Source organism: Aquarana catesbeiana, linkage group LG03 (assembly GCF_042186555.1).
Source record: "Aquarana catesbeiana isolate 2022-GZ linkage group LG03, ASM4218655v1, whole genome shotgun sequence".
Taxonomy (NCBI): Eukaryota; Metazoa; Chordata; class Amphibia; order Anura; family Ranidae; genus Aquarana; species Aquarana catesbeiana.
The window spans coordinates 486967615-487039703 of NC_133326.1; positions in this window are offsets into that span (position 1 = coordinate 486967615).

Here is a 72089-nt window from a genome sequence, read left to right on the forward strand (position 1 = left end):
GGAATGAGGGACAGAGGGACTTTGGTCCAAATCAGGGAAAGTCCCTCAAAATCAGGGAGATTTGGGAGCTATGCATTTAACATAGTTTCCTATGGATGTAGTTCACATCTGTGCATTTTATGCAAAGGGCCAGGGACTTTTTTCTGTTTTTTGGTTCCATAGATTTCAATGGATGAAAAACATGTATTGAAAAATGCAAAAAGCACCTGCAATATTCAAACTTCAACCTGCAACCTGCAGGTGTGAATCAGGCCTTGATAAGTTTTACTTCCTCTTTTGCCCCTGCAATGTAAAAGCATAACGGGCTAGTGTGCATCGCATACTAGCGCATTATGTGGCACTTACCTGCAAAACGAAGCCCGCATTGTCCCCACTGTTGGCTGCATCCATCTTCGCCCCTCTTCCTTTCAGGGCCGCGGACTCTGGCTCTGTGACTGGCCGGAGTCGCATGACGTCACTCCCGCGCATGCATGCGGGAGCCGTCAGTCAAGACACTTGCTAGTGAAGAAACAGCACAGAGGGACGTTTCTTAACAGTGCATGCGCCGATGACGTCAGCGCAAGCTTATATGGTAAATATCTCCTGAACCATGCAGGTTTAGGAGATATTTACAGTACCTACAGTAAGCCTAGATTTACAACCACTTTAATTAAAAGCAACTGATCAGAAATGAGTTTAGATCAGAACAATACTGAAAATTAATATCTGTTTGGAGCCCCTGATTTTTAAACAGTAACCTAGACCAGGGCTAAGCCCTGGTTCACACTGGAGTGTTTTGACATGCGATCAGCGGTAATTGCCATCAATTGCACCGTCCTAATCGGTGCAACGCTGCATTTGTGGCGCTGCACCGATTTCAAAAAGTAGTTTCTGTACTAAGGTTTATGATTTCGGGCTGTGATTTACATTGACATCTGTGCAGAAACCTGTACAGATATCTCTGAAATTGCAGCCAAAATCGGGACTGACATGTGGGAGTGAAATCGTGCGAGTTCAGCTGAACTTGCACAGCTTCATTCCCACAGCTCAGTGAGAACCTGGGCTAAATCAAATTTAAGGGCACAGCCAAAACATATTTCCTTTTTTTAAAGTCTGACATTCCAGCCAACATTTTTTAAAATTTAGACACAGTGGGAAAGTTAAAGTGGTGTTCCGCCCCAACAAAAAAAAAAAAATTAAAAGCCACCAGCTACACATACTGCAGCTGCTGGCTTTTAACAATAGGACACTTACCTGTCCTGGAGTCCAGCAATGTCGGCACCGCAGCTGATGTTTCCATCAGCTGTTGGGTGCTGCTACTGCCATTGAGGGTAAGGGAACCCGGCAGTGTAGCCTTACAGCTTCTCGCCGGGAACCCTACTGTACATGTGTGAGGCCTGGCTCCCCTCTCCTACTGGACCGGCGACAGGCAAAAGAGGAGGGAGGAGGAGGGAACAACGCGGTGATGCCACGGGCCGCAGCCCGGAATCCCGGAAGTGGGAACAGGATACAAGTCAAAGACAGGTATCCTGTCCCCCCTCCCCCCCAAAAGGTGCCAATTATGGCACCGGAGGGGGAGAGGAGACAATTGAGCAGAAGTTCCACTTTTGGGTGGAACTCCGCTTTAAAATTTCTTTGAGGTTTGTAATTCTGTCTGTGAGGGCAGATTTTCTTTCACCAAAAATTGGGGGGGATTGGGTTAAAGCGTCAACTGGACAGCATGGACTGCAATAAAAGCATTATCAGAAATCACAACCTTTCCCAACCCTATACTAAAAATTTGTCTTAGCCTACAGTATATCTCCATTGAAGAGATTTCGCATTTCTTCATTTCCCGATGGGATGTAGGAGTAAATCACCTCAACACAAACACAACCAGTAATAAAATCCTAAAACCCTTCCCTGCTTTATCCAAAATTAAATACAATTTTTATCTTTAGTTTGGCTTTTAAAGTGGATTTTAAGCTGCTAATATTTTGCATTCTTTAGGCCCCTCCGCCGCCATCAAAATGCTAATAAGGTTTTTAAATACATTTGTGGCTAGAAAATCTAAACATCATCTAATACAAAACTGGGAGGTCTTACTTACAGGAATGACAAAACAAATAGCAAAGCACAGAGGCATATCTAGTAAAAATAGCGCCTATGGCAAGCACTGAAACTGCACCCCTGTCAAAACATTTGAAACCGATCTTTCAAATAAACAGGGACAGGGAGGGACACTGGGGACAGAGAGGGACTCAGTGCGATGAGGACAGAGAGGCACACTGGTGACAGAGAAGGAAGCCAGGGACAGGGAGTGACACAGTGCGACAAGAACAGAGAGGGATGCTGGGGACAGACAGAGGGACGCAGTGTTATGAGGACAGAGAGGGATGCAGTGCGAACAGGGGACACAGGGGGATGCAAGTGGGGGGACGCTACATGGGGGTGGGGACACCATGGGGGGACCAGGAGAGTATCATGGGGCCTCCAGCGGTCCTGTTGGAGCTCAGGCCCCCTACATCTGTACTGGCTGCCGATGACAGTGGCCCTGGTGTCTCCAGACTTCTGTAAAAAATAAAAAGTACACAGCCTTACCTAATGCCTGTAATAATAAGACCTCTCATGGCACGCTGCTCCCTGCCGGCCCCTTCTCTCTTCTCGTCTGTCCCAGGTGATGTAATGTACAGTACAAGCACCTGGGGTGGACGGGAGGGAAGGAGGGGACGGCGGGGAGCAGTGCGCTGTGAGAGGTCCTATTACAGCCTCTGCCCGTGCTAGACTGTATGTGTTGCAGTCTTGCAGAGCCCCTTATGGGGCCCCCCCAATGGCCCCAGGCCCTTGGGCAGTGCCCGAGTGCCCAATGGGTCATACCGCCCCTGCTCATTGAACAGTCCGCATTCAGTGAAAGTTAATGCACTACAAAGTTTGCAGTACTTGAACTTTCACTGAATGTGGACTGTTCAATGAGCTTGTTGCACAAATCACTTTATTACTGATATCTATGGCTATGCATATTTATGATTTATTGAATCCATATTGCGCACTATATTTGCTGCCTGGCACACACGTACAATTGCACATGATGATGACTTAAGCCATCATCACGTGCGATTGTGCGTGTGTGCTAGGCCCAAGCAGCCAATCAAATATAGTGCTCAATATGGATTAAATAAATTATAAATATGCATAGCCATAGATATCATTATTAAAGTATAATAAAGTGATTTGTGCAACAACTGTTCACAAATCCCTTTATTACAGTTTATTTATGATATCTATGGCTATGCATATCTATTTAATCCACTGAGCACTATATTTTGTTGCTTGCTTCTGGTTGGCAGTTGGCCCACACACATGAATATGATCACGATCAAGAAGTAGTACCTGGCTGCTATCCTTGGTGCTGCTGTTGGGGGTTCCCCTCATCCATTCCTTCTTCTCCTCACCTCATGTCATATTCCCAGCTCCTCCGTGGAGAAGATGATGCCGTGCAGAGGAGGGTAGGCGGAGCATTAGGCTCCGCCTCCTCCACTGTTACCCTACCCTACGTGGATCCGGTCTGGCCAGTCATTGGCGCCTGTCAGTGCAGCTTCCACATTGTTAGACAATATCAGGTTTTTTTGTTGGCTAGCTGGTAAGTGTGCTAGGAAATCTTCTGTTTGTTTGGGAGGCCTTCCTTTCCTTCTATAGGATATTGGGGCCCCGCATGTCTACCCTTAATACACATTTTTGAAAAGTCTTTTGAACAAATGCTCATGCTCTACATGCAATATCTCTTTCAGAGCTTCTTGATGTTTGAACTGGCTCTCATAAAGTGGGACTTCTCTGCGTACATAAAGGAGATGGAGAAATAGTTATAGTTAATAGTTATAGTGTCTAATGGAGAAATAGTTATAGTGGTTGAAAATTCTCACATATACCCAGTGAAGTGACTGGCCTCAGATGATACACAGAGATGAAACAAATCCTATTACATATGTTTTATCTGTGTATCTGCAGCCATTTCTTCAGTAGATCATTCTAAAAACACACACATCAAAGGATTTTTTCTCAGTTCTTGCAGCAGGGGGCAGGGATCTGACGTCTCGCTGATCTTAAAGTGTAAGTTCACCTTTACAGAAAATCTGTAAGGTGACCCTACTGGACCTGCTCCCCATCCCCCCCAGTCCCACGTTCCTGCTCTGTCAGGGACCGGAATGCCACTTCACCTGTCCCGGGGTTTGAAATCCCAGCCTCTTGTCTGTACCTCTCAGCGTGCACGGACAAGAGGCATTCTAATTGGTCAGCACCATCACATGAATGGCGCTGACCAATCAGAATCCATCTAGTCCACCCTGTCAGTGGTTGCAAGGAGAGAAAGCCAGGAGGTTTTCCAATCCCCGGACCGGTGTAGCGCTGTTCTGGTCCCTGACAGCGCAGGGTCGGGGGACTACATTGCAGCGGGACCAGGATGGGGAGGGGGTCCAGTGTAAGGTCACCCTACAGATTTTCTGGAAAGCTGAGCTTACACTTTAATAAGGGGAGCCCTGAGCCCTGATTGGAGGGAAGGGACACACACCCCTCTTCACACAGTACACATGCAGAGAACAGGCAGAGCTAGGGATATGAATCACACGCTGTGTGCTGGAGTTCTCCTCCCCTGGCGACTTTTTATCTCTTGGTGTTGGGAAAACCTGTCACAAGTGACTCATGCTGGTAACAGAGGAATGAGGCAGCAGATAGAAATTACACTCATGCTTTGGATAGAGGCAAATACACATTATAAAGGATTTTCTTTGTTCATATTTCAGTTGTGGGTAGACTTTGGTGGCTGAATCAAACACCATCTTTCTAAGTCTCCCTGGACTTTAGCCAAGAGGGCTTCCCTCCAGGGTTCTTGTCTTCACATACAGTCTAGCAGTTGTGCTCAAAAGTTTGCATATCTTGGCATAAATCATGACATTTTGGCATTGGTATTGAAAATTTGACTGACCATGCCAAAAACATTTATTTAACCACTTTAGATCAGAGCCACATTTTGAGATTTGGTGTTTACAAGTTTAGAACAGGTTTTTTTGCCAGAAAATTACTTTGACCCCCCCAAACATTATACACCCTACACCCTAGAGCACTCCTCAAATTTTCCACTCGCCTACATGCATTTTGCGAGTGGAAAATGAGGGCTTGCGAGCTGGGCTGCTTGGGAGTAGGGATGAGCCGAACACCCCCGGTTCGGTTCGCACCAGAACCTGCGAACGGACCGAAAATTCGCACAAACGTTAGAACCCCATTGACGTCTATGGGACTCGAACGTTTGAAATCAAAAGTGCTCATTTTGAAGGCTAATTTGCATGGTATTGTCCTAAAAAGGTTTTGGGGGCCCGGGTCCTGCCCCAGGGGACATGTATCAATGCAAAAAAAACTTTTAAAAACAGACTTTTTTTGGGAGAAGTGATTTTAATGATGCTTAAAGTAAAAAAAAATAAGTGAAATATTCCTTTAAATATCGTACCTGGGGATGTCTATAGCAGTGTTTCTCAACTCCACTCCTCAAGGCGCCCCAACAGGTCATGTTTTCAGGATTTCCATTATCTTGCACAGGTGATTTGATCAATTTCACTTCCTTAGTAATTACCACAGCCGATTCATCTGAGGGAAATCCTGAAAACATGACCTGTTGGGGCGCCTTGAGGACTGGAGTTGAGAAACACTGGTCTATAGTATGCCTGTAAAGTGGTGCGTGTTTCCCGTGCTTAGAACAGTCCCTGCACAAAATGTCATTTTTAAAGGAAAAAAAGTCATTTAAAACTGCTTGCGGCTTTAATGTAATGTCGGGTCCTGGCAATATGGATGAAAATCAGTGAGACAAACGGCCTGGGTACCCCCCAGTCCATTACCAGGCCCTTTGGGTCTTGTATGGATATTAAGGGGAACCCCGCACCCAAATTAAAAAAGGAAACAGCAGTATACAGGCTCTGTAGTCTGAACAGCAGTATACAGGCGGTGCAAACAAGACAGGGACTGTAGGTTTGTTGTTAAGTAGAATCTGTTTGTAATTTTGAACTGGTACATTTTTAACGTGTTTAGCTCCAGCCAAAAAATCTATTTTAAGCTTTTTGGAAAACATAGGGAAGGGTTATCACCCCTGTGACATTTGTTTTGCTGTCTGTGCTCCTCTTCAGAAGATTTCAACTCACTTTTTGTCTCAATGACAAATTTTTTTTGAAAATTTGGGGTTTTTTGTGAAACAAGGATTGGTGATAAAGCATCAGTGGAAAGGAGAAATGTTTTCCCCATATTAACTCTTACAGGAGAGAATTTCCCTTCCAAGGGTAGATTTCATCTCACTTCCTGTTGTCTCCTTCCGTTTGCAAGTAGGAGTCGTTTGTAAGTTGGATGTTTGAAAGTAGGGGCCTGCCCTATATACTCAGCAGAAATTTGGGCCTTAGGTGTTGTTGTGGCCACAACACTGTAAGCCCTCACAGGGCCCTGCTGTGAAATATTAGATCAAGAATTGTAATTACATGCCCCTGTTGAACAGGGGCAGAAAAATTGGGCCTTTGGTGGTGGTGGTGGTGCTGGTGCCACAACACTGTAAGTCCTCACTCTTGGTGGGCGCAGAAACGGGCCCTGCTGCGAAATATTAGATCAAGAATTTTAATTACATGCCCCTGTTGAACACCGGCTAAAAATTGGGCCTTAGGCACTGGTGCTGGTGCCACAACACTGCAACCCCCCACAGATACTCTAGTTGGAACGCAGAAACGAGCACTGCTGCAAAGTATTCCATCAAAAATTGTAATTACACGCCCCTGTTAAACAGGGGCTGAAAAATTGGGCCTTAGGCACTAGTGCTGGTGCCACAACACTGCAGCCCCTAACAGTTACTCTAGTTGGAACGCAGGAACGAGCCCTGCTGCAAAGTATTGCATCAAAAATTGTTAAACAGGGGCTGAAAAATTGGGCCTTAGGCACTGGTGGCGGTGCCCAGAACCAAAAATGTTCTTACAAGCTATCAGCGTGATCATTGAGGAGGAAGAGGATAATTACTTAGGATAGTCACTCAGCATCAGCATAGGCAGTCTTTGAAGGAATCTGAGATTTCAAAAAAAATTATTCGGTTACATCAGCATCAGGTGCTTGGTAGCTGGTGGTGATCCAAGACTGATTCATTTTTATGAAGATCAGTCGATCGACTGAGTCGGTGGACAGACGCACCCTGTGATCGGTTACAAAGCCTCCAGCAGCACTGAATGTGCGTTCCGAAAGAACGCTGGATGCAGGACAGGCCAGTAGCTCAATTGCATACTGTGCAAGCTCTGGCCAGTGATCCATCCTCAAGACCCAGTAACCCAGAGGATTTTCGGTGGGAAAGGTGTCCAAGTCAGATCTTGCCCCTGGGTATTCCTGCACCATGTAAAACAGACGCTGGCGATGGTTTCTGGAACCGATCATACCTTTGGGGCTGCGGACTAAAAAATTGTCTGAACGCATCGGTCAGATGGCCACCTTCTCCACCGCTCCTTCTTTCACTGACCGAAGCCTCAGCAACACGTTATCCAGAAACAGGAGTTTGTACCCTCCCAGTCTCTGGGAACGCGTTGCACAGACCTTTCTGCAAGGCCTCCCGAAGATGTTTCATCCTCTGCTCCCTCTGCGACAGCAAGATAAGGTCTGCAACCTTACCCTTGTAACGTGGATCAAGGAGGGTTGCCAGCCAGTATTGGTCCTTCTCCTTGATACCACGAATACGAGGATCCTTACGCAGGCTTTGCAGGATCAGGGAGGCCATGCAGCGTAGGTTTGCTGAGGCATTCGGTCTGGAGTCCTCTGGGTCACTAAGGACGACATGGTCCGCAGCCACCTCCTCCCAGCCACGTACAAGTCCATGTGTTTCTTGGGACTGATCCCTTAAAGACTGCTGCTGATGCTGAGTGCCAGGCTCCACCTACATACTGACACAATCCTCCTCCTCCTCCTCCTCCTACTCGTCCTCTTCCTGTGTGATCGGCGGGCATGCAGGAATACTGTCTGGATAAAGAGGGCCTTGAGAGCTAAGGAAGTCCTCCTCTTCCTGCCTCTGTTCTGCTTCAAGTGCCCTATCCATTATTCCACGCAGCATGTGCTCCAACAGGTGGACAAGAGGGACAGTGTCACTGATGCATGCACTGTCACTGCTCACCATCCTCGTGGCCTCCTCAAATGGTGACAGGACAGTGCATGCATCCCGGATCATGGCCCCCTGGTGTGGGGAAAAAACCAAGCTCCCCTGACCCTGTCCTGGTGCCATAGTCGCACAGGTACTCATTGATGGCCCTCTGCTGTGTGTGCAGCTGCTGCAGCATGGCCAACGTTGAGTTCCACTTGGTGGACATGTCACAGATTAGGCGGTTCTTGGGCAGGTTAAACTCCTTTTGGAGGTCTGCCAGCCGAGCACTGGCATTATATGACCGGCGGAAATGCACACAGACTTTCCTGGCCTGCCTCAGGACATCCTGTAAGCCCGGGTACCTGCCCAAGAACCACTGCACCACCAAGTTAAGGACGTGAGCCAAACAGGGCACATGGGTCATTTCTCCCTGTCGGAGGGCAGAGAGGAGGTTGGTGCCATTGTCGCAAACCACCATTCCTGGCTTAAGTTAGCGTGACGTCAACCACCTCTGAACCTGCCCCTGCAGAGCTGACAGAACCTCTGCCCCAGTGTGGCTCCTGTCCCCCAAGCACACCAGCTCAAGCACCGCATGGCATCTTTTGGCCTGCATACTTGCGTAGCCCCTTGAACTGCTATGGAGCACCGCTGGTTCCGAGGACAAAGCACAGGAAGAGGCCATGGAGGAAGAAGAAGAGGAGGGGGTGGAGGAGAGGGGTGTGTCACAATCATTAGTAGTGGCATTTTGGAGGCGTGGTGGCAGAACAACTTCCAACACTACTGCACCTTGTCCTGCATCCTTCCCAGCTGCCAGCAGAGTCACCCAATGCGTGGTGAAATTTAGGTAACGTCCCTGTCCATGCCTGCTGGACCATGAGTCAGCGGTAATATGCACCTTACCGCTGACCTCCCTGTCCAGCGAGGCATGGACATTGCCTTCCACATGCCGGTAGAGAGCCGGAATAGCCTTCCATGAGAAAAAGTGGCGTCTGGGTACCTGCCACTGAGTAACCGCACATTCCACAAACTCACGGAAGGGGGCAGAGTCTACCAACTGAAAAGGCAGCAGTTGAAGTGCTAGCAATTTTGCCAAGCTAGTATTCAACCGCTGGGCATGTGGATGGCTGGGAGCGAACTTCTTTCAGCGGTGCAGCAGCTGGGGCAGGGAAATTTGCCTGGTACAATCTGACATCGGTGTACCAAAAGCAGATTGCCCACAAGTACTTGGCTGTGACACACCTAATTCTACACCTTCATTCCTCTCAGTGCAGGTCTCAGAAAGGACTGAACGTATCGTGGGGTTGGAGATCTCAGCTGATGAGGAGCAAGGAGAGGTCCTCTTTGATCTTTGGTGTGGGTCTTTTAGATACGCTTGCCAACGAACTGCATGGCAGGTCAACATATGTCTGGTCAAGCATGTGGTGCCCAAGCGGGAGATGTTTTGGCCACGCGAGATACGCTTGAGACATATCTTGCAAATAGCAGCGGTGCGATCTGATGTACTCGTCTCAAAAAAGGCCCACACCAAAGAACTTTTGGAATAATGCGCAGAGACAGCAGCGCCCTGCACATGCGGAGCTTTGGGGTGTGATGCAGTCAGTGTGCTGCCCTTAGGCTGGCCCCTGGAGGGCATCCTGCCTTGTTGGTGATGTGCCTCCTCCTCCTCCTCTCTCCTATCAGGCACCCACGTTGAGTCAGTGACCTCATCATCCCCTCCCTCCTCATCACTGGAGCAAACCTGGCAGTATGCTGCAGCAGGGAGAGCATGTCTGCCAGATTGCTGTCCTTCTTGGGCACCCCCTCTGTCCGTGCTCACGTTACTGCCTTCATCTAGCTCAGTATCATCATCAGAGCCTTCTAAACGCTGGGCATCCTCCTGGAGCATGTACCCAACACTGTGGTCAAACAGTTCGAGGGACTCCTCAGGAGGACATGGTGGGGCTAGGGAAGGAGTCACTGATGCCATTGAGCCGAGGGAAGAGGCTGCGTTGGCAGCTGCTTTGCCAGACAAAGTACCCTGAGCATGGGTGAGAGAGGATGAGGGGGATGAGGACGGCTTGGTCATCCACTCGACCAAGTCTTCTGCATGTTGTGGCTCAACACCGCCAGCTGCCAAAAAAAAGGCCAAGCGTGTCCCATGGCCACGTGCTGATGAGGATGCACCGTCTCCACGACCAGCACTGTTGCCTCTAGTCACAGAGCCTGCTTGCCCTCTTTTATTGGCTTGTGACTGTCTGCCTCTCCTTGTTGGACTTCCAGACATACTAATGGCCTGTAGCTGCGCTAAGCTGGGATATATATATATATATATATATATATATATACTGATACTGCAGCTAGCAAAATCAACTGCCTGCCTATAGTATGAGAACACCACCAACCTTCTACAGGTAGCTTTAGGTGAACACTGTGCAGAGCCCGCAAAAAACTAACTTGTAGCTTATTTAGCTGCCTGCGGTAGTGATAGGATCAGGAAAAAACCACCAACCTTCTACAGGTAGCTTAGGTAAACACTGTGCAGAGCTCGCAAAAAACTAACTTGTAGCTTATTTAGCTGCCTGCAGTAGTGATAGGATCAGGAAAACACCACCAACCTTCTACAGGTAGCTTTAGGTGAACACTGTGCAGAGCTCACAAAAAACTAACTTGTAGCTTATTTAGCTGCCTGCGGTAGTGATAGGATCAGGAAAACACCACCAACCTTCTACAGGTAGCTTTAGCTGAACACTGTGCAGAGCTTGCACTACACTAACTTGTAGTTTTAGCTGAACACTGTGAGGAGGATGCACTACACTAACTTGTAGCTTTAGCTGAACACTGTGCAGAGGTTGCACTACTCTAACTTGTAGTTTAGCTGAACACTGTTCAGAGGACACACTACACTAAATTGTAGCTTTAGCTGAACACTGTGCAGAGGTCGCACTACACTAACTTGTAGTTTTAACTGAACACTGTTCAGAGGACGTACTACACTAACTTGTAGCTTTAGCTGAACACTGTGCAGAGGTCGCACTACACTAACTTGTAGTTTTAGCTGAACACTGTTAAGAGGACGCACTACACTAACTTGTAGCTTTAGCTGAACACTGTGAAGAGGTCGCACTACACTAACTTGTAGTTTTAGCTGAACACTGTTCAGAGGACGCACTACACTAACTTGTAGCTTTAGCTGAACACTGTGCAGAGGTCGCAGTACACTAACTTGTAGTTTTAGCTGAACACTGTGAGGAGGACGCACTACCCTAAGTTGTAGCTTTAGCTGAACACTGTGCACTACACTAACTTGTAGTTTTAGCTGAACAGAGGACGCACTACACTAACTTGTAGCTTATTTAGCTGCCTGCGGTAGTGATAGGATCAGGAAAACACCACCAACCTTCTACAGGTAGCTTTAGCTGAACACTGTGCAGAACTCGCACTACACTAATTTGTAGTTTTAGCTGAACACTGTTCAGAGGACGTACTACACTAACTTGTGGCTTTAGCTGAACACTGTGCAGAGGTCGCACTACACTAACTTGTAGTTTTAGCTGAACACTGTGAGGAGGACGCACTACACTAACTTGTAGCTTTAGCTGAACACTGTGAGGAGGACGCACTACACTAACTTGTAGCTTTAGCTGAACACTGTTCAGAGGACGCACTACACTAACTTGTAGCTTTAGCTGAACACTGTTCAGAGGACGCACTACACTAACTTGTAGCTTTAGCTGAACACTGTGCAGAGGTCGCACTACACTAACTTGTAGTTTTAGCTGAACAGTGTGAGGAGGACGCACTACACTAACTTGTAGCTTTAGCTGAACACTGTGAGGAGTACGCACTACACTAACTTGTAGCTTTAGCTGAACACTGTGAGGAAGACGCACTACCCTAACTTGTAGCTTTAGCTGAACACTGTGCAGAGGTCGCACTACACTAACTTGTAGTTTTAGCTGAACACTGTGCAGAGGTCACACTAAACTAACTTGTAGCTTTAGCTGAACCCTGTGAGGAGGACGCACTACACTAATTTGTAGTTTTAGCTGAACAATGTGCAGAGGTCACACTAAACTAACTTGTAGCTTTAACTGAACACTGTGAGGAGGACGCACTACACTAACTGTAAATAGTCTAGCTGTCTGACTGTGGTACTAATAGGATCAAAAGAACACCAGCAATTTTCTTCAGGTAGCTGTAAATACTGTAACAAGACAAGCCTGCCTGTCAGTAGGAAGATAACAGGAACGGATCTAGCTAAACTGAATACAGTGTATATATATATATATATATATATATATATATATATATATATATATACAACACCTGGGATGCATATATATACACAATACACTGTAAGTGCAGCTAACTCACTGACTGTCCTGCTTAATCTATCTAACTTAAATCAAATGACATTGTCTCTCTGTCTATCTCTTTCAACGCCGGAACACACACTACACAGGGCTGCCGTGCAGGCGGCCTTATATAGTGTGGGGCGTGTACTAAATCCCCTGAGCCATAATTGGCCAAAGCCTCCTTGGCTTTGGCCAATTACAGCTCTCTGTTCAGACGGCGCTGTGATTGGCCAAGCATGTGGGTCATAGTGCATGCTTGGCCAATCATCATGAATTATGGGTCATGATGCGCCACACGAATTTGGCGCGAACGGGCCATATCGTTCGCAATTCGGCGAACGGGCGAACAGACGATGTTCGAGTCGAAAATGGGTTCGACTCGAACACGAAGCTTATCCCTACTTGGGAGCAAGGAGGGGGGGGGCGAGCACCGCCGGGGTATGCAGGGTTGATTGGGAGCTGTTCTCCCAGCGATTGCCCCGGGGGAAGAGAGCATGGAGGAAGAGGAGAGCCGCAAAATCACAGAGCAGGATAGCATGCTGTTACAGCTTACATTACAATTGTCTCCACTCAGTTTGACACAGCCCTGCCTCTTCCTGACCTGTGCCTGTGATAGACAGAACACCGGTCTAATGCTGGAATGCATTCTGTCTATCACAGGCATGGGGTCAGGAGGAGACGGGGCTGTGTCGAGCAAAGCGGAGACAATTGTAATGTAAGCTGTAACAGCATGCTATCCTGCTATATGATCCTGTGGCTCTCCTCATCCTCCAGTCAGTCATTTCTCTGCCCAGGCAAGGCTGCAATAGTGGCCACAGTGTGGCTGCAATAGTGGGCACAGTGAGGCTGCAATGGTGGGCACCATGAGGCTGCAATGGAGTTTGGTTATACTGTGCAATGCCCTTTCATATACACCTCATTTCAAAAGCTACTTCCTCCGGTCAGTCATTCCTCTGCCCAGGCGAGGCTGCAGTAGTGGGCACAGAGAGGCTGCAATGGGCACAGTGTGGCTGCAATAGTGGGCACAGTGAGGCTGCAATAGTGGGCACAGTGAGGCTGCAATGGTAGGAACAGTGAGGCTGCAATGGTGGGCACAGTGAGGCTGCAACGGTGGGCACAGTGAGGCTGCAATGGTGGGCACAGTGTGGTTGCAATGGTGGGCACAGTGTGGCTATAATGGGAACAGTGCGGCTGCAATAGTGGGCATAGTGTGTCTGCAATGGGCACAGTGAGGCTGTAATGGTGGGCAAAGTGTGGCTGCAATGGTGGGCACAGTGTGGCTGCAATGGTGGGCACAGTGTGGCTGCAAAGGGCACAGTGAGACTGCAATAGTGGGCACAGTGTGTCTGTAATGGGCACAGTGAGCCTGCGATAGTGGGCATAGTGAATCTGCAATGGGCACAGTGAGGCTGCAATAGTGGGCAGTGAGGCTGGAATGCTGGGCACAGTGAGGCTGTAATGGTGGACACAGTGTGGCTGCAATGGTGGGCACAGTGATGCTGCAATGGACACAGTGAGGCTGCAATGATGGGCACAGTGAGGCTGCAATGATGGGCACAGGTGAGGCTGCATTGATGAGCACAGGTGAGGTTGCGCTGAGGGACACAGGTGAGGCTGCACTGATAAAGTTGTTGTTAATATTTATTTTTGTAACTTAATTCTGCATAAAACATTTAAAGCGGAGTTCCATTGGTTTTTAAGTTTATTAAAAGTCAGCAGCTACAAAAAGTGTAGCTGCTGACTTTTAATAAACAGCCACTCACCTGTCCCACGGTCCAGTGATGCGGCCGCCCGAAGCTTCCATTCTCTCCCCCTCCTCTTCGCGGCGCCAATATTGTGAGTGTGGGCGCCCGGCTGTGACAGTTTACGGCTTCACAGCCAGGCGCGCGCTGCTCATGCGCGAGCCGCGCTGCGCACCGTCAATGGCCAGGCAATGTTCTGGAACCTGTCACGTGTACCAGAACATTGCCGGGAGGGAGGGGCCACCTATGAATCGCCTAGGTGGTCAGAAGTTCGAAGGAGGAAGTGGGACAGGAAGGCCCACTCCAAACCAGGTACCCAGCCCCCCCCCAAAAAAAATCAGCGCCAATTGTGGCATGTCAGGGTGCGAGGAGTACTTAAAACGGATGTCCGATGTGTCCGCCATAATGTTGCAGTCACGATAAAAATCGCTGATCGCCGCCATTACTAGTAAAAAAGAAATTATTAATAAAAATGCCATAAAACTATCCCCTATTTTGTACACACTATAAGTTTTGCGCAAACCAATCAATATACGCTTATTGCGTTTTTTTTTACCAAAAATATGTAGAAGAATACGTATCGGCCTAAACTGAGGAAAAAAAAAATGTTTATATATTTTTGGGGGATATTATAGCAAAAAGTAAAAAATAATGCGTTTTTTCCAAAATTGTTGCTCTTTTTTTGTTTATAGCGCAAAAAATAAAAACCGCAGAGGCGATCAAATACCACCAAAAGAAAGCTCTATTTGTGGGGAAAAAAGGACGCCAATTTTGTTTGAGAGCCACATCGCACGACCGCGCAATTGTCAGTTAAACGACGCAGTGCCGAATCGCAAAAAGTGCTCTGGTCTTTGGGCAGCCAAATGGTCCAGGGCTTAAGTATTTAAAGGTTAATTTCCTAAATCTGTGGCTTTTTAAACTTCAATTAGTGTCTGCGCATAAATAGTCAATGAGTTTGTTAGTTCTCATGTTGATGCACTGAGCAGGCTAGATAGTGACCACTGGGGAGCGGAAAAGAACTGCCAAAAGACCTGCGTAACAAGGTAATGGAACTTTATAAAGATGGAAAAGGATATAAAAAGATATCCACAGCCTTGAATATGCCAGTTAGTACTGTTCAATCGCATATTAAAAAGTGGAAAATTTGGGAATCTCTCAATAGCAAGCCAAGGTCAGGAAGACCAAAAAAGATTGCAGCCACAACTGCCAGAAGACTTGCTTGGGATACAAAGAAAAACCTACAGGTAACCTCAGGAGAAATACAGGCTGCACTGGAAAAACACAGTGTGGTTGTTTCAAGGAGCACAATACGATGATACTTGAACAAAAATGAGCTGCGTGGTCGAGTTGGCAGAAAGAAGCCTTTACTGCACCAATGCCACAAAAAAGCCTGATTACAATATGCCTGACAAAACCTTGACATGCCTCACAGCCTCTGCCATACTGTAATCAGGAGTGGGGAACCAAAATAGAGCTTTATGGTCACAACCATAAGCACTATGTTTGGAGATGGGCCAACAGCGACAAGAATACCATCCCCAATGTGAAACATGGTGGTGACTCATTGATGTTTTGGGGGTGTGTGGGCTCTAAAGGCATGGGGAATCTTGTGAAGATTGATAACAAGATGAATGCAGCATATTATCAGAAAATACTGCTAGACAAATTGCATTCTTATGCACAAAAGCTGCACATGGGAGGCTCTTGGGCTTTCCAGCATGACAATTACCCTAAGCACAAGGCCAAGTTGACCCTCTAGTGGTTACAGCAGAAAAAAGTGAAGGTTCTAGAGTGGCCATAACAGTCTCCTCACCCTAAAATCATCGAGCCACTCGGAAGATCTCAATTGTGTAGTTCATTCAAGAAGGCCAAAGACGTTGCATGGCCTGGAGCCATTTTGCCAAGACGAATGGGCAGCTATACCACCTGCAAGAATTTGAGGCCTCATAGACAACTATTACAAAAGGCTGCATGCTGTCATAGATGCTACAGGAGACAATACTTTAATACTAGTATTAAAGTGGAGTTCCAGTCCCCCCAAATTTTTTTAAAGACTGCTCTGTAATTGTCAAAACTTGTAAATGAACATTTCTAATTTTGCTGTAGCAACTTTCTAATATGTCATATTTATTGTGCTTTTACTTTCTTGAAAAATTGTTTGTTACTCGCAGATCTCGGAAGCAAGCAGGTTCCATTTTGGCTGGGGGCATCTGAAGCCCTCCTGTGTTCATTTCCTTGACTTCTGTGCATGCGCAGTAGTGCCTCAGCGGGACCGTCCTTCTTACTGACTTGTTGCTATAGCGATGTCGGCGTTGGCCTGTTGTAGAGGGTGCTGTCAAGCTCCCTCCTGCCCCCCCCCCCATCAGTTAAGTGGTGACAGGGCAGGACAGCTCAGCAACAGCGGTGTGAGGGGGGAGGCGAGCTGCGGGATGTCAGAATGTTTCCCTCGCTCGCCCCCCTCCTCCCTTTTTCCTGTCATCAGAGAAGAAAGAGCAACTCTCTCACCCATTCGCGTCATCTGCAAATAACAAGAGATTTCGTCAGTAGGCGATTCGCAAGGACTCCTGGGACACATGACGCTGCTATCCCAGGAACCCTTGCAATTCGCCTAGTGACGTAATTGCCTAGGCAACAAACTTTTGAACAGGGGTCATTTCATTTGTTTACTTGTTGCCATATTTTTATGATTGTGCTATTCTGTTATGACCTACAGTTGAATATAAATCCCATAAGAAATAAAAGAAATGTGTTTTGCCCACTAACTCATGTTTTCTTTAAAAATGGTACATACTGTAAATGACCAATTCTCCAAGGATATGCAAACTTTTGAGTACAACTGCCATACCCAGTGGAATTTTGTTGAAAATGTTTAGTTTTAAGAACATTTGGTTTTCTTATCATTAGTGGGGTCGGATCGTTCTTCATTTTCTACTGCAGCAATGAGAGAATTCAGTGGAGCAGAAATGTATTTTCTTGAGTGAATTGTGTATGTGATTGATTTTTGTTTGGGAAATTATATTCATTTGAAATCACCTTCAAATGACATTTTTCAAATAAATTAAGTATTTTTGTACAAATATTTGTAAAAATTTTCACTCATATGAATGTTCCCGTGAAAACCTACTAGTGTATGGCCACTTAGAGGTACTTAGAAAATTATTTCTTAAGTTCACTGAACACTTTTTTTGACATACTAAACAAGAAGAGAACCTTGCCTTGATGCTCCTTAAAATGTTTAAAACATGATTTCGGAGCACTTCCACTGACTTGAATGGAGACGTTTGACAAGCTTTTCAAGCAATAAACATGCTGTGTGAACTTGACTCTTCACAGTTCATGTAAATGTAGCACCTTCTAGTGTGTGCAAATTATAGTCTGGGCCAGGGATAAACTTGAGTCACTGAATCTGGGTCAGGCTTGTTAGAGGCCAGGGCTGGATGACTCATCCTGGCAGCTCTCTGGTGTCTCCCCCTGTTTCTAGAATGTTGGAGCAGGTTCTAGAAAATAGTGGGCAGAAGTTAGAAGGGGTTACCTTGAATATTTATGGTCAATCCCCAGGAGAGGGGCTGGCAGGGGACTGAGGAGCTCATAAATAGGAATGAGCCATATCAGCAGGGGAGTCATTTGGAGGATGGAGAAGCAGTGCTGAAGAGAGGCTGTCGGTGGCCCTTAATGGATCCCCATGGGGGGGGGGGGTCACCTCAAGCTGGAGCTCGGGAGGCTCGGGAAAGGTTCACACCACAGGAGGCAGTTGTAGGGATTTAAGCTGGAGAGTCAGCGGAGAGAGCAAGGAGAGACAGTGAGTAGATCAGCACGGTGCAGGGACAGCCAAGGGGAGAGACTGCCAGCTGTAGCAGGTCTCTTTTGAAGACAGCGGTGTGCAAAGTATTCATCCAACCTTGCCCAGAGGAATCTCCATGTGTGTGTCCAGGGCCGGTCCCACCATAAGGCAGCTCAGGCAGCCACCCGAGGGGCGCCAGGCTGGCGGGGCAGTAAATTCATACCTTCCCACAGTCTCTGCCCACCTCTTGTGCCATGCCCGCAGTCTCTGCCCACCTCTTGTGCCATGCCTGCAGTCTCTGCCCACCTCTTGTGCCATGCCTGTGGGGCGGCACAGTGGTGTGGTGGGTAGCACTCTCGCCTAGCAGTAAGAAGGGTCGCTGGTTCGAATCCCAACCACGACACTACCTGCCTGGAGTTTGCATGTTCTCCTTGTGTCTGCGTGGGTTTCCTCCGGGTACTCCGGTTTCCTCCCACACTCCAAAGACATGCTGGTAGGTTAATTGGATCCTGTCTAAATTGGCCCTAGTATGTATGAATGTGAGTTAGGGACCTTAGATTGTAAGCTCCTTGAGGGTGTAGGGACTGATGTGAATGTATAAATGTATATGTAAAGCGCTGCGTAAATTGACGGCGCTATATAAGTACCTGAAATAATAATAATAATAATAATAATGCCTGCAGTCTCTGCCCATCTTGTGTGCCATGTCTGTAGTCTCTGACCGTCTCTCTCTTGTGCCATGCCCACAGTCTCTGCCCACCTCTTGTGCCATGCCCAGAGTCTCTACACATCCCTTGTGCCATGTCTGCAGTCTTTGACTGTCTCTCTTGTGCCATACCCATGGTCTCTGCCCACCTCTTGTGCCATGTGGGGTGGGGGTTTGAATTGTTGAGGGGAGGGGGTTGGCAGGAGAATGGTTGGTGGGGGCATCAAAATCCACCTTCGCCTAAGTAGACAAAAATCCTTGCAATTGCCCTGTGTGTCAGTCAGGAGGACTGGGAGAAGAAAGCAGCCAGGCGTGCTGGAAGCAGCCAAGCAGGCTAGCCTTTTTTCAGCAGTAGAACTGGGCTCAGTGTCTATGGGGAAGCAGAAAGTGAAGAGAAATGCTGTTCACTCCACATGTGCTACTTTAGCAAAAAGGGATGGCATGTTCCTAGCCTGTAATGGGCTGTTGCTGAATGAACACATAACTGTTAGTTCCACCAGGAGTGACCAGAAGGTGCTGTACATAAGGGAACCAGGTTTGTGCAGGAGGAAGGAAGAAGAGGAGTTTGTACATAGGGAGGAAGTTGTCCCTGGTTCTGTGTTTAGACATTTTTTTCAAGTTGGGCATCCCATAATACCCTACCCCTTTCAAATAATCATCCCCTAATAAAAAATAAAACAACAAAAAACAAGCCAAGGGCTGTTTTCTGCGTTTGAGTAAATGAAGAAAATGCTGTGTGACTGTGGCATTGAAGTCTATGTGAATTAAAAAATCAAAAGTCCCCATTTTGAAAGCTTATATGCAAGTTACTGGCCATAAAAAGGGTATGGGGGTCCGAGTACGGCCCAGGGGGACATGTACCAATGCAAAAAAAACTTTTAAAAAAGATAGTTTTTAACCACTTCAGCCCCAGAAGGATTTACCCCCTTAATAGCCAGGCCAATTTTTGGGATACAGCACTGTGTCGTTTTAACTGACAATTGCGTGGTCAGGCAAAATGGTACCCAAAGAAAATTGATGTCCTTTTTTTCCCTACAAATAGAGCTTTCTTTTGGTGGTATTTGATCACCTCTGTGGTTTTAATTTTTTGCGCTATGAACAAAAAAAAGACTGACAATTTTGAAAAAAAAAACAATATTTTTTACTTTCTGCTTTAACCACTTCAGCCCTGGAGGATTTTACCCCCTTCCTGACCAGAGCGCTTTTTGCGATTCAGCACTGTGTCGTTTTAACTGACAATTGTGTGGTCGTGCGACGTTGTACCAAACAAAATTGACGTCCTTTTTTCCCCACAAATAGAGCTTTCTTTTGGTGGCATTTGATCGCCTCTGCGGTTTTTATTTTTTGTGCTATAAACAAAAAAATCTATTTTGAAAAAAACGCAATTTTTTTACTTTTTGCTATAATAAATATCCCTCAAAAATATATAAAAAAAAAATTTTTTTCCCTCAGTTCAGGCCGATATGTATTCTTCTTCAAAATCGCAATAAGCGTATAATGATTGGTTTGCGCAAAAATTTATAGCGTCTACAAAATAGGGGATAGTTTTATGGCATTTTTATTTAAATTTTTTTTTTAATAGTAATGGCGGCGATCTGCAATTTTTTTCGGGACTGCAACATTATGGCGGACACATCGGAAATTTTTTACACTATTTTGGGACCATTGTCATTTATACAGTAATCGATGCCATAAAAATGCATTGATTACTGTGTAAATGACATTGTTTGTGGAGGGGTTAACCACTAGGGGGCAGTGAAGGGGTTAAATATGTCCTAGGGAGTGATTCTAACTGTTAGGGGGCTGGACTTCAACACACAGGACAGTGATCACAGCTCTCAATGACAGAGAGCTGTGATCACTGTCCTCTCACTAGGCAGAAAGGGGAAATGCTTTGTTTACAAAAGCATCTCCCCGTTCTTCCTCTCCGTGACACTATCGCGGACCCCCGGTGGACATCGAGTCACGGGACACGTGGTCACAGTCATGGAGACCGCGCCCGCAACACCGCTTCTTAAAGGGGACGTACCTGTAAGCCCTTTTGCCTTCCAGCGCCATTCTGCCAATGTACATCGGCGTGCGCTGGTCGGCAAGCGGTTCATACATATCCAAAAAAAGATATAAAAAAAAAATGTATTCATCTGTTTAGGCCAATATGAATTCTGCTACATATTTTTGTTTAAAAAAAAAAAACTTCAATAAGCGCAAAAGTTATAGCGTCTACATAATAGTGGAAAGATTTAGGGACTTTTTATTTTTATTATTGTTTTTACTAGTAATGGCAGGGATCAGTGATTATTAGCGGGACTGCGACATTGTGGCAGACAAATCTGACCCTAATGCCGTGTACACATGAGCGGACTTTCCGGCAGACTTGGTCCGGCGGACCGGACTCCGTCGGACAATTCGATTGTGTGTGGGCTCCAGTGGACTTTTTTCCCCCAAAAGTCCAACGGACCTAGAAATAAAACATGTTTCAAATCTTTCTGACGGACTCGAGTCTGGTCGAAAAATCCACTCGTCTGTATGCTAGTCCGATGGACAAAAACCGACCCTAGGGCAGCTATTGGCTGCTGGCTATCAACGTCCTAATTTTAGTCCGGTCATACGTCATCACGTACAAATATGTCAGACGTTGGTTGATCGCGAGTAGGCAAGTCCGTTCGTTCGAAAGTCAGTTGGAAAGTCAGTCGGAATGTCCGTCGAAAAGTCCATCGGATCAGTCCTGTCGGAAAGTCTGCCCGTGTGTACGCGGCATAAGTGACACTTTTTGGTGACCAGTGACACCAATGCAGTGATGAGTGCTATAAAAATGCACTGATCACTATATAAATGACACTGGCAAGGAAGGGGTTAAATCTAGGGGCGATCAAGGGGTTAAGTGTTCCCTAAGGCGGTGTTTCTAACTGTCAGGGGGATGGACTGACTGGGAGTAGAGAGAGACCACTGTTCCTGATCACTAAGAACAGCTGATCTCTCTCTCCTCTCCTGTCAGAATGGGCATCCGCCTTGTTTCTGCCTCTCTTCACTGCGATCGCAGCGTGCGTGCCTGCAGTACCACATGCACAGACCGATGTACAGGTACATCGGTTTGCGCAGCCAATCTTCCTTGCCGCAGTATATATGCGGAAGGAGGTCGGCAAGTGCTTAAAGGGGCAGTGATTTTAATGATGCCTAAAGTGAAAAATTAAAAATTCCTTTAAATATTGTGCCTGGGGGGGTCCCCTTAGTCTGCCTTTGAAGTGGCGCATGTGTACCATGTAAAGAACCCACTACAGCAAAACTGACATTTGTAAAGAAAAAATGATATACAATACCATTGCTGGCAATAGAAAAATGTGAAAACAAAAACCCAGCGTGGGGTCCCCCTCCTATCCATACCAGGCCAAAATTTTTTAAACGGTGTGGGGTCACCTCCCTCTAAAATCCATTACAGGCCCTTTTCTGAGCATGCAGCATGGCAGGTCAGGAAAGGTGGGGACAAGCAAGCGCCCCCCCCCTCCTGAACCATACCAGGCCACATACCCTCAACATGGGGGTTTGCTTTGGGGTGGGGGGGCTCTGCAGATGATGGTTAGCCTTCGCCCTGGGCGGAGCGTTTCTTTTTTCGGGTCCGACCGTATCGGCAGCATTGTGATTGACGATGGATCTACATTGGGGGACATTGTTTTTGAATAAAAGAATTGCCAAAAACTGTGTGTGTTTTTATTTCTTTTTGGTGAATGGGTAGGGGTACTATGTCCCTCATACTCATTCACATAGAGGGGGGCAGGATCTGGGGGCCCCCTTGTTAAAGGGGGCTTCCAGATTCCGATGAGCCCCCTGACTGCAGACCCCCACAACCACAGCCCAGGGTTTTGGGAAGGAGGCCCCTGTTCCCATTAACATGGAGACAAGGTGTTTTGGAGTGGGGGGAGCAGAGCTGCCCCTGCCCCAAAGCACCCCCCCCAAGTTTAGGGCATGTGGCCTGGCATGGTTAAAGAGGGGAGAGACGCTCACTTGCCTTTCCTACCACAGCCCCCCACGACCACAGCCCAGGGTTATGGCAAAGAGGCCCCTGTCCCCATTAAAATGGAGACAAGGTGCTTTGGGGTGGGGGGAGCAGAGCCGCCTCTGCCCCGAAAGCACCCCCCCAAGCTTAGGGCATGTGGCTCGCTGGTCCCCCCCCCTTTCCTGGCCTGCCAGGCTGAATGCTTGTATGCGGGTGTGGTATGGACTATGGGGGTGACCCCGCACTGTTTTTTGTTTTTTTTTCACTCTTTTATATTGCCAGCAATGTATATTTGTTTTGTTTTTTTCATTCAGCTGTCAGCGGGGAAACCCATTGGTTGTTAGGATGCAGCGGCCCTGTTTCTTCACAACCAGCTTTCACTGTGCCCTGATTGGGCAAAGGCCTAGAATGCACTGTGCAGAGCCCCGTAAATTCCTTATACCTAACCAGTGTGAGTAACACCACTTCTTCTCTTTGTTTTGCTGTTTATAAATGATATTTTATGTTTTAAGCAACACTCAGGCTCTGTTGGTTATAGCAAACAATAAAAAAACAATGTTTGATGAGCTGAATGATGCATTTCAGCACACACACAAACAAAAAAAAAAAGCATATGTGGTTTTTATATTTTCCTCATTTATTTATCATTAATGTTTGCCACATTCCCTGCAGATTTTATTTCACCTTTCAGACATGCCTTTGTTGTTAGTAAAACAGGTTATGGATTGAACAATTTTCCTGTAATTTGTGAACCACTTCATGCATTGTCAAGTAATTATGATGTCATATTTAGCCATCGTAACACAAGTAAAAATCTGTTTCTGACATCAGTTAAAATAAAACAGCTTCACAGCCAGAACACTATGTGGATTTTATTTTATTAAACAAAGGTTATTACATTAATAAAAGGTTTTACTTTTGAAACTGATGCCACAAAAATGACTTAAAGGGTAACTCCATTTTTGTGGTAAAGAAAAATAGCAAATAATAAAAAAAAATAACACAGCGTATACAATTGCGACACAAGTCATATTGTAATTGAATGTTAATAAAAACATATCCTTTTCAACCTGCAGCACTGTAATATACTGTAAAATGCAATGCAATATGGCTACCTGGAGGCTTGCTCCTGCACAATACAGTATTAGGCCACATGTCCTCAACATGGGGAACATATTGTGTGTGTGTGTGTGTGTGTGTGTGGGGGGGGGGGGGGGGGGGGCGTGGGAACTCCCCTGTGCTGAAACAGGTATATTTGTTTAGTTAAAAGAAAAGTATGGCCACAGCTTTTTTGGTCATACTTCTCTTCTGGATCACAGGAGTACACTTAATTTTGCACTCCTGTGACCCAGAATCAGTCTACATCAGACTGAAATTTGCTGTCAGCAAACAGAGCCGCTCCATGCTCTGTAAGTATCCTGACAATAATGCTGCGATCCACCCAGAAGTCTGATTGGCAGCTGGCTCAGCCTGTCAGCGTGAGGCTGAGAGACTGAGCCAGATGCTCCTGCCCCCTCTCCAGCCTAGTGCTCCAGTGAGTACTGGTGGGGAAGAGCAGAGAGCGGTGACTGACAGTTACCACTCTCTGCTCAGAGTGGATGTGATAGCTCAGTTCTTGGGCTTAGAGCCAGCAGGAGACAGTTGCAGCATGAAAGTGAGTATCTATGTTTGTTTGTTTTTTTATTCCCACACTTCTCCTTTAATGTGATGCGTGCCACTCCTGGAAGAATCCTGCATTGCTGTAATGACACAAAGTGCCTAATTAAATCGCCAGAAAGTGTCTGTAAGGAGGCTGCAGGATATCAGTTGGACTAAGGTGCAAAAAAAAAAAGGGTGAAAACACTATTTTCTAAAAGCAACAAACTGAAAAGAAACAGGTACTTGAAGAATGAGGGGCCCACCGGCCCAGCCTGCATAACATAAGATGCTCTTGTAGGTAATACGCAATATGGCCAATCCTATAGTGAGGACATAAAAGTAGGAAAGAGGAGAGAGGAAGGGGCAAAACAAGAGAGAGAGAGAGAAAAAGAAGAAAGGAGGAAAAAATGGAGGGGAAGCCAATGAGAGGTTATCCGAAGCGAATAAGCTTTCACACACACTTTCCCAGTCCCCAATGTCTTTTTTTTAAAATCATGTTTAGTGTACTTACCAAGGACAGCACTAAAGATGAGTATTGCAGACACCAGGGATTGTTGATCCAGGGAATATCCATCTTTTTCCTCTGCTGGAGTAAATTGGACCATGTTTTGTGTGTTTTTTTATTTTGCCTTCCTCTGCATCAACTGGGTATGGGATAGTGTATGTGGAGGTTTCTGTTTGTTTATTTTGTTCTATTGGTTGAACTAGATTTACTTTTTTTTCAATCTATGTAACTATGTAAGAGAAAGCTTTCATTTTTTTACACTGAAAATCTGGGAAATGAGTTAAAAACAAATCTAGAAATGGACTTTAATTTTGTTCTTTTTTAATCTGCCTTTAAGAAGTCTCCCTAAGGCCCCTTTCATACTGACAGACCGATCGGGCCCACCTGCCAGTTTTTCAGGCGGACCCGATCCGACCATCGATTGCTCTCTATGGAGTGGCGGATGTCAACGGATATTTGTGCGTTGACACCTGCCAACATCCAATACGATACTGTCAGCTAAAAACAGATGGATGGGGATCCGTTCCCCATCTGTCTGGCGGATTGGATGGCAGTCGGATGGAAATGGACAGGTGGTTCATTTCTATCCCACAGGCCATAGAGGACAGCGGGCTGTGTCCATGTCCACTCTCCATCAGCGAAGCAGACATGGACCTGCCATCCGCCTGCTCAGTGGGGATCAGCAGAGAGATCCTCTGCTGAGTGGGCGGATCTGCTGGCGGACTCCGCCAGTCCAGTATGAAAGGGGCCTTAAAATGGAGTTCCACCCAAAAATTGAACTTCCGCTGTCTGGATTCTTCCCCCCCTCCGGTGTCACATTTGGCACCTTTCAGGGGGGAGGGGGGAGCAGATACCTGTCTAATCCAAGTATTTGCTCCCACTTCCAGCAAAAGATCGTCCCAGTATCCGCGCCGATCTACGCCATGTCCGGCCCCTCCTCTGTCCCCCCGCTGTCTTCTGGGAGACACACAGGTCCCAGAAGACAGCAGGGACCACTCAGAATGCACAGCGCGACTCGTGCATGCACAGTAGGGAACCAGGCTGTGAAGCTGCAAGGCTTCACTTCCTGATTCCCTTACTAAAGATGCCAACACCTTCACCCGGGAGCCGAGGGACGGGTTGGCTTCGGGTGAGGACATCGCGGGCGCCCTGGACAGGTAAGTGTCCTTATTTTAAAAGTCAGCAGCAGTGTTAATTTTGTTGACTAAAACATTTTAGTCGACTAAATGAATACTATTTTAGTCGACTAAAATACGACTAAAACCGAAATGGCATTTTAGTCAAAAGACTAAAATGGGACTAAAACTAAAATGGCATTTTAGTCAAATGATTAAGACTAAAACTTAATATGAAATTTGACTTCAAAATTAACACTGGTCTGTAGTGCATGTTCATGCCTCAATACCTTAAATAATAACATATGATATTTTTCATTCCAGCAGTATATAATGAGTTTGCAAATTGTAGAGAAATATTAACTAATGCATTACAATTTAATTACACCCATTAGATTTTAGACAACTAGAATGAGTTTTAAGGCCCGTACACACGATCAGACTTTTTGACAACAAATATGCAAATTAGCTGATTTGGAGCAACATCCGACCGCGTGTACGCTCCATTGGACAAACTTTTTCTGTTTCCATCGGACTTTTGTTGGCTGTGCGAACGGACAAACTTTCCGGCAACAAAAGTCCGATGGAGCAAAGTCCGATCGTGTGTACACAAAAGCATCTGACTTTTGTACAAACTACAGTACGCGGCCGCAAGAATGTTTCCAGCGCGAACCCATCGCGCTAGTTCTCGGCGACAGGGTACTGTACATCTCGCGCTGACTGCAATAGGAGAAACAAATTTTCCTACTGCGGCGAGCGCGAGAGGGAATTCCCCTCTGGGGGCATACCAGGCCCTTAGGTCTGGTATGGATTTTAAGGGGAACCCCTATGCCGAAAAAAGGGTCCCCCCCAAAATCCATACCAGACCCTTATGCGAGCACGCAGCCCGGCCAGTCAGGAAAGGGGGTGGGGACGAGCGAGCCCCCCCCCCGAGCCGTACCAAGCCGCATGCCCTCAACATGCGGGGTGGGTGCTTTGGGGGAGGGGGGGGCCCTGCGGCCCCCCCTCCCCCAAAGCACCTTGTCCCCATGTTGATGAGGACAAGGGCCTCTTCCTGACAACCCTGGCCGTTGGTTGTCGGGGTTTGCGGGCGGGGGGCTTATCTGAGAAGAGGGAAGAAGACGATCCAGATGGCCGGGCTCCTCTGCTAGCAAAAGAGCAGAAGATAGCGGAGGAGCCCAGCAGAAGGAAGAAGGCACCAGAGAAGAACCAGAGAGCGCGGACACGTCACCGGAGAGAGGGAGAAGACGCCAGAGAGATCCCCAAAGTCGAGGGAAGACCCCCGAAGTTGGAAGAAGATCCCCGAAGTCAGAAGAAGACCCCCGAAGTCGGAAGAAGGCCCCGGAGCTGCCTAATAAATTCATTTTAAAACCTGTGTAGTGTGTTTTATTTATTGACACTTTTTTCCCTAGGTGAATGGGTAGGGGTACGCTGTACCCCATACTCATTCACATAGGGTGGTGGTCCGGGATCTGGGGGCCCCCTTGTTAAAGGGGGCTCCTGGATTCCGATAAGCCACCCGCCCGCAGACCCAGGGCCGGTCCCAGGCGGGTGCACGGGGTGCAGTGCACCCAGGCGCCAGAGAGGTGGGGGCGCTGAAGCGCCAGAGTGCTCCCCTCCCTCCTCCGTGTCCAGAAGTAGCTCTGTCCGGCAGCAGCTCACCGCCTTGGAGCGGCCGCGCCGGCGCCGCTGTGCTTTACATTGCTAGAGCGAGCCTGTCCCCCCTCCCTCCTCCTCCTGTCAGAGGAGAGCAGCCGCCGGAGATCGGAGCGGCTGGTCTCTGTGTTGAGACAGACCAGCCGCGCAGTGACTTCGCTGGGGGGAGGGGGGGCGGCCCGTGCCTGCAGCCTGACACAGGTTCTCTCTCTCCTCCGCTGTCTCTCACTCCCGCTCGATCTGTTCTTCACCTGGGCGGCGCGGCTGCACACTGTCCTCTCTAGCTGCTGCCCGGGTGTTAATGTGTCTGTCTGTACTGATAGAGGGAGGTTTGTCCCTGGGGCGGTCTGTACTAATGGGGGGGTTGTCCTGGGGGGGGCGGTCTGTACTAATGGGGGGGTTGTCCTGGGGGGGCGGTCTGTACTAATGGGGGGGTTGTCCTGGGGGGGCGGTCTGTACTAATGGGGGGGTTGTCCTGGGGGGGCGGACTGTACTAATGGGGGGGTTGTCCTGGGGGGGTTGTCCTGGGGGGGCGGTCTGTACTAATGGGGGGTTGTCCTGGGGGGTCTGTACTAATGGGGGGGTTGTCCTGGGGGGTCTGTACTAATGGGGGGTTGTCCTGGGGGGTCTGTACTAATGGGGGGTTGTCCTGGGGGGTCTGTACTAATGGGGGGGTTGTCCTGGGGGGTCTGTACTAATGGGGGGGGTTGTCCTGGGGGGTCTGTACTAATGGGGGGTTGTCCTGGGGGGTCTGTACTAATGGGGGGGTTGTCCTGGGGGGTCTGTACTAATGGGGGGGTTGTCCTGGGGGGGCGGTCTGTACTAATGGGGGGTTGTCCTGGGGGGTCTGTACTAATGGGGGGGTTGTCCTGGGGGGTCTGTACTAATGGGGGGGTTGTCCTGGGGGGTCTGTATTAATGGGGGGGTTGTCCTGGGGGGTCTGTACTAATGGGGGGGTTGTCCTGGGGGGTCTGTACTAATGGGGGGGTTGTCCTGGGGGGTCTGTACTAATGGGGGGTTGTCCTGGGGGGTCTGTACTAATGGGGGGGGGGTTGTCCTGGGGGTCTGTACTAATGGGGGGGTTGTCCTGGGGGGTCTGTACTAATGGAGGGGGAGTTGTCTTGGGGGGGTCTGTACTAATGGAGGGGGGATTTGTCCTGGGGGTCTGTACTAATGGAGGGGGGTTGTTCTAGGGGGTCTGTACTAATGGAGGGGGGGTGTTTGTCCGGGGGGTCTGTACTAATGGAGGGGGGTTTGTCCTGGTGGGGGGTCTGTACTAATGGAGGGGGGTTTGTCCTGGTGGGGGGTCTGTACTAGTGGAGGGGGGGTTCTCCTGGGGGGTCTGTAGTAATGGAGGGGGTTTGTCCTGGGGGGTCTGTACTAATGGAGGGGGGTTTGTCCTGGGGGGTCTGTACTAATGAAGGGGGGATTTGTCCTGTGGAGGTCTGTACTAGTGGAGGGGGGTTCTCCTAGGGGGCTGTACTAATGGAGGGGGTTTGTCCTGGGGGTCTGTACTAATAGAGGGGGGTTTGTCCTGGGGGTCTGTACTAATGGAGGGGGGTTGTCCTGGGGTGGTCTGTACTAATGAAGGGGGGCTTTGTCCTGGGGGGGATCTGTACTAATGGAGGGGGGGTTGTCCTGGTGGGGGTCTACTAATGGAGGGGGGGTGGTTTGTCCTGGGGGGGTCTATACTGATGAAGGGGGGTCTGTACTGAGAGAGGGGTTTATACTTAGTGGGGGTCTATACTTAGTGGAGGGAGGTCTGTACTGAGGGGCGACTAAAGTTGGTGGAAGGAGGGTGACACCATGTTATACCGCACTTGGTGACACCAACCCTAGTGACGTCACTGCAGCTGCAGGCTCTTCTTTCGCCCCTTCCCCTCCCTCTCCCTCTCCTCCGCACGTGCACTGCTATACTAGTGAGCGGCGCTGACCAGCACAGCCTCCCACTATGTTTCTTCCCCCGCCTTCATATCAGCCAGGGAAAAATAGAATAGAAAAAGGAGAAGAGGATAGTGGGACATGTAGTCCCGAGGACTGGCAGCCCCACTGTAACACGGAAACTGCAGTCCACGCAGCATGCTCAGCTAAATGGGAGAGAGAGAGATACAGGAGCCTGGGAAAGCTTTCAGGGAAGTACACCCAGGACTCCAGAGGGAGAGGGCAGTGCTCAGGGAACACCATCAGAGAGGAAACCCCGCTGCCCTGCGCCACCAGAGGGAAAGCCATACAGCCTGGTGCCATCCCTGGCGGAGAAAGGAATGGAGTCATTGCCAGAATACAGATCTGGGTGCTACCCAGCGGAGTCACCACGGGCAATTCAGAGTGAGCTTACTCCTGATCAGAGGAACCATCGCTGGGTCAGGTGAGAGGGCCAATCGGCCATTATCTACTAATGTCCATAGGAACTGCAGTCTCTGACCATCTCCTGTATTATATCTGCAGTCTCTGATCATCTCCTGTATCATGTCTGCAGTCTCTGATCATCTCCTGTACTATGTCTGCAGTCTCTGACCTTCTCTTGTATCATGTCTGCAGTCTCTGACCATCTCCTGTATCATGTCTGCAGTCTCTGATCATCTCCTGTACTATGTCTGCAGTCTCTGATCATCTCCTGTACTATGTCTGCAGTCTCTGACCATCTCCTGTATTATATCTGCAGTCTCTGACCTTCTCTTGTACCATGTCTGCAGTCTCTGACCTTCTCTTGTATCATATCTGCAGTCTCTGATCATCTCCTGTACCATGTCTGCAGTCTCTGACCATCTCCTGTACTATGTCTGCAGTCTCTGACTGTCTCTTGTATCATGTCTACAGTCTCTGACCATGTCCTCTACTATGTCTGCAGTCTCTGATCATCTCCTGTACCATGTCTGCAGTCTCTGATCATCTCCTGTACTATGTCTACAGTCTCTGATCATCTCCTGTACCATGTCTGCAGTCTCTGATCATCTCCTGTACCATGTCTGCAGTCTCTGATCATCTCCTGTACCATGTCTACAGTCTCTGATCATCTCCTGTACCATGTCTGCAGTCTCTGATCATCTCCTGTACCATGTCTGCAGTCTCTGATCATCTCCTGTACTATGTCTACAGTCTCTGATCATCTCCTATACCATGTCTGCAGTCTCTGACCATCTCCTGTACTATGTCTGCAGTCTCTGATCATCTCCTGTACCATGTCTGCAGTCTCTGATCATCTCCTGTACTATGTCTGCAGTCTCTGACCATCTCCTGTACTATGTCTGCAGTCTCTGATCATCTCCTGTAGCATGTCTGCAGTCTCTGATCGTCTCCTGTACTATGTCTGCAGTCTCTGATCATCTCCTGTACCATGTCTGCAGTCTCTGATCATCTCCTGTACCATGTCTGCAGTCTCTGATCATCTCCTGTACCATGTCTGCAGTCTCTGATCGTCTCCTGTACCACGTCTACAGTCTCTGATCATCTCCTGTACCACGTCTACAGTCTCTGATCATCTCCTTTATTATGTCTGCAGTCTCTGATCATCTCCTGTATTATGTCTGCAGTCTCTGATCATCTCCTGTACCATGTCTGCAGTCTCTGATCATCTCCTGTACCATGTCTGCAGTCTCTGATCATCTCCTGTACCATGTCTGCAGTCTCTGATCATCTCCTGTACCATGTCTGCAGTCTCTGATCATCTCCTGTACTATGTCTGCAGTCTCTGACCATCTCCTGTACTATGTCTGCAGTCTCTGATCATCTCCTGTACTATGTCTGCAGTCTCTGATCATCTCCTGTACCATGTCTGCAGTCTCTGATCGTCTCCTGTACTATGTCTGCAGTCTCTGATCATCTCCTGTACCATGTCTGCAGTCTCTGATCGTCTCCTGTACTATGTCTACAGTCTCTGATCATCTCCTGTACCACGTCTGCAGTCTCTGATCGTCTCCTGTACTATGTCTACAGTCTCTGATCATCTCCTGTACCAAGTCTGCAGTCTCTGATCATCTCCTTTATTATGTCTGCAGTCTCTGATCATCTCCTGTATTATGTCTGCAGTCTCTGATCATCTCCTGTACTATGTCTGAAGTCTCTGACCATCTCCTGTACTATGTCTGCAGTCTCTGATCATCTCCTGTACTATGTCTGCAGTCTCTGATCATCTCCTGTACTATGTCTGCAGTCTCTGATCATCTCCTGTACTATGTCTGCAGTCTCTGACCATCTCCTGTACTATGTCTGCAGTCTCTGATCATCTCCTGTACTATGTCTGCAGTCTCTGATCATCTCCTGTACCATGTCTGCAGTCTCTGATCGTCTCCTGTACTATGTCTGCAGTCTCTGATCATCTCCTGTACCATGTCTGCAGTCTCTGATCGTCTCCTGTACTATGTCTACAGTCTCTGATCATCTCCTGTACCACGTCTGCAGTCTCTGATCGTCTCCTGTACTATGTCTACAGTCTCTGATCATCTCCTGTACCACGTCTGCAGTCTCTGATCATCTCCTTTATTATGTCTGCAGTCTCTGATCATCTCCTGTATTATGTCTGCAGTCTCTGATCATCTCCTGTACTATGTCTGAAGTCTCTGACCATCTCCTGTACTATGTCTGCAGTCTCTGATCATCTCCTGTACTATGTCTGCAGTCTCTGATCATCTCCTGTACTATGTCTGCAGTCTCTGACCATCTCCTGTACTATGTCTGCAGTCTCTGATCATCTCCTGTACTATGTCTGCAGTCTCTGATCATCTCCTGTACCATGTCTGCAGTCTCTGATCGTCTCCTGTACTATGTCTGCAGTCTCTGATCATCTCCTGTACCATGTCTGCAGTCTCTGATCATCTCCTGTACCATGTCTGCAGTCTCTGATCATCTCCTGTACTATGTCTGCAGTCTCTGATCATCTCCTGTACTATGTCTGCAGTCTCTGACCATCTCCTGTACTATGTCTGCAGTCTCTGACCATCTCCTGTACTATGTCTGCAGTCTCTGTCCAGCTCTTGTACTATGTCTGCAGTCTCTGACCATCTCCTGTACTATGTCTGCAGTCTCTGATCATCTCCTGTACTATGTCTGCAGTCTCTGTCCAGCTCTTGTACCATGTCTGCAGTCTCTGATCATCTCCTGTACTATGTCTGCAGTCTCTGTCCAGCTCTTGTACCATGTCTGCAGTCTCTGATCATCTCCTGTACTATGTCTGCAGTCTCTGATCGTCTCCTGTACTATGTCTACAGTCTCTGATCATCTCCTGTACCACGTCTGCAGTCTCTGATCATCTCCTTTATTATGTCTGCAATCTCTGATCATCTCCTGTATTATGTCTGCAGTCTCTGATCTTCTCCTGTACCATGTCTGCAGTCTCTGATCATCTCCTGTACCATGTCTGCAGTCTGATCATCTCCTGTACCATGTCTGCAGTCTCTGATCATCTCCTGTACCATGTCTGCAGTCTCTGATCATTTCCTGTACTATGTCTGCAGTCTCTGATCATCTCCTGTATCATGTCTGCAGTCTCTGATCATCTCCTGTACTATGTCTGCAGTCTCTGTCCAGCTCTTGTATCATGTCTGCAGTCTTTGACCGTATCCTGTATTATGTCTGGGGACTCTTTCTAACAGAAGCCCTCTCTGTGTGCATCAGAGAGGTTCCCCTCCAGGTCTCATTAGATTTCAGGGTAACAAAGACTTCTTAGGGGAGCAGCTCTGTATTTGAGTCGTTGCCATAGAATCATTTGTAAAGGGGTGGAGTTGGTAAGATGACCACGCCCATGTGGGGGCGCCAGAAATATTTCTGCACCCAGGCGCCGGTGACCCTAGGATCGGCCCTGCGCAGACCCCGACAACCAATGGGCAGGGTTGGCGGGAAGAGACCCTTGTCCTCATCAACATGGGACAAGGTGCTTTGGGGTGGGGGGGCCGCAGGGCGCCCCTATCCCCCAAAGCACCCACCCCCCATGTTGAGGGCATGCGGCCTGGTACGGCTCAGGAGGGGGGGCGCTCGCTCGTCCCCACGCCCTTTCCTGACCGGCCGGGTTGCGCGCTCGGATAAGGGTCTGTTTTTTTCGGCGTAGGGGTTCCCCTTAAAATCCATACCAGACCTAAGGGCCTGGTATGCCCCTGGAGGGGAACCCATGCCAGTTTTTTATTTAAAATTTGGCGTGGTTTTCCCCCTCAAGATTCATACCAAACACAGTGCCTGGCATTGGCGGGGATCCAAGTCAGATCCCCGCACCAGTGTGAACCCGGCTCGCAAGGTGTCAATCTCGCCAATAAAAGTGGCGAGATTGACACAATATCAGACAACAATACAGAAGTTGACCAAAGGATGGTGGTAAAGAGCTGAAAAACCACGTGATTTGGTGAAAGTTGGCTGGAAAAATCCTGTCGTCTGTATGCAAGACAAATTTCTGGCCAACGCCCTTTGTACAAAAATCCAAGGGAAAGTTTGTACAAAGTCCTATCGTGTGTATGGGGCTTTAGTCGACTAAAATGTACTGGAGATTTAGTCGATTAAATACGACTAAAACTAAAACAATTGCAGAAGACTACAATGGGACTAAAACTAAAATGCCATTTTAATCCTAAGACTTATGCCACATACACACAGCCGGACTTGCAAACGGGCTAAACTCCGTCGGCATTTCCGACGGAAAGATTTAGAATATGTTCTATATCTGAGTCCGTCGGAAATGCCGACAGAAAAAGTCCGATGGGGCATACACACGGTTGGAATGTCCGACCAAAAGCTCCCATCAAACTTTTTCTGTTTGAAAGTCAGGCTGCGTGTACGCGGCTGAAGACTAAAACTAAATTGAAATTTGCTGCCAAAATTAACACTGGTCAGCTGCTGCAGTATTTGTAGCTGCTGACTTTTATTTTATTTTTTTTCGGCGGAACTCCGCTTTAAGCAGAACTAAACTCTCTCAATCAACATTAACTATGTTTAATCCTTAAACTGCTAGCATTAGTAAATAGACAGGAAGGTTTATTATAATTACTTGCTTTAAACTTTTCTTTTTACATTTCTTCAGTTGCTTTCTGGTTTCTGGTCTGGCTGAAATGTCTTCATACATCACATGAGTCTTAACAGCCATTTTTTCTTTCATCTAGAGGAGGGGAGGAGAGGCTTCCTCAGCTAAGCACACCCTCCTGCCTGCATACCTGAGCTAGGGGCAGATGGATTCCAGGAAGTACATGAATAATGTGCCCTTACTCAAGATGGTTGCGGCTAGAAATGCTGGGGGGGGGGGTGCTTTTCAGTGTGATTTTTCAACAAAATAAAGCATGGAGACATGGATGGATAGGCAAGTTTGGTTTGAATATTACAAAATATTGTGGTGCTCAGACAGAGTTGAGTTCCGCTTTGAATACACTTTGTCAACTCATACTTTTACAATATGTGCATTGCATAAAAATGTTTTGTTCCTTAAATATTCTGATTAAAAAGAATAATTCCAACACCTTAATATAGTGTTGGAATATTAGGTGTTTTGTGTACTAGGTTGTGTATTAACCTTCTTTTCCCTCTCTATTATATGAAGATATGTGCCTGATTCTAATTCATTTTTTGTATGCTGTCGTTCATAATGCACAGTTAATACATGTAAATTAGAGGGAAAGTTAATGTGTGTTCTTGCCAGCGGTACGTCCCCTCATTGTGCTAAATAATGATTTCAGCACATATTGACAATGGCTTGGAATTCCAGAATGTATTCCACTCAGCTCCACACTCCCATTTTTCTAACTACAAATGTTTTTATTGTACTAAAAATGTAATACTCTAAAAGCTGTTTTCTAATGGATTAAGCATAAATGAGATGTTTTTTACAGCCGAGAACAGCTAGTTCCTATAAAACAAATCCAGCATGCTGCAAGCCTGCCTGTCTGTTAATGGGTTAACAAAGGGCCTCAGTCTGTTGCTGATTGCAGACTGGAGGGAAAATGAGTTTAAAGTCCCTCTGTGGTGGCCAGAAGGCTTGGGAGACCGGCTGCTATGCTCACTCAGGGCATAGGGAAAATTAGAATTGACTAAGAGATCTATGCAATTGCTAAACATCTGGTGCCATTGTCGACTGCATTAATTCAGGCCGGTTTTTGAATGCAGAGTATTGATACTAACTCACAATTCTACTTATTGACATTGTTGTAACACAGAAGGAATGGGGTATTGCTGACAGGATTTAAAGTAAAGCATTACTTTGTACTTTTACAAAAAGCTATTTACGTGCTTTCACGGCCTGTTTACATGTTGACCTGCCTTAAAGGGGTTGTAAACCTAGGTTTGAGAAATCAAATCGCATGACAAGTCGCAGCCTATTGGAGGCAATGACACTGTTCCAATCGGTGCGACACCGATTTTGTGGTGCCGCACTGATTTGCAAAAGTAGTTCCTGCACTACTTTTGTCGATTTGAGGTGCGACTTCAATAGACATCTGTGCATGAAGCCACACAGATGTCTATCAAGTAGCACCTGAAATCGCGCTGACCTTGCTACTTTGAAACTGCGCTACTTCAAGTGAAGTGGGCGCGATTTCAAAGTAGCATCAATGTGAACCAGGGCTATACCCTTTTTTTTTTTTTCTTAAAATAACAAACATGTCACACTTATCTCCACTGTGCAGTTTGTTTTGCACAGAGGGGCCCTGATCCTTGACCTCTGGGGTCCCCCAGCGGCACTGGTAGCTCCTCCCCGTATCGAGTGCCCACATTGGAGAAGGCTCTCCTAAGGTGGACACTCGTGCGGGCGCGCTCCTGAGTCCTGCTTCTGTGTACATTCACACAGATTGCAGGACTCGACCCCGCCCCCTGGAGCCCCCATCATTGGATTTGATTGACAGCAGCAGGAGCCAATGGCTGCGCTGCTATCAATCTATCCAAGCAAGAGCCGAGACAACGGGCAGGGAGGTAGAGCGCGTCTCCACCGAGGGAGCGAACGGGCTCAGGTGAGTAAAACGGGGGGCTGCTCAGTGTCAGTAGTTTTTTCACCTTAATGTATAGGATGCATTAACCTCCCTGGCGGTATGATTATTTCAGATTTTTGAATCTCAAAGCGGTACAATTATTTTGCTTAGAAATTTGGCGTTTTATATTGTAGGCCTGTAATTCTTAGCAATAACACACTTATATCTGTCCACTAAGAGTCTAGTAGATATCCCGAGTATGATGAAGTTTGAAACACAAAATCATAAATTATAATATAATAAATAAATATAAATAATTATAAAAAAAAAATATATAATAATAATAAAATAAATTTCCCCACAATTCACTATCACTCAATTCTGCAAGTGTTCTAATTTACTATCGCTGTTTTCTAGCTGGTCTAAAGTCACTTTTGATGTAAAGGGACACTTTTTGGTTGCTACTGACAATCTCCAGTTTCCAGGCAGAACAGTATATATCATATAAAACTGCATGCAGGGCATTGGACAAAGCACTAGGGACAAAAGAGATGTGAAATGATTTCACACAGTAATGTAATCTGTAAGATTACAGTGTACTGTATGTGCTATGAATTTTCACGTTGAATTTGCTGCCAGGCTCCGCCCCCGTGCATCGCGACGCTTGCAGGGAATGGAGCCCGGCACACAGGACATCGGGGCAGGGGACAGAGCCCACGGACACAACGGGGGGGACATCGCAGGATCCTGGGGACAAGGTAAGTAACCTCTTCCAGGATCCTGCAATGCAATCCCGAGTGTGGCTCGGGGGTTATCGCTAATGGTACTGAAATTTAACCCCGAGCCACACTCGGGAATACCGTCAGGGAGGCTTCGGTGAAAAAACACGAGAGTTTACAACCCCTTTAAGATGTGTTGCATTATGCAACTCTTTGAAACAACATGGCCTCCAAAAATTTAGTGCAACCTGCACTTTTTTGTGTTGTGGCACACTAATGGGGGGATTTACTAAAATTGGCTCACTCAGAATCTGGTGCAGCTGTAGCCAATTACCTTCTAACTTCAGCTTGTTCAATTAAGCTTTGACAATAAAACCTGGAAGCTGATTGTTTTCTATATAGAGCTGCACCAGATTTAGCAATTTCCATTTTTAGTAAATAACCCCCGAGTGTGTTTTGTATCGCAGGTGCATTAAAACTATTCATTGGGGTACCATTCAAACTACAATGGTGTAAATGGGTCTTTATTCAGAGGAATTTTTTTTTTAAGACTCCTTTCACACTGACAGTGTTTTTCAGGCGTTTTAGCACCTTGAGCACCTTAAAAACACCTCCCATGCCTTCCCAGTGTCACACTCGGGAGGGGCGCTCGCCACACTCGGGCAGTCCTGCAAGCAGCATCTTTGGGGCGGTTTGGCAGCGGTGTATACACTGCTCCCAAAATGCCCTGCCCATTGAAATGAATGGGCAGCCTGCAAAGCGATTCTTCAGCACGGGCACTATTAACCCTTTATTCAGCTGCTAGTGGGGGTTAACCACTTGCCTAAGGAGCACTTTCACCCCCTTTCTGCCCAGGCCATTTTTCAGCTTTCAGCGCTGTCGCATTTTGAATGACAATTGCGCGGTCATGCTACACTGTACCCAAACACATTTTTTATCATTTTCTTCATACAAATAGAGCTTTCTTTTGGGGGTATTTGATCACTGCTGGGTTTTTTTTTTTTTACAAAAATTTTTTTTACATAGTTTCTGTCAGTAAATTTTGTAACAGAGTATTTTTTCTCCTTCACTGATGTGTGCTGATGAGGCGGCACTGATGGGCACTGATAAGGAGGCACTAATATGCCGCACTTATGGGCACTGATAGGTGGCACTGTTAGGTGGCACTGATGGGCACTGTTAGGCGGCACTGATGGACACTAATAGGCTGAAATGGTGGGCATTGATGAGGTGGCACTTATGGAGACTGATGAGGCGGCACTTATGGGCACTGATTAGGTGGCACTGATGAGGAGGCACTAATATGCTGCACTTATGGGCACTGATAGGTGGCACTGATGGGCACTGTTAGGTGGCACTGATGGGCATTAATAGGTGGTACTGGTGGGCACTGATAGGTGGCACAGATAGGCGGTACTGATGGGCATTGATGGGTGGCACTGATGGGCGATACTGATGGGCATTGATCTACAGCAGTGATGGGCAGCACTGATAGGCGGCACTGATAGCCAGCACTGACTGACATCGCTAATGGGCACTGATTGGTGGCACTTGTGGGCAGTGGTGGGCACTGATTGCTGCCACCTGTGGGCACTGATTGGTGACACTGTTGGTGCTCTATTGGTGCTCTATTGCCTGGTGGGCCATGGTGGACACTGATTGGTGACACTGTTGGTGCTCTATTGTAATCAGGGCACTGATGATCAGTGCCTTGATTACATGTGTAGATGTCCCCCTGCCTGGAGATGCCGCTGATCGGCTCTCCTCGCCACACACTCTGTCAGTGTGAGGCGAGGAGAGCCGAATACCGGCATCTCCGTGTTTACATGTGACCGGCTGTGACTGGACACAGCCGATCACATGGTTAAAGAGCAGCGGATACAGCTCTTTACAGAGATTGGGGTTGCGCCGTGTCCTAGCAACGTTTTAGTGGCGCTTTGCACCCAGGCGGCCGTTCAGGGACGGCATCATATGACGGTGTCCCAGAACGAGAGGCGCATCGCCCCGTCGTCATTTGACGGTGGGTGGCAACTAATTAAAAGTGCCCCGCTAGCGGGCGAAAAGCGCCGCTAAAACGAGGGTAAATCGCAGCTAAAACAAGGGTAAAGTGCTGCTAAAACTAGCGGCGCTTTACCGCTGGTGCAGCCGTGGCTGAGTGTGAAAGGGGTCTAAAGCGGGTGTGACAAACTGAAGTATTGCCTTCACTTGTGATCTTTTGGCTCTTGTGTGAATTGTCTTTCAGTACTAGAGTTGGGCAAACGGTTTCGGCCCGAGCATCAGTTCGGGCCGAATTTGCAGAGTGTTCAGCGTGTGTTGGCTTCCCTATCGCACGCATTGCGCAGTAAAAGCTGGTTGTTAAGGAACGGGACCAGGAAGCCAGCCGAGGCGTCCTTAACAATCGATGAGTCATCAGCTGTCAATGGGCTTCCCCACTGACAGCTGAATTAAAAAAAAAAAAATTACCGGTAAAAAAAATAAAAAAATAGTAAAACAAAAAATGGCGTGGGGTCCCCCCCAAAATCTATACCAGACCCTTATCCGAGCTTGCAGCCTGGCAGGTCAGGAAAGGGGGGGGGCAAGCGAATGCCCCCATCCTGAACCATACCAGGCCATATGTCCTCAACATGGGGGCTCTGCCCCCAAAGCACCTTGTCCGCATGTTGATAGGGACAAGGGCCTCATCCCCACAACCCTGGTCAGTATTTGTGGGGGTATGCGGGCAGGGGGCTTATAGGAATTTGGAAGTCTCCGCCAGCTGACAGTTCTTATATAGGTAAGGGCAGGGGCCACCGGTCTGTGACGTCACAAGGAGCGAGGTGCCACCAGGTGATGTTGCCTTGTGGCCCCGCCCTGACCTATATAAGAAGTGTCAGACGGCTGAGGAGGCAGGCTGGCCTTCATGGGCGGCGGGAGCATCTTTTTTTCTGCATGCGGCGGGCGGCGTGATTGATGATGGATTTACACCAGGGGACACTGTTTTTTTATTTTTTTAAAAAGGAATTGTCAAAAAAATGTGTTTTTCTTATTTTTTACACTTTTTTGGTAAATAAGTAGGGGTATGTACCCCATACTCATTCACATGGGGGGGAGGCGGGATCTGGGGGCCCAGTTGTTAAAGGTGTCTTCCATATTCTGATAAGCCCCCCTGCCCGCATACCCCCACAACCACCAGCCAGGTTTGTGGGAAAGAGACCCTTGTCCCAATCAACCCCTGCCCCAAAGCACCCACCCCCCATGTTAAGGGCATGTGGCCTGGTATGGTTCAAGGGGGGCACTCGCTCGTCCCCTCCTTTCCTGACCTGCCAGGCCGCTTGCTCGGATAAGGGTCTGGTATGGATTTTGGGGGGGGAAGGTGGAGGAGCGCAAGGTCCCTAACCTCCACCAGCTCCGTGATGTCACCGTGGAGGAGTGAAAGAGGATACCAGAGGCAACCTGTGAAGCTCTGGTGAACTCCATGCCCAAGGGGGTTAGGACAGTGCTGAAAAATAATGGTGGCCACACAAAATATTGACACTTTGGGCCAAATTTGGACATTTTCACTTAGGGGTGTACTCACTTTTGTTGCCAGCAATTTAGACATAATTTACACTGTTATACAAGCTGTACACTCACTAATTTACATTGTAGCAAAGTGTCCTTTCTTCAGTGTTGTCACATGAAAAGGTAAAATATTTACAAAACTTTGAGGGGGTTGTACTCACTTTTGTGAGATACTGTACATGTAGCTCTATCATTGGAGCAGCCGCTTGGTAGTTTGGGTTCTCTGTTCTTTGCCTCAACTGTGTGAACAATCTTGGCTCCTCTGAGAAAACAGGTTAAAGCAGAAGTAAACCCAGTTTAAAAAAGTTACTTTCCCGACACGTGTCGGGAATCTAACTGTCACATTGGTTGTGCTTTCAACCAAACTGTCAAACCATCCATTGGCTGGTGTCATAACTAATCACATGTGCAGCATCATGGCAGCTGAAGATTAAACAGAGGCCAAGATGACCGCTACCTTGGCTGAAAATGATAGGAGGGTTAACTTTCACTTTAAGCAAATAGAAACTTCAAAACTGTTGAGAGCACAAAGATAAATACCATGTACTCTATACACAAATATTATTCAGTATCAGTAAGTAGACACCAGGCTGATTAGTGAAAACAGAACTTAGTATATTCTTATAAGGTAAAATAATTGGCAGTATTGTATGTTCATAGATTAGCAAATTGAGAGTTAAAGCCAACCATAACTCACTAAACAGTATGATCACTAACTTGTAGCAGTTTGCTGTGGAGTTTTATATAGATGAATTGATCTATACCTGGTAACCTAAAAATCAGCATAAATCAATTGCATAAATAACATTAACTGCAGTAGTACACAGTTTTGTAATACTTTTCCTGCAACCAGTGTATTATAATGCTAGAATGCACTGTATGAATGGCAATGCCCAGGACCCAGCACTTGAAGTCCTTGTAAAGCAGTCCTTTGCCCTAGTTCTTCAGCTGGCTAGCATTGGGGTCCAGTCTTTATGGTGATGCACAGGCCTAGTAAAGTCTGCATGCAGTGGTAAAGACTACTTGTCAAATGTCCAGTCCCTATGTGCTCAGCCTCTACTAGCAGAAACAAGTCAATGGCAGTAATGTGCTCTCATCAGTCCCAACAATACAGCTGCAACAGTCCCACTGTTCAAACATCCTTTGGATCTGCCTGGAGTGATTCTGGTTCCCGGCCCACATGTCTACAGCAGTCTGGTATCTCTGCAGCAAGAGACTGTGTTCTATCAGTAGCTTAGTGCATCAACTGCACATCTAAATACACTCTCTCTTGTCAACAGCACACAGGACCTTAATCTCTGGTTTAGGTCGCTGGCTTGCGTCAGGTGGGTGCACACCCAGGTAGACAGATATGCTCACTCGGGTCCCTTCACAACAAAGATTAAGCTCCTTGGTCTGCAGACCAAGAAATACAGTGTTTTCTCCTCCTTATCACTGTCTCTGAATAGATACTGTAATTCAGTAGTCCAAATAGTTCACAGCATGGCTCAAATTCAGAACTTCTACTCCCACAGTCCAATGCGGCCAGGTTACAAGACTATAGAGCTCTTTTGGCTGGCCTGCTCCCCCTGGTGGTGGGAGGCAGACAGTGTTGCTAGATCCAGCACATCAAGCACCTGGCTACATACAATATATATGTAAAGCGCTGTAATAACTACATATACTGTATGTGTTTGTATATATATATATATATCTATATATATCTATATATCTATATATATATATAGATATATATATGTATATATATCAAAATTATAAACACATCAAAGATCTACGACTTTTTCTATGTATACAAAAGGCCTATTTCTCTCAAATATTGTTCACAAATATTTCTCAATATCTCAATCTGTGTTAGTCAGCACTTCTTTTCCAAAATAATCCATCCACCTCACAGGTGTGGCATATCAAGATGCTGATTAGACAGCATGATTATTACACAGGTGTGCCTTAGGCTGGCCACAATAAAAGGCCACTCTAAAATGTGCAGTTTTACTGTATTGGGGGGTTCGGGGGGGGGGGCTCCGAAAACCAGTCAGTATCTGGTGTGACTATCATTTGCCTCACGTAGTGCAGCACATCCCCTTCGCATAGAGTTGATCAGGTTGTTGATTGTGGCCGGTGGAATGTTGGTCCATTCCTCTTCAATGGCTGTGCAAAGTTGCTGGATATTGGCAGGAACTGGAACATGCTGTCGTATACGCCGATCCAGAGCATCCCAAACATGCTCAATGGGTGACATGTCCGGTGAGTATGCTGGCCATGCAAGAACTGGGATGTTTTCAGCTTCCAGGAATTGTTTACAGATCCTTGCAACATGGGGCCGTGCATTATCATGCTGCAACATGAGGTGATGGTCGTGGATGAACTGCACAACAATGGGCCTCAGGATCTCGTCACAGTATCTCTGTGCATTCAAAATTGCATCAATAAAATTCACCTGTGTTCATTGTCCATAGCATATGCCTCCCCATACCATAACGACACCGCCACCATGGGCCACTCGATCCACAACGTTGACATCAGCAAACCGCTCACCCACACAATGCCATATACACTGTCTGCCATCTGCCCTGTACAGCAAAAACCGGGATTCATCCTTGAAGAGAACACCTCTCAAGTGCCAGACCCCATCGAATGTTGAGCATTTGCCCACTCAAGTCAGCTACGACGACGAACAGCAGTCAGGTCGAGACCCCGATGAGGATGACAAGCATGCAGATGAGCTTCCCTGAGACGGGTTCTGACAGTTTGTGCAGAAGCTTTTTGGTTATGCAAACCGATTATTGCAGCAGCTGTCCGGGTGGTTGGTCTCAGACGATCTTGGAGGTGAAGATGCTGGATGTGGAGGTCCTGGGCTGGTGTGGGTACACGTGGTCTGCGGTTGTGAGGCCGGTTGGATGTACTGCCAAATTCTCTAAAACGCTTTTGGAGATGGCTTATGGTAGAGAAATTAACTCAACTCATTTCAAGGGCAACAGCTCTGGTGGACATTCCTGCAGTCAGCATGCCAATTGCACGCTCTCTCAAAACTTGCGACATCTGTGGCATTGTGCAGTGTGATAAAACTGCACATTTTAGAGTGGCCTTTTAGCACATCTGTGCAATAATCATGCTGTCTAATCAGCATCTTGATATGCCACACCTGTGAGGTGGATAAATTATATCGGAAAAGGAGAAGTGCTCACTAACACAGATTTAAACAGATTTGTGAACAATATTTGAGAGAAATAGGCATTTTGTTTACATAGAAAAAGTTGTAGATCTTTGAGTTCAGCTCATGATAAATAGGGACAAACACAAAAGTGTTGTGTTTATAATTTTGCTCAGTGTATATACTTGTGTATATATATGTGTGTGTGTGTGTGTGTGTATATATATATATATATATATATATATATATATATATATATATATATATGTAGCGCTGGTAGATTTACAATCTACCGCAGATTAGGTAAATTTAGTAAATTGTGTGTTAGGAAGGTTAAAAGTTCCCCTCGGTTCCAGCTTGGCTGACGTTGTGTGTGCTTCCATGCTGACCGGTGGGTGTCGCTGTTACCATTAGTCGGTGTTGGAAGGGCAACGTGTTGAAGTGTATAGATGCTCCTCTGTCTCGGAGACAAGCTCGGTGGAGGTGGTCCTCCGAGTTGCATTCTGGGAAGAGGGTATTTATGGGACAGACGCCATGTTCTAAGGTCGTTTTGCAGCCACCTGCTGGCCCTCCTGGCCAACAGGTATGCGTTAAGGAGCTACCTCGTTGTCCTCCGATCAGGAGGCCCACGATGCTGCGGCGCAGGGGTGGGTCCAGAGGCTTGTCTGGAGCCTACCACCGCGGCTGAGGAATGGTCCTGAGCTGTCAGTCCTGTGTGACGAAGCTGGACAGCCGAGGAGATCCCAGAGGAGGACCCGTCTTGGAGAGATCACGCAGCGTGCTGGTCTATAGAGGGGCCTGGTGACTCGGCTGGAGGAAGTAACCATCCAAAAGAAGTAACCATACAGCATAGTGTTGCCGGTTCGGCTTAAAGGTTCAGGCACTGTGACTGACTGTTCACTGCAGAAGATCTGATACATCCTGTGGCAGAGGATCGTGCAGATTTACCCCACCAATTAAGTCTGTGGCAGAGACTTTAGATTCGTGCTGCGTACTGGCTGCTAGACCGGTGAGAGAGGCCTATCAGGACGGGCAAAGAGTGCGCCCCATGAGCGGAACACATTCCACATAGTTATCTGAATTCTACCGGGACATTTGTCGCTAAGATTTTGTAAGAAGATATTTGAGTTTCTCCTGAAGGTTTCCTTTTCCGTCTCTTTCCTGCTACTTCCTAAAGTTTGACTGTTCAATAAAGCATTGAAAACGTACTCCAGTGTTGGTGCGTGTGTCGTCCAGCAGTAAACTCAACGGAACCCCTAGACCCGGTGCGGTGAAACAGAGGGAAGCAAAGTGAAGGTAACAGACCCGCTTAAACCAGCAGCTCCACCGAGAGTTAGTGCTACACATATATATACACAAACACACACACACACACATACATATACATACACACAAACTGTATATCATATTTCAAAGCAAAAATAGCAGCCGCTTAGAACAATTTGATACTAGCAAAAGGAAAAGGAGAGAGCTCAAACATTGTAGTAGGCTTTTTGTACTGGCTAGTACAAGCTAGTAATTCTTGTTTCGTATAATGGTCTGCTCAGGTGCACCTTTTCTTTCACTATTTATGAACTGATTTGCTGCCATTTTTGCTTTGTTTGATTTAGTATAGAACAAACTGAAGCCAATTAGAACAAGAAATTTCAGAAAAAGGTGACAAAAGTAGATGTTTGTGGGTTAGATACTCTCAATTGGTTTAATAATTGTACTGTAGATAGAAATATGGGCGTAAAGGCAAGTAATATGTTTTTTTATCGATATTTGGCTTCAAGCAGTATTAGAATTAAAGCCAAAAATGTCATAAATTGCAGCCTAAATTTTAGGCTTTCCCTCTGTTATCACCTGGTAATCTGGCCAGTTATCCTTGAAAGCTGTGGCTCCAAATCAGATATTCTAATATACACTTCAAGATCTTTTTTTCCCTATTCTTCTCTTATTCACATGGTCCACTACAGTAATGTCTTTTTTGCTTTATAAATATAGACAGATATGCAGTGTTAACTAGGAGGCTCTATGAATGTTCTTTGAGATCTCTCTGTCTAGCTATATGTTTATACCGTTATAACCAATCTTCTATCTATTTGTATCTGCAAAAGACTCTCTTCCCATAGAACATGACAATGCTTGCCAATAATCTAATTTGTGTCATCCTTGGTTATCCTCGGTCAGAATTTGTGACGCCCACCATCATGTTTGTTGTACCAGCACTATCTTTATCCTTCTGTGTTTTTTCACTCACTGTAAACCTGCTGGCTGCCACCATTTTTCCTTCCACTGGGTGGCTCTTTAGCCCCGCTTCTAGGCTGTGCTGATTGTATGCAGACACCCGGCGGGTAAGCTCCACTGGTGCAGGGCGGGCATAGGACATATTTCCTGTCTGTGCCCCAGTCCCATTGCAACAGGAGGAGCCTATCTACGTCTTTGCCGCCGTTTCCATGATGAGCGGTGAGCATTCCCCCTGCCAGTGACACGTGATGTCATCACGCCCTTCTGGATGTAGCTACGCCACACGCCCCCCCCTGTCAGGGAGACACTCTGACCTCCATGATCAGCTGCAACACATGCAGCTGATTAGACAGAGTGGACTACCTGATTGGCTTAGGTCAATCAGATCAGGTACATTAATGCTGACACTTGGCCGGTGATCTGCCGAGAAAGTTCCGCCCGGCGGATAATGACACCCCTGTACTGCGCAGGCGCAGCGCTTGCGCAGTATGAACAACAAGGGAGCCATCAAAAATCTCTGAAGCTGAACAGTTGTGAGTCAGCTGTAGACAACACCTGCGAAATGAGCAGGACATTCTGCCCAACACTGCCGCACGCTCATGTCGGGATAAATGCTGTAAAATTCAAATTGAGCTCAACTCATCCCGAGTAGCACTTTGGATTACTAGCTTTGGGTTATATATATTGTATAATCTATGATGTTTATCATTGGTGCACTGTTTGTATTGTTTAAGTGAATTATTTCTAGTTTAAAAAAAAAAATTCTATTTTTGTATATCAATAAAGTTGGCACCCTTGTGCCTTTTTATACTTATCTACTCTTCATTTACTCTTCATTTAAAATCCCTTCAATGCATTTCTTTGCATTTTTTACTTTATAATCTGGCCAGTTACACACCTCCTGTATTAGGCTCGATTCACACCTATGCATGTTGCTTTTGAGCGTTTTTGGAGGTTTTTTTTTCATGCTTGCCGCGTTTTTGAGCCGCGTTTTTGCCGCGTTTTAGCGGCGTTTTTGCCGCGTTTTTGCCGCGATTTGCGTTTTGCGTTTTTTTTTTTTTTTTTCATTTTTTTTTACAGTCTTACCAAAAAATTACAAAAAAAAAACGGCAAAAACGCACCAAAAACGCACCAAAAACGCATCAAAAACGCTGCAAAAAAGGTGCACTTGCGTTTTTGATGCTTGTCCATTGAAAACCATTACATGCAAAACGCTGCATTTTGCATGAGAAAAAGTCCCCGACCCTTTCCAAAAACGCGGAGATACAAAAAAGCATTGATGTGAACATGTTCCATAGGAACCCATGTTAAAAAATTCCCGTGCATTTCTGCAAAATGCAAAATGCATCAAAAAACGCGCTAGTGTGAATTGGGCCTTAGAGTGCCTACATTCTGGATCAAGGAGCACAGGGGGCACCTTTGGCAGCAGCATTGTCAGTCTGAAGGAGGGGAGTGCTAGATGTACTAGCAGATTTAAATACACTAGCAAATTAAAGTCAAACTCCAGCTCACACCACAGTTACCATAGCTCCCAACTGTCCCTGATTTAGAGGGACTGTCCCTGATTTGGAGCAATGTCCCTCTGTCCCTCATTCCTCCTCATTTGTCCCTCATTTTGGTCTGATCTGCATAGTTGTATATAAAATGCACTTTTTGTCTTTCAAAAAGTAATTCCCGGTGCAAAACATTTCATCCAGATTCTAAATTGCTGCATTTGTAAATTTTAAAAGCCAATATAAAGGAATAGTAGTAGTAAAAAAAGCACTTGTGAATTTGATTAACCTTTTTTTTGGTTGATTCTCTTTTAAAGGGGTGTGACAGGGGGCATGTCCTATGCCTACATACATTTGCTAGTAGGTGTCCCTCATTCCCATCTCAAAATGTTGGGAGGTATGCAGTTACAGCAACATTTTGTTTCTTTTGGGATAAAGGTTTTACATAAATACTGTATTTATCGGCGTATAACTTGCACAGGCGTATAACAGGCACCTTTATTTTAAGAGGGAAGTTTCAGGAAAAAAACTTACATTTTAAATAAAGAACTTAGAAGCAAACTTAGGGTCACAGCTCATCAATGCACCCTGCTCAGTGCCCATCTGCAGCCTCTAAATTGCCTAACAATGCACCCTGCTCAGTGCCCATCTGCAGCCATTAAATTGCCCAACAATGCACCCTGCTCAGCGCCCATCTGCAGCCATTAAATTGCCCAACAATGCAGCCTGTCCAGTGCCCATCTGCAGCCATTAAATTGCCCAACAATGCAGCCTGTCCAGTGCCCATCTGCAGCCATTAAATTGCCCAACAATGCAGCCTGTCCAGTGCCCATCTGCAGTCATTAAATTGCCCATCAATGCAGCCTGTCCAGTGCCCATCTGTAGACTCATCTTTCCCATCATTGCAGCCTCACCAGTGTTGGATTACTCAGTGTTGGATTATCCCTACTGTCTCTGAGGGAAGAGGAGGAGCGAACGCAGCTGAATTACACAGAGCCGCGGTTTCCTGTGTACCCAGCGCTATGTCACTCACAGCCATGCCTCCTGACCCTGCTCATATGATAGACAGAACAGTGGCCCAATGCAGGGCCAGGAGGCATGGCTGAGCATGACGGGGTGCCGGGTACACAGGAGATCGCGGCTCTATGCAATTCAGCGGCGCTCGCTCCCCTTCCCTCAGAGACAGCAGGTATCGGTGTATAACACGCACACACGATTTCCCACTGATTTTCAGGGGGAAAAGGTGATTGTTTTATGCCGATAAATACGGTAAATAAAAGCTGATCAATGTATGCACCACTGTCAGTGGTAAATGTTTTGTCTCAATATTCTAAGTCTAAGGGCTCATTCACACCATATGTGCATGAAAACTGATGGGAACTGAAGAAAAATCCACGCAGATTTCACTTGCAGAGACATTTTACAGTTTACATCAATTTTCATGCATGTTGACATCAGTTTTCATGTGCGTCAGTTATGTGCCCTATTAATACCAATGTTGATATCATGTCAGTTCTTTTCCCTACAGAAAATACAAACATATTGCAGATTCCTGCACAGAAAAAAATCCACTTGTTGTGGTGTGAACAGGGCACATAGAGAACCATTGTTTATTTTGTGCCCTTGAAGAACACATGCAGAAAAACTGATGTCTCTGCACCATGGTGTGAACGAGGCCTAATTGCTACATTTGTAGGAGAGCTCAGTTGAAAAACTGAATTCAGTTAAAAAACAACAGACTTACTGGCTGTATTGACATGTAAAAATAAAGGGAAGAAAGCTTAAAAAAGAAACTAACACAGCCATTACATCTAAGAACTGGTAAGCTGCAGTATAACAAATGTTTGCTTTTTGGCTTAATAACACTTTAACCACTTGTGGACCACCCACTGTACATTTCCAGTGGCAGGACAGCTGCTCTGTGCCAGATCATGTACCCAGATCACGTACCTAGTATGTGATCTGACACTTCCGGGTCTGGGGCCCGTGCGCACGACTCCGGCAACCCGCTCCCGCCATGATCACACACAGCATGAGCCCAGCAGTGAGTACTGCGGACTCGACAATCTGCCTATATAAACAAGGCAGATTGTCATTTTGTCAGAAGGGAAGGTATTGATCCTGTGTTTCTGCAAAGCAGGAACACAGATCTTTGCATTCCCCTAGTCAAAGCACCTTCCACACAGTGAGTGCTTTTACTAGTAAAAAACAAAAATTAAATGAAAAAGATCCCGTAGCTTGTAGACGCTATAACTTTTGCGCAAAGCAATCAATATATGCTTATTAGGATTTTTTTATGTAGCAGAATACATATTGGCCTAAATTGATGAAGAAATTAGATTTTTTACATTTTTTTTTTTTATTGAGTATGTTTTTTACAGCAGAAAGTAAAAAATATTGTTTTTTTTTTTCAAAATCGTGGGTCTTTTTTTATTCATAGAGCAAAAAATAAAAAATGCACAGGTAATCAAATAACACCAAAAGAAAGCTCTATTTGTGGGAAAAAAAGAATAAAAATGTTATTTGGGTAGAGTATCGCACGACCGTGCAATTGTCAGTTAAAATAACACAGCGCCGTATCGCAAAAAATGGCTTGGTCATGGAGAGGGGTAAATCTTCCGGAGGTCAAGTGGTTAATAAAAAGGATTTTGTATTAAAATGGGACAAATGAAGAGGTGGTGGTGGCCAGGGTTAATATCTTTTATTTTTACATATGAGTCTAGCCAACATGTCTTCTTACCCAGTCTCTGATGAAGTCCAGAAGTGGCAAAATGCATCAGATAAAAGAGGACACATCACATATGTATGAACGCACGCTGGATGCAATGGGTTTGTTTATTATGCTACACATTGGTACTTGGAAATATGAGTATTTTAAATGGTTTTGTTTGCAGAATTTTAGCTAAATGCATTGCTACACTATAAGAGCCTCTGGTACATATTTCTTTCTATTGCTATATGTGATTAATTACATTGACAGAGTATGGGCCTGTGTCGAAGATGGGTTTTGCATTCCTATACATAACTCTTTTTATGCAGGTCAGTTGGAGGTTAACTTTAGGTTAAATACACCTGCCAATGAATTCTGATCTCAGAAGCATCTTAAACTGATGACATTGACACAAGCCCAAAGCCCGTTGACATAGGCCCTAATGCTGGCCATACACTATACAAAAAATCGGCCGAAAAATCGTTCGTATAGACACTTCGTTCGTTTTTCGGCAAGTTAATGGGCACAAATCGATAATCGTTTGTGACGTTTTTGTGGAAAAAAACGAACGGGAAGTTTGGAAAATTTCTGCCGAACGTACGATAAAAAGCAAGGTTAATGTTTTTCCCGTCCGAACTGTCTGCACTAGGTATATGTAAAAAAACGAGCAAAAAATTATTTATTCATGTCCACTGAACAATTTATCGGTCATTACATGATGGCACGATCGTTTGCGGTCACGGTCGAACGTTCGTTTTTCGAAAATGTGTTCGGCCGATTTTTCGTATAGTGTATGGCCAGCATAAGGCTCGATTCACACCTATGCATGTTGCTTTTGGGCGTTTTTGGAGGTTTTTTTTTCATGCTTGCCACGTTTTTGAGCAGCGTTTTTGCGGTGTTTTTGCCGCATTTTTGCCGCGATTTGTGTTTTGTGTTTTTTTGTTTTTTTTTTACAGTTTTTTTTACAGTCTTAAAAAAAAAAAAAAACGGCAAAAACGCATCAAAAACGCACCAAAAACGCTGCAAAAGCTCTGCAAAAACGGTGCACTTGCGTTTTTGATGCTTGTCCATTGAATTCTATTACATGCAAAACGCTGCATTTTGCATGAAAAAAAGTCCCTGACCCTTTCCAAAAATGCAGAGAAACAAAAAGGCATTGATGTGAACATGTTCCATAGGAACCCATGTTAAAAAATTCCCGTGCATTTCTGCAAATGCAAAATGCATCAAAAAACGCGCTAGTGTGAATGGAGCCTAAGGCCCCATTCACACCTATGCAGGTTGCAAGTTGCATATTCTAGGCGCATTTTGCATTTTTCAATACACTTTTTTGATCCATTGAAGTCTATGGAACCAAAAACCAGAAAAAAGTCCCTGACCCTTTCCATAAAATGCACAGATGTGAACATGACCCATAGGAAACCATGTTAAATGGACTGTAGTGTGTTACTGAAAGCGCACTAAAAAATGCATAGGTGTGAACCAGGCGTTAGACAATGAAGCATGGTTTGGGCTAAAGTGATCTGTGGCTTTTTCTAAATTAGATGTCAATAGCATTCCTCCCAACGTTTTGAGATGAAATGAGGGACACCTTTTATCAAAAGTATGTAGGCATAGGACACACCCCCTGTCACGCCCCTTTTAATGGAGAATTATGCCAAAAAAAAAGATTGGTTAAACCCACAAGTGCTTTTTTATCACTACTATTCCTTTATATTGGCTTTTAACATTTACAAATGCAGCAATTTAGAAATTGGAGGAAAGGTTTAGCACTGAAAAAAACTTTTTGAAAGATAAATAGTGCATTTTATATACAACTATATAGATCAGACCAAAATGAGGGACAAATGAAGAGGGACATTTTTCCAAATCAGGGACAGTCCCTCGAAATCAGGGACAGTTGGGAGGTATGCAAAAGAATAGGTGAGCATTTAAATTGTGAGCTGTGGCATGATGGCAGAGAGGTAAGTATGTGCATCCTTCTTTTGCTGTGTATGCTTTGCTGGAAAAGTTTTTTCTTGTGCAGTTGGCCACCATGCTTTCAGGTGCACTAAGCTTGCTTTTGAAATGCATTTGTGTTCCTTCTGATCTGCATCTGAGCTACATTAATCTGCTTTTGAATTCCCATTGACTTGCAAACGGAGAAAAGCAGTGGTTACTCAAATAAAGCCTGTGTACACAAACAATAAAGGAGGAAAAAAATAGCATGTTGATAAAAGCCTCTAGTTCAGGCACATCAGTTCAGTGATCTGTCATAGCCAATTTGTTGCTGCCAATTTTGGAGAAGATTTTAAAAATGATGCTCAATTCTAGTGATGAGTGTTGCAGGAATTAGAAGATGTCACATAGATGGTGATGATGGACTGAGAATATTGTGGACCCATAGCCTAAGTCTATCTATACAGAAAAAAATATCAGCGTCCATTCATGTTCATCGAGACTAGGAACCTTTAAGGACTTCCATTATAGCACTATACAAGCCACTTTTTTCATAGGAGTACACAAATACATGTTTTATTCTTTATACAAAAGACAAATAAACTGTACCTGCATATGTCCTGACCTATTACTGAAAAATAAAAGTGGACTAAGGGGATCTAGGGATGGTCAGGGAGGAGGGGGTCTGGGCAGAGGCGAGTGCATTGTACTGCATAAGTGCATATTATCAGCACGGTCTGTCCTAATTGCTTGTTGAGGCTGAAACAATTTGGTTAAAAGCTGCTTTGCTTAATTATGAGAGTTTTACTCAGAAAAGTGGGGAGGGGGAAGGGTTATTCTGAGCAGAGAACTCGTTATTTCTTTATTAGCACTGGGGGTAAGGGAGATGGCTCCGCTACCTTTTATTCTGCTCTCCTCAATCAGGAAAAATAGATTTTTGAAGTATATTGGTAGAGCCATTAAGCTGAATTCCATCACCTGGCATTAGACCTCTTGAAAGTATTTAAAGGCAGCTTATAAGATGTCTGATTTTGATTCCTTTTTTTTTTTTTCTGGGTAGAGATAATTTAATTCAATTATTCAAACAGGTTTTACCAGGATTGGGCATATGTGAGGTTACTAGGATAGCTTTCTCTGGTCTAGTGGCAAATGAGGTTCAGTGTAGAAAAAATGTAAAATAATGCATTTGGGTGGCAAAAATATGAATGCAATCTATACACTGGGGGGAGAACCTCTGGGGGAATCTTGGATGGAAAAGGACCTGGGGGTCCTAGTAGATGATAGGCTCAGCAATGGCATGCAATTCCAAGCTGCTGCTAACAAAGCAAACAGAATATTGGCATGCATTAAAAAGGGGATTAATTCCAGAGATAAAACGATAATTCTCCCACTCTACAAGACTCTGGTCCGGCCGTACTTAGAGTATGCTGTCCAGTTCTGGGCACCAGTCCTCAGGAAGGATGTACTGGAAATGAAGTGAGTACAAAGAAGGGCAACAAAGCTAAAAAAGGGTCTGGAGGATATTAGTTATGAGGAAAAGTTGCGAGCACTGAACTTATTCTCTCTGGAGAAGAGACGATTGAGAGCGGATATGATTTCAAATTATAAATACCGTACTGGTGACCCCACAATAGGGATAAAACTTTTTCGCGGAAGGGAGTTTAGCAAGACTCTTGGCTACTCATTAAAATGAGAAGAAAAGAGGTTTAACCTTAAACTACGTATAGGGTTCTTTACTGTAAGAGAGGCGAGGATATGGAATTCCCTTCCACAGGCAGTGGTCTCAGCGGGGAGCATCGATAGTTTCAAGAAACTATTAGATAAGCACCTGAACGACCACAACATACAGGGATATACAAGGTAATACTGGCATAATCACACACACATAGGTTGTACTTGATGGACTTGTGTCTTTTTTCGACCTCACCTACTATGTAACTATGTAGTGGACCCAATTGTGCCTAAACATGACAAAGGTACCTAAGATGCAATCCTGCCCCTTAAACGCTAACTGCTACCCAATCCCCCTCTTTTACCCCAATTAACCACTTCTGGACCAGCCGCCACAGTTTTACTGCTGCAGGTTGGCTCGGCTGGGCAAATCGACGCTACCTTGCGGCGGCCGCGTCGATTGGATTTGCCTCAGAAACGATCAGTCTCCAGGCCCAGGCCAATGATTTCTGGTCTGGCCTGGACCCGATGATCGGTCCTGACAAATGAAATCCTCCCCTGCCTGTGTAAGTATAAACACAGACAGGGGAAGTGATGTCATCTCCCTCTCTGGAGTTCTTTTCCATTCCAGAGAGAGGACATCCAAATGTGAGTTGCACCAACACTACACTGACACAGTACACATAGGCACATATTTCACCCCCTGATCATGAATTTCCAACCAACTTTGTGTGACCGTGTGTATGCAAGACAATTTTGAGCCAACATCTGTTGGGAAAAAAAACATGGATTTTGTTATCAGAAAATCCTATCGTGTGTACATGGCATAAACAGTTTTTTTGGTAGTGTTTGAAGCAGTCGCTGGCAGTCAGGTGCTCTTTTTTCCTGTGAGTCTCACTAGAGTACCAGTAAATTTAGAGGCCAAAATGTCCAATCGAAGGTACACTAGTGAAGAGGCCTACACGTTTCTGAGCCTGACAGATGAGAGTGAAGAGGAAGTCACCCATCTGTCCAATTCAGGCTCAGAAGATGAAACAGACAGCAGCGGCACCCTGACCGAAAGCTGTGATGACGGCGTAGTGGTCCTTGCCAAGGTCAGGTGTACCCGACCCCGTTCTTCTGCTGTTGTTGAGGTGCAAGAACCACAGGGCTCTCATATGGAGCAGAGAGCCAGTACTAGTGCCGCTCATCCTTCTGGTGAACTGGCAAGCACCAGCGGCCTAGTACATCCTGGTCATACATCCAGAACTGTAGTAACACTTGGTGATGTGGCGAGTCCCATAAGTGCAGTTCAAGCTGGTGAGTTGGCTAGCACAACTAGTGTCCCACAGCCACCAAGAAGACAAAGACAGGTCTGTCGAGCCCATAGTGCCCTTCCTGCTGCATTTGTCAATCTGAATTGGGAGCCCACCACTTCTGCAGCACCCATACTTCCCCCATTCAATAGCCAACCCGTAATTCAGGTGGAAACAGTTGATTTTACATCACTTGATTTTCATTCGCTGTTTTTCACGAAAGATCTCTATAGATCTGTTGTGGGCCAAAGCAATTTGTAAGCTGGTCAATTCATCACTGCTAATCCCCAGTTGCCCATTGCCAGAGATTGGAAACCTATTATGGTCTCCGAATTTAAGACCTTCCTGGGACTATCCCTCCTCATGGGCATAGTCAAAAAAAGTGAGTTGTGGTCATATTGGTCCACTGACCCAATTTCACCATGTGCCTGTGTTCTCTTGCAGTTCATGCATTTCAATGACAATGAACTCTGTCGTCCTAGGGGTGACTCTGGATACGATCGGCTCCACAAAATTTGGCCCATCGTAAACCACTTCAACCAGCAGGTTGCAGCCTTGTTTACTCCCGATCAAGTTGTCTGTATTGATGTGTCCCTGATTACGTTTTCTGTCGCTGCTTGTCTATCAAACAGTATCTTCCCAGCAAGCAAGCCAGATATGAGGTCAAGATGTATAAGCTCTGTGACAGGGCAAAAGGCTATACATATAGTTTTATGGTTTATGAGGGAAAAGATAGTCAGAACCGCAGAACTGCCCAGACTACACAGGGAGCGCTGGTAAGATTGTGTGGGACTTGGTGTCACCCTTATTCGGAAAGGGGTACCACTTGTACGTGGACAATTATTACACAAGCGTGCCACTTTTTAGTCACCTTTTTGATTGTGGAATTGGTGCATGTGGCATTGTGCGATCTAATTGCCGGGGCTTCCCCCAACGGCTTGTAGAATCCCGACTTAGACGTTGGGAGAGTGCCTGCTTGAAATGTAATCATTTGTTAGCAGTGAAGTGGAGGAATACTCGGAATGTTTTCGCTCTGTCCTCCCTTCATGCAGATACGACTGTCCAAATTTCCCACAGGCTGCATGAAAAAAAGAACATTACAATATATGCCCAACAAGGGCCAGCAACGTATTGGTATGTGACTTTACTTTATATAGTTATACCAGAATGATGCCTGCAGGTTTAGGTATCATCTTTGTATCATTCTTTTCAGCCAGCGGTCAGCTTTCATGTATGAGCAATCCTAGCAGCTAATTAGCCTCTAGACTGCTTCTACAAGCAGTGGGAGGGAAAACCCCCCTGCCGTCTTAGATGGTTTTCTCTGGCCCTCCTGTCCTACCAGGGAACCTGAGAATGCAGCCGGTGGTTCTGCCAGCTGACCATAGAGCTGATCAGAGACCAGAATGGCTCCAATCATCTCTATGGCCTAAGAAACCGGAAGCTACGAGCATTTCATGACTTAGATTTCGCTGGATATAAACAGTGCTATTGGGAAATTGGGAAAGAATTTTATCACACCAATCTTGGTGTGGTCAAATGCTTTGAGGGCAGAGGAGAGATCTAGGGTCTAATAGACCCCAATTTTTTTCAAAAAAGAGTACCTGTCACTACCTATTGCTATCATAGGGGATATTTACATTCCCTGAGATAACAATAAAAATGAAAAAAAAATGAAAGAAACAGTTTAAAAATAAAAGAGAAAAGAAAAAAAAAAAAGAACCTCGTCCCCCTGTGCTCACGCGCAAAGGCGTACGCAAGCATCGGTCTTGTGTTGTATGTAAACAGTAATTTCACCATGCATGTGAGGTATGACCGCTAATGTCAGATCGAGGGCAGTAATTTTCGCAGTAGACCTCATTTCTGTAAATCTAAAGTGGTAACCTGTAAAGGCTTTTAAAGGCTTTTAAAAATGTATGTAGTTTGTCGCTGCTGCACGTTTGTGCGCAATTTTAAAGCATGTCGTGTTTGGTATCCATGTATGCCATCTTTTTTATTTCATCAAACATTTGGGCAATATAATATATTTTATTGCATTAAAATTCAAAAAAGTGTTTTTTTCCAAAAAAAATTGTGTTTGAAAAATCACTGCGCAAATACTTTGTGAAAAAAAAATTGCAACACCCACCATTTTAATCTGTAGGGCCTTTGATTTAAAAAAATTATATAGTGTTTGGGGGTTCAAAGTAATTTTTTAGCAAAAAAAAAAAAAATTTTTCATGTAAACAAAAAGTGTCAGGAAGGGCTTTGTCTTAAAGTGGTTAGAAGAGTGGGTGATGTGTGACATAAGCTTCTAATGTTGTGCATAAAATGCCGGGACAGTTCAAATCCCCCCCAAATGACCCCTTTTTGGAAAGTATAAACCCCAAGCTAATTTGCTGATAGGAATGTTGAGTCCATGGAATATTTTATATTTTGCCACAAGTTTCGGGGAAAATGACAAACATTTTCTTTTTCTTTTTTTTGTGCACAAAGTTGTCACTAAATGATATATTGCTCAAACATGCCATGGGCATATGTGGAATTACACCCCAAAATACAATCACCGCCTTCAGGCTTTCTAAAGGCATAAAATTGTGATTTTACTCCTCACTACCTACCCCCCCCAAATGACCCCATTTTAGAAAGTAGACACCCCAAGGTATTTGCTAAGAGGCATGGTGAGTATTTTGCAGCTCTCATTTGTCTTTGAAAATGAAGAAAGAAAAGAAAAATGTATTTTTTTTTCTTTTTTCAATTTTCAAAACTTTGTGACAAAATTGAGATCTGCAAAATACTCAGCATGCCTCTCAGCAAATAGCTTGGTCTACTTTCCAAAATGTGGGGGGGGGGGTGTGCTATCTGGGCATTTCATGGCCTCCGGAACTGTGATAGGTAGTGAGGAGTGAAATCAAAAATTTACGCCCTTAGAAAGCCTGAAGGCGGTGATTGGTTTTCGGGGTCCTGTACGCAGTTAGACTGCCAAAAAGTCCCACACATGTGGTATTCCCGTACTCAGGAGAAGCAGCGGAATGTATTTTTGGGTGTAATTCCACATATAACCATGCCATGTTTGAACAATATGTCATTTAGTGACAGCTTTGTGTAAAAAAAAAAAAAAAAAAAGTGTAATTTTCCAGACACTTGTGGCAAAATATGAAATATTCCATGGGCTCAAAATGCCTCTCAGCAAATAGCTTGAAGTGTCTTCTTTCCAAAATGGGTAATTTGGGGGGGTTTGTGCTATCTTTACATTTCATGGCCTCCGAAACTGTGATAGGTAGTGAGGAAGGGAAATCACTATTTTATGCCTTTAGAAAGCCAGAAGGCGGTGATTGGCTTCCGGGGTCCTGTACACATATGCCCATGGCATGTTTGAGCAATATATCATTTAGTGACAACTTTGTGCAAAAAAAAAAAGTTTGTCATTTTCCCGCAACTTGTGGCAAAATATAAAATATTCCATGGACTCAACAAGCCTCTCAGCAAACAGCTTGGGGTGTCTACTTTCCAAAATGGGGTCATTTGGGGGGGGGGGGGGGGTGCTATCTGGGCATTTCATGGCCTCCGAAACTGTGATAGGTAATGAGGAGAAAACTCACAATTTTACGCCTTTAGAAAGCCTGAAGGCGGTGCTTGGTTTTCAGGGTCCTGTACGCAGCTAGGCTCCCAAAAAGTCTCACACATGTGGTATCCCCATACTCAGGAGAAGCAGCAGAATGTATTTTGGGGTGTAATTCCACATATAACCATGCCATGTATGAACAATATATCAGTTAGTGACAACTTTGTGTAAAAAAAAAAAAATTAAAAAAAAATTGTAATTTTCCTGATACTTGTGGCAAAATATAAAATATTCCATGGACTCAACATGCCTCTCAGCAAATAGCTTGAAGTGTCTAATTTCCAAAATGGGGTCATTTGTGGGGGTTTTGTGCTATCTTGGAATTTTATGGCCTTCCAAACTGTGATAGGTAGTGAGGAGTGAAATCAAAAAATGTATGCCCTTAGAAATCCAGAAGGCGGTGATTGGTTCTCGGGGTCCTGTACGTGGCTAGGCTCCAAAAAAGTCTTACATATGTGGTATCCCCATACTCGGGAGAAACAGCAGAATGTAATTTGGGGTGTCATTTCACATATAACCATGGCATGTGTGAGCAATATATTATTTAGTGACAACTTTGTGTAATTTTTTTTTTGTTGTCATTTTTCAATCACTTGTGACAAAAAAATAAAATATTTAATGGGCTCAACATGCCTCTCAGCAATTTCCTTGGGGTGTCTACTTTCCAAAATGGGTTCATTTGGGGTTTTTTTTTGTACTGCCCTGCTATTTTAGCACCTCAGAAAATTGAATTGATAAGAACTCATTTACTCTTGCGGTTATTGGCAGTAAAAAACACATGATTAAGCCATATTTTTATCACCTAGGTGTGTACACATGCCACTGCTGCAGCTTCGTATCATGTCATAGTACAAATTGCCCTGCCTTCAGGGAGTGTTGGATTCTGGGTCCTGGGCTCAGAGGTTAAATATTCCAGCATTTATAGTAATACTGTGTCCTGTGATGATGTTGGGGCCAGGGGGAGGAACCGTAGTGCACAGAAGGGGGGCAGGAAAGCCACACTTCTATTATTGTCAAATTCTGAAGATTCTTCATTTAGACCCCCTTCACACTGAGGATGTTTTCAGGCGTTTTAGCGCTAGAAATAGTGCCTGAAAACTGTCTCCCATGCCGCCCGAATGTGAAAGCCCAAGTGCTTTCACACTGGGGTGGTGCACTTGCGGGATGTTCAAAAAAGTCCTGCAAGCAGCATCTTTGGGGCGGTTTGGGAGCGTGCCCAAAATACCCCTGCCCATTGAAATGAATGGGCAATGCTTCGGAAGTGCCGCAACATGCGCGTTTTTAACCCCTTCTTCAGCCGCTAGCAGCAGTTAAAAGCACCCCATTAGTGGCTTAAAAGTGCTGCTTAAACAGCGCTAAAGCACCACTAAAATGAGCAGCGCTTTAGTGCTAATGCACGGGTGGCCCCAGTGTGAAAGGGGTCTTAGCATTTTCTCTTTGTAACAGCAGAAGTCAGTGGGAGAGATGAGTATTAAAGTGCTTGCGTAATCAAAACTTTTTTTAGTTTAGGATAGAGTAAAGAAGAGTTAGGGCTGGTTAACACTAGTGCGATTTCAGATGTCGCACAGAATAGCATGACAATGGAAATCACATTGTTTTCAATGGTGCCCATAAATGCAACTCGCCACAGTGCAATTTTGAAAAAAGGTTCCTGTACTACTTTGGTGAGATTTTAGCATGATTTTGGCCCCATAGAATATGCAAACCAAGTCCAAATCAGTCTCACTGAACAATGGACAAAATTGCAACCTAGTTGTAAAGTGACACTGACGTCTATGTTATTTTATTCCCTAATGCTGGTGTAGTGCCTTACCTTATGTGATGCCTCATGGTGTATACATCTTCTTCCATCCAATCCAGGTCAATCCCCTCAATGTTGGCATCAATGTCCATCGTTCTTCTTACTGTGTTCCATGATGTCACCCTTGCGTGCAGACCCCTATTTTGTGTCCATCAAGTTTTCATAGATTTTCATAGATTTTCATAAATCTATGAAAACGTGATACCATATACCATGTTTTCATAGATTTAATTCACTGGTTGTAATATCACTAGCAGAAATATACCAGATAGTCCTATAGACTATTTTAATATTCTCTATGCGCTGCACTTCCCCACACTCTATGTTCTTTGCAAGATTTGATCACTTGTTGTGTCAGCTGCTTATTCGGTTTAATTTATAGAAGACAGCGCGCTATATACACATTCCTTTTTTCATATCTTGTGTCCATCCCCTGACATTGCCTAGACCAGTGATGCCAACAGTCACTATTTTTACTGGCAGCAAGTAAAAAATGGTCACTTTTCTCCTGCTAGTAAATGCCAGTGACAGGAAAAGGTTGCCAGTAAAAAAAACTGCTGTGACGCTTGGCCCGGCCACGACCATTTGACTGCCTTCTACAATATGTTCGGGCAGCACTGGCGGGTCTGGTGGAATTAGTGATTGAGCTTTTCGTGTGATGTCATGGTGCAAGGGAGTGTGAGCAAGGCAAGCTGGGTGCGGGACTGTCGGTGCTGTTTGGACTGAAGTGGACTGAAGGGACCATAACTGTGACTCACGAGGGGACGTGTCATGTCGGTGAGGTCTCATCATCTGTGCTGCTGCACACTGCTTGACTCAATTTCATGTGTGTGTGTGTGCACCTGCCCATTTTCATTTCTTGTCCTCCTGAGTCCTGTCCCTGAGCTACTTACTAGTAAATCGTATTTACTATCATAAATAAAATAAGAATTTTTTTTTGCCTTAATATCTGCCTTAAATCACATTGGTAATTGCATATTGTACTTGTTTGTAGCCTAAATACTAAAATGTGCGCTTAAAACTGTAATTTTGTAACTTTTGGAAATGCCAGTAAAAACGTGGCTATGCCAGTAAATTTTGGGTGTCGTGTCAGTAAATTTCAATCTGGTAGGTTGGCAACACTGGCCTAGACTGACAAGCCACTCATCTTCCCCAGGAGTGAGCTGTGGAGGACATGAAAACCATGTTAGCACTGGGCCCACACGGGGACATTTAAATTTATTGGAGCAGGTTTTGCTTCCAGTGTGTTTAGAGAAAATTTGTCAAATTAAGGGAAATTCCTTATTTAGGCAGTTGTCCCAGGAACAGGTATCCTCTCTGGAAGATTTCTGCTTGTACTGGGGACAGCTCTAAAATGTTGAATTTTCTCTCACTTTGTTTTTCAATGACAATGGTCACCAGTACAAATGTACAATACAAAGATGGGCGTATTCCCCAGTGGGAACACAGACAGCAATAAAAACTTCACAGAGTGGCTAACCCTTCTGCACTCATTTTATTTTGTATGGTGCACTGTATTTAGTACAATTTTATTTAATTTTTTTTTTTTTAGCAATAAAGTTGCTGTATTAACCCCAATTGCAAACTGCAAAAAATACTCCCCTGATTTCTGATACTGCCATTCATTTACCCTAGGTTCACATCTATGCGGCTGTGCTTGATGCGTTTTCTAGGCACGTTTTGCAGTGGGTCTTGTGGTTGTTAAGGACGCGGCAGCCAGAATATTATTATTAGTATCTCCATAAACTGCGAAAAGAAAGGAGTGGTTCCAGGTCGAAAAGATTAACCCCATATGCCCATGCAGGGGATCTAGAATTTTTAAAATCAGTGTTGGAAATGCGAGAGTAAGTTATCAGCAGGCATATTTGCAGTATTTGACATATAAAATTGTATAATAATGCTTTATTTAACAATTTGTTATTCATATTTCAGAACCCAAGTAAGCTGGGAAGGCAGCACACAGGGTTTACCACAGGAAGAGGAGTCAGAGGTGGCTACTACTGCTGCAGAGGAGTAATTCCAAGACACTGTTGCTCAGCAACAATTCTTAGATGAAACAAGGTCAACACCAATCTCCATGGATGTTACCCCAATTAATGAGGAGGAGGCTGAACCAGGGCCTAGCAATGTCTCTAGGCATTGCAGAAAATCTACAAAGGGAAGTGCTAGGGCTGGGTAACCCATAGATAAAATCCTACATCTGGTCAGTTAGATGTCCACTAAAATGGCCGAAGACCAGTGTGAAGACACAGCATTTGTCACTGTAATTTTAGGCATGTGCAAAAAGGTCCCCCCAGAGAAAAAAATATGCACTCAGGAGGTCTTTACTGTCAACTGCTCAATCCTTTGTGGGTGAGGAGCCAACAACATCCTCAGCATGTATGCAACCCCCCCCCCATATTCCTCTTATCACCAGTACTCACCGCCTCCATGTACACAGTATGCACCACCAATAAACCGCCCATACTGTGACAAATATAGTAATATGTTGAATCCCCTAAGGCCCCGCAAGTTACATCCAATTCCTGCCCCCATTACCTCCACCCTTGGCCCCCCAACCACTCACCAACTTATGCCACCTACACCCACTCAGGTTCAACCTTTTCAGGAAAGGCAATACTACCCAAGAACATCAATGGATTACCCTGGCCCATCCACTAGTGCAGGTTCTGGGTCCACTGAACCAAAAACCTACAAGCAGTTGTAATGGTTTTTTTTGTTTATTTTGCTGTTATTCTAATTGGTACCTGTTAAATTATGTTTATTTGTTGTGGTTGCAAAAAACAACAACAACAACAAAAAAAATTTGTGTTTTTTTTCTCCCTTTATTTTATTTGGGAAAGATCTGTTTATTCAGCATTTGAATGCAATTACACATAAACAGACATATATAACCAAAAAAAAACCCAAAAAACTAAACATACAAAATTGGAGTATAAAAAATGTAACCCACACAGGGGAGTAAGGCAAACAATATGGCATAAACATGGTGTAACAGCCTTGGTGGCTTAACAAAAAACTGTAATAATGCTGCAGTATAGCCAATGATGTAGAGCACCTCCATCCAGTACCAGGTGATTAGCGGACATGTCCAGAAAATAGAGGACAGATCTATATGTATCCATAACAAAAAAGAAAATGCTGGAATGTGAGAGACATTATCCAATAGCATCCTGCTGCCTGGAGACAGAACCAGCAGCAGACATGAAAAACAGCATGAAACCCCCACGCACAGTGGCACCATTGCTGGTGCCCCTACTGGCACTCCGTTGTGCACACGCCATATCATACATGATGGACTCTTCAAAAAGATAACCATCATGAATTTGGACATAGTTATGAAACACACGTGCTGCTTTTACAGCAGATAATGCATTTTCCATTGTTAAATTTATAGCTGTATGTAGAAATCGCTACTTGTTGAATACTCCCTTCTCTTCACTCAGATACTGATTGGAATAAGGCCTTAGTAGATGGTAACTGAGAGCAAAGGCCTCATCCCCGACATAGACAAATGGCAGTGGAGGTCCATTTGTCCCTGGAAGCGGACAGTCCTGTGGCATGTTCAGGCTATTTTCTCTCAACATTCTTCCGAAAGATGATCGTGCAAAAATACTCAAGTCTGAGCTGCTGCCATACGATCCTATGTCTACATAACTAAAACAATAAATGGCATCAGTCACTGCTAGTAAGAAAACAAGAAATATTTCTTATAGTTAAAGAATTTTGTTACACAGCCAATGGGAATCACTATTCTTATATGTTTTCCGTCAATTGCCCCGACATATTTTGGAAAATTGGACTGGTCCCAGAAAACTTCTGCTATCTTGCACCAATCTTCAGTAGTGGCCTTCTTTAGGACCAAATCCCTAGAAACATTCCAGATGGTTCTGCAGGTATCATGTACAATATTGCTGGCAGTAGTTTTGGAAACCAAGAACTCAAAATGCAAACTTGCAAAGGAATGTATAGTTGCCAGGTACCTAAAATGGTAGTTTATTAGAATGATGCATATTAACAATAAACTACTTCTATACTATAAATGAAAACTAGCTTGGAAGGAGGTGTCTGAGGAAGTGAAGGAAGAAGAGGAGCAGGAGAAAGACACTGGTGATGTACAGGGACAATTATTATGGTAAACACAATCACACCCACAATTACATGTTAGTATCAATTATTTCACTTCATGTTTAAGTAAAAAGGTCAAATAATGATGTGGATCTCCAAATGCCACACGTGAGGTAAGAAGAGGAAAAAGTAGGTATGAAAAGTTACCTCAATGGTATGACAAGTCTTTCAAAGGCCGGAATACTCCTTAGGAAACTGGTGTTTTGGCCTCTCACTTCCCTTTGGGTGATGACGGGATAGATACAAAACATATGCCTCCTCCTCTCTGGTTATCCTCTTCTTCTTCATCTATTAATGCTGCTACAGCAGTAGGGATGAACCGAACACCCCCCGGTTCGGTTCATGGCAGAACGTGCAAACTGACAAAAGTTTGTGCGAACACGCATACACCGTTAAAGTCTATGGAACCCGAACGTGAAAATTCAAAAGTGCTAATTTTAAAGGCTAATATGCAAGTTATTGTCAAAAAAGTGTTTGAGGACCCGGGTCCTGCCCCAGGGGACATGTATCAAAGCAAAATAAAGTTTAAAAAATGGCCATTTTTCGGGAGCAGTGATTTTAAAAATGCTTAAAGTGAAACAATAAAAGTGCAATATTCCTTTAAATATCATGCCTGGGGGTGAATATAGTATGCCTGTAAAGTGGCACATTTTTCCCGTGTTTAGAACAGTCCCTGCAGCAAAATGACATTTCTAAAGGAATAAAAGTCATTTAAAACTGCTTGCAGCTGTAATGTATTGTCGGGTCCCGGCAATATATATGAAAATAATTGAGAAAAATGGCATGCCCTCCCCCAGCCCATTACCAGGCCCTTTGTGTTTGGTATGCATATTAAGGGGTACCCCGCACCCAAATTTAAAAAAAAAAAGGCGTGGGGCCCCCAGGCTCTATATACTCTGAACAGCACTATACAGGCGGTCCCCGGGTTACAAACAAGATAGGGACTGTAGGTTTGTTCTTAAGTTGAATCTGTTTGGAATTCGGAACAGGTATATTTTTTAAGTGTAGCTCCAGCCAAAAAAACTTTTTAAGCTTTTTGGATAACATAGGGAAGGGTTATCACCCATGTAGCATTTGTTTTGCTGTCTGTGCCCCTGTTCAGAAGATTTCACCTCACTTTCTGTCCCAATGACAATTGGATTTTGAAAATTTTGGGTTATTAGGGAAACAAGGATAGGTGATAAAGAATCAGTGGAGACACCTTTTACCCATATTAACTCTTACAGGAGAGAATTTCCCTTCCTTCCTCTCACTTCCTGTTGTCTCCCTTCGTTTGTAAGTAGGAGTCGTTTCCAAGTCGGATGTTTGAAAATAGGGGACCGCCTCTATATACCATACGGCCTGCCCTATATACTCTGTGGAAAATTGGGCCTTAGGTGTTGGTGGTACCAGAACACTGTAAGCCCTCACAGTTACTCTTGGTGGGCGCTGGAACGGGCCCTTTTGTGAAGTATTATATCAAGAATTGTAATTACATGCCCCTGTTAAACAGGGGCAGAAAAATTGGGCCTTTGGTGGTGGTGGTGCCACAACAGTGTAAGCCCTCACAGTTACTCTTGGTGGGCGCAGGAACGGCCCCTGCTGTGAAATATTATATCAAGAATTGTAATTACACGCCACTGTTAAACAGAGGCTGAAAAATTGGGCATTTGGTAGTGGTGGTGGTGCCATAACACTGTAAGCCCTCACAGTTACTCTTGGTGGGCGCAGGAACGGCCCCTGCTGTGAAATATTATATCAAGAATTGTAATTACACGCCACTGTTAAACAGAGGCTGAAAAATTGGGCATTTGGTAGTGGTGGTGGTGCCATAACACTGTAAGCCCTCACAGTTACTCTTGGTGGGCGCAGGATCAGGCCCTGCTGTGAAATATTAGATCAAAAATTGTAATTACGCACCCCTTTTAAACAGGGGCAGAAAAATTGGGCCTTAGGCAGTGGGGGTGGTGACACAACACTGTAACCCCTCACAGATTCTCTTGTTGAGCACAGGAACGAGCCCTGCTGTGAAATATTTAATCAAAAATTGTAATTACATGCCCCTGTTAAACAGGGGCAGAAAAACTGGGCCTTAGGCAGTGGTGCTGGTGCCCTGAACCAAAAATATTCTTAGAAGCTATCATCATGAAGATTGAGGAGGAATAGGATAGTATATAGGATAGGATAGTAACTCAGCATAACAGGATAGTCACTCAGCATAGGCAGTCTTCAAAAAAACCCACATCCATAGAAAAATCATCCAGTTACATCAGCATTAGGTGCTTGGTAGCTGGTGATCCAAGACTGATTCATTTTTATGAATGTGAGTCGAACAGACTCTGTGGACAGGCGCACTCTGTGATCGGTTACAAAGCCTCCAGCAGCACTGAATGTGCGTTCAGAAAGAAAGCTGGATGCAGGACAGGCCAGTAGCTCAATTGCATATTGAGCAAGCTCTGGCCAGTGGTCCAGCCTCAAGACCCAGTAACCCAGTGGATGTTCTGTTGGAAAGGTCTCCAAGTCTGATCTTGCCCCTAGATATTCCTGCACCATGTAATTCAGACGCTGGTGATGGTTGCTGGAACCAATCAGACCTTGGCGCTGAGGACTGAAGAATTGTCTGAAGGCAGGGGCGTGGCCGACCGGAGCTGAAGATGGCCGCTTAAGCATTGAGCTCGTCAGCCCACGGAAAGCAATAGCACACCTGCAGCCCACACAGCCACACAATCCAGCGCCATCCCTGCTCCAGAGCTAACCAGGAGTACGGGTATCATGTCCAGAAAGAGGAAGATGGAATACAAGCCCCAAAAACTAACGTAATTCTCATTCAAGCAGGCGGGGAAGGTTAGTGAATTCAAAGATGGCGCCGGTCCGGCCGCGCCACGGGACTCATATACCGATCTCCTGGACGATATTCCAGAGGGATCCTCCGCCCAAGGCCCCTGTGCTTTCCGATCACCCCCCTGAATGTGATCCCCTCACCAGCAGCCCTGCAAAAGCCAAAATGCGGCTTGACACGCCGTCGCAGCAGCCGGCTCAGTCAAAAATTGAGGCCCCGGCTTTTAATCCCCTCCTCTCCAACCAGGCCTTACACTCCTCAATGGCCTCCTTCCCCACCTCAGGACAACCTGTGATCGATTCTACACTACATGCTTCTGTCATTGCAGACATCCCTCATGACTTATCTCTCTTCACTCTTCACTAAAATCACCTCAGAAATACACTCACTGGATGACAGAGTGTCACACATTGAAAGAGGCATGCATGAATATACCTCCACAGTGAATGGAGTAATTGATGTGTATGATGACCTTAAAGATGAACAAACATGGATGCAGGCCAAGCTGGCCGATTTGGAAGACAGATCTCGCAGGAACAACGTAAAACTGAGAGAAATTCCTGAATCCGTACTTCCGGCGGACCTGCCCAAATACGCAAAAGAGATCATGCATATCATTGTCCCTGAAGCGTCTCCCAGAGACATAATAATAGACAGAATACACAGAATAGCTAAACCGTTCCATCTTGCTGCCTCAGTTCCCAGAGATGTACTGATGAGAGTACATTTTTTCCACATCAAAGAAAAGTTCATGTTTGGGGTTAAAGCTAAAATCCCCCTACCTGCTCCCTACACGGGTATCCAATTCTTCCCAGATCTCTCCGAACACACACTACAAATGAGAAGACAAATTAATCTGATCACCAAAGGTCTACAAAATAAAATACAAGTGGAGGTATCCGACAACACTCCTTATCACAAAAAACAGCAAATCCCATGTGATCAGCGATCTTAACAAAGGGATGCATCTACTCCACACTTGGGTATCATACCAGAACCCCCAAACCACACCAGCCAAACAACGGAACTGACATACCACTCCATAACCTGGATCAAACCTACAACTAAGTGGAAATAAAACTCATCACTATGATTGGCCAAACTACTTCACTATTAGTCCCACGGGCTTTGACAGAGAGCACACCTTGAAATCTCAGCTCCCTTTGATTCAAACTGTTTCTACCCCTAAATAGAGGTCGCAGCTGTGTTTTGCTCCACCTCTACCTCTAACACAACGTTCAAGTGTTTTGTATCTAACAGTCCCAGAGTTCAGTTTACAGTTCAGTTTTTTTTTCTTTTATACTGTGTGTGTTTTTAATATATTGCTCTACCCGCAGCTCTAACATCTATCCTTCAGACAAGTACCTGGACCTCCACTCATCTCCCAGACCGTCTCGTCTTCAATATTCCTCGGTTACATAAATAAAGCGGCTAACTGTAAGTGTTGTAACTTACGCACCACACGCATTACACTACGGAAATGCCAATCAACATATTATCCCTTAACGTCAATGGGCTCAATCACCCTGCTAAACGACACTCACTCTGGTAAACCATCAAGGCTCTTCATAGTGACGTTGTCTAACAGAGTATTGGTAACTGTAAGCGCAAACACACAAGTCCATATATAACAGGAGATATAAAGGGCTGAGCAACTTAGTCCATAGGGGACAGGCTGGAAGTTTAAGGGTTAAGTGGTAACCGGTAATGTAATGGTTAAAGTAGGCTGGTAGGCTAGGCGGCTGCTGTCCTCAGTAAGCTGGCTCTGTGATGGATGAGAGAGGGGTAGAGAAGGAAGCACCACCTGAGTGTAGTATTAACAAATGATGTTTAATGACACCAGGTAAAAACACACTTAGAGGATAAAAACATATAAAAGGCTCATCTGTATAGGTATGTGGTCCACAGTGTTCCCTCTGATCTTATCGTCTTGCCAAGACGATAGCAGCGAGACTGATAGACATCATGCCCACCCTCATCCATAGAGACCAAACTGGTTTCACAAAAGGCAGACAGGCATCGGATGCCACTAGAAGATTAATCAACCTAATCCATCATGCAGAATGTAATGGAACGCCTTCTCTGCTCCTTTCTTTGGATGCAGAGAAGGCGTTCAACAGAGTGCACTGGTCCTACCGTAAATCGGTACTCCAAAAATTTAGCACCAGGAATTATATTCTTAACGCCATCATGGCATGACTAAAGGATTCGTCAACCTTGAGTCCTTACCATTAGATTAAAGACACAGACCGTGTGACATGGGTTTTAAATGGCCACCGCAGCCCAATTTATTAACAAAATAATAAATAACATAACGTGAAAAAACACGTAACACATACCCATAAGAACAAAAATAATATCCAACAGCAAGAGGTCTTTGGGTGTATTAAAAAGGCACACTTTATGACTTTAATGGTCTATATCCTCAGCTGTACCCCAACTGGCTCGAGGACGCTCGGACATCACACCAACTTCCATATTCCCCTCCCCCAGGGGACTTATCTCCTGGGAGAACCACCGCTAACCAAAGGTAAGCGCCATCCTTAGATGGGCCCCACTAATCCTGTGACCATGCAAAATTTTCACTGACCCCCCAAAGACCCCTTGAACCGCCGACTGCTGCGACATAATCTAAAAAACTGGCTGCTGAGTATACTTCTAGGTTCAGCAATCCCATCCACCATATCTATGAAAGCATCAGCCCAAGCCTGGAAAAAAATGGTCGCCCTTTCAAACCCCCACCATTCCCGCTCCACCAAATACCCCTGGATTCACTCCACCACTTGTCACCAGATCTATCACTATCACAATGGACCCTTAAAGGGATCCAATCTTTACAAAATTTACTTCAAGGGAAACAACCCAAACCCTTCTCCCTGCTCCAAAAAGAATTTGATCTTCCATCTTCAGAATACTTTACATACCTGAGAATCCACCATTGCCTGACTACAATACCCCTTCCTCTGTACGCTATCCCTCCAAAGACTTGGGAACACTTATCTAATCCTCTCTCCAAAACTAAAGGCATTTCCCACTTCTACAACCTCCTTCGCTAGAAAACAATCTTTACTAAACTGCCCATGCACTTCCAAAATGCTCAGCCCTCTGGGAACTCACACACAAAATTATGTTACGGTGGTATTTAACGCCTGCTAAGATAGCATCCTTCAATCCCCAAACCTCTAATATATGTTGGCCTTGTCAATCCCTTAAAGGAGACATGGTCCATACATTCTGGTCTTGCCCAGCGCTCCAGACATACTGGGAAAACACCTTCAAACTCATTTCAACCATAACCAAAACCAAAATACTCGCTTCACCCGATCTTGGGGTGCTCAATCTAAGGATTGAGGACATACCTCACTCCTTCAGATATGTTACAACCCACATACTACTGACCTCCAGACTCAACATAACGAGACACTGGAAATCAGACAAGGTCCCGACTGTTGCTCAAACTATTGAACTAGTAAACTTACATCACAGCTATGAATCAATAATGGCTGCCAGCAACGGTCAAGCTGCAAAGACACGAGAAGCTTGGAGTCCCTGGGTACATTGGTATAATGCTGCGCTAATCTTGTAACTCTATCAACTCTGTATTATTAATTTCTTGAAAGAGCAATACGTAAGTTATACTCAGTTCTAATATTTGATAAGTATGCTACTGTTTGATCCATCAGTATCAGAGGGTCATACCCTCACCAAATTATTACATTTTGGACCTTCTCTCCTCCTGGGACACAAAGGAGCTCCCGATTGGGGTGTCGGGGAAGGAGAGGAGTCCGATGACTTTATACATTCATTCTAAATTACGTATCAAACACTCTGTTGGATATCCATGCATATCTCTTGTTTTGTTACTACTATATCTCTTGTTTTGTTACTACTACTTAGAAGTCGTTACACGACGTACAATGCACACATTGTTGTATTTATCTGTAAAATTTCAATAAAAATCGATTGAAGAAAAAAAAAAAAAGAATTGTCTAAGGGAACGGTCAGCCGGCCACTTTCTCCACCACTCCTTCTGTGACTGAATGAAGCCTCAGCAACACGTTGTCCAGCACCAGAAAATTGTGACCTCCCAGGCCCTGGAAACACATTGCACAAACCTTTCTGCAAGGCCTCCCGAAGATGTTTCATCCTCTGCTCCCTCTGTGAAGGCTGGATAAGTTCTGCAATGTTACCCTTGTAACGTGGATCAAGAAGGGTTGCCAGCCAGTAATGATCTCTCTCCTTGATGCCACGAATCCTAGGGTCCTTTCGCAGGCTTTGCAGGATCAGGGAGGCCATGCAGCGTAAGTTTGCAGAGGCATTTGATCCTGAGTCCTCTGGGTCACTAAGGATCACATGATCCGCAACCACCTCCTCCCAGCCACGTACAACTCCATAGGTTTCTGGGGACTAAAAACGATCCCTTGAAGACTGCTGCTGATGCTGAGTGTTATCCTCCACCTCCAGGCTGACACAATCCTCCTCCTCTTCTTCTTCCCTTGTGATCGGCGGGCCCACAGGAATACTATCTGCATAAAGGGGGCCTTGAGAGGTAAGGAAGTCCTCCT